The following is a 69195-nucleotide window of genomic DNA, read 5'->3' on the forward strand; positions in this document are numbered from 1 at the left end:
GATTTGTAAATCAACTGTTATTACCAATTGAGCTTTCATGCATTTCTCCCTTTGAATGAAAGACATTGAGTAAAAAAAAAATCTTTATGAAAAATGACCAATAATTCTCATGCTAGTATGAGTATTCCCAACTTTGAAAATGTGCAATTATATACTGTTTCTGAAGTCTATAATTTGTACCCAATTCAGAAATACATAGGTGTCTTTCATACAGATTATTCCATGTATACATTTTCCAAGACAAAGTGCACTATACCCAGTAAATGAAAAAATACCATTGCAAGTTGCTGCTCAGTTTTTGGATCTGGGTTCGTCGGGTTCTTGGTGAAACTACAAGTCCTATATATCCCCACAACCAGGAAGGTCTAACGGATGTAACGGTATATTGCTTTCCAAGAGCTGTCAAAATTAGAAAAAGTTATAGGTGAAAACGTTGAGACAAAAGGCTGTTTTTTTCAACAAAATTTCAAATATTCCAATATCTAACTGTTAGTTTCTATAACGAAACCTTCATGGATTTAGACAAATGACCCCTTTCTGAATTCAGAATTTTGTCTACTTTTCGAAAATGTAAAGCTTTCCAGGATCCATTATTGCTTTCAAACTCATTTCTACCATTAACTGGAAGGAGGTGGAAAGCTCTAAAAATAGCAAAAATAGGCTATGTCCCAGAAAAATGCCAAAACTGAGTGAAAAATTTCGGTTCTCTGACAAAAGTCTGTCATTCCCTGAAAGCTGAGAAAATGGAGATTTCAGCCCCACAAACCTTTTTGTGATACCATTTTCAGGGAAACACCCAGAGGCTTTCATTTGCAGCCCGTTTTTCCCATTTTTCTGAAAAAAACAAAAAAATCACTATATTTTGCTAAATTTCTGGGCCCCCTCCAAGGGAATCCACAAACCCAGGGCGCCTTTAGAATCCACATGATGTTGGAAGAAAAGGACGCAAATTTGGCGTGGATACCTTATGTGGTCAAAAAGTTACAAGGGCCTAAGCGCGCACTACTCCAAAACGCCAAAAAAAGCCTCAGCACAGGAGGGGAAAAGGCCTAGCAGCGAAGGGGTTAAGTGCAAGGACCAGCCAATGGCAGGCCCATGATCGACAACACCTCAGCTGGGAACAGATCGCTTGACAATATGACTAGCCAGGTCTCAGAATATGATTCGGCAATTAAGTAGACTAGATTGTGAGGGCTCTTAGTTATAACAATTTAGGCCACATCAGAGATCTGTTGACATAGTCGAAGGCTTTACTTAAGGCCACAAAGATGAAATGGACTGGGGAGGAGACTTTGTGCAACACTCTATTTGCCATAATTGTTGGGGCCACAGAATTGTAGGATATAGAAAAATCAATTTTCAAAGCCAGTTTGGTTATGGGAATAATATTATTGTTAAACCTGTCAAACTTATTGGCCAATTATATTTTTGCAAAGAAGTTAGCAGGCAGACTGAGCATGGGGTGAAGCAGATAGAATATTGGGTCCTTGTGAGTTTCCTTCTTTAATAGAGCAATTACTGCGCAAATCCATACCTGTGCCGGTGGGATGGGGTCCCCTCCGGAAGGCCAGTTTTCATGCCGGAAATGCCAGTTTCAGACACAATTTAATTATGAAAACGATTTGTTGTCAGATAGAAGGATCTATGGAGCAGACTCCAACATCCTACTGGGATGGAGCAATCTTCTCTGCAATGTGAGATCTTTATCTAAACATTCGGTGGAGGTTTGGGATCTTATCTCCTCGCAACTACCTGATTTATGTTTTTTTACTGAAACCTGGCTCAAGCCCCACGCCGTCCCCGCGATTACAATGGGGATCCCAGAGGGGTATAAAATGGTTAGATTAGACCGCCCGATCAAGACAGGTGGCGGCATAGCCATAGTTTACAAATGTGGCATTATTGTTTGTGTTTTGGAACAACACTGTACCTCGGAAATGGAACTAATGGTTTTTAAAATTAGTGCCTCGTCCAGGGACATTTGGAAGGGAGCTTTGGTATACCGTCCCCCTGGCCCGTGTGCTAACTTCCCTGTGTCACTAATGGAAATACTGGCCCCGCATGTACTCCCAGGTAGGGATTTCTTACTTCTGGGTGATTTTAATATTCACAGTGAGCGACAGGACATCGCCGAAGCCCAAACATTACTGGAAGATCTCAGTCTCTTGGGTCTCACCCAACAAAATGTTGGCCCCACCCATCGGGCCGGGCATACTTTGGACCTTATTTTTACAAATTCATCAAAGGTTGCATGTCACCCCCCCAGGCAGGTTCATTGGACAGATCATTCTGTTTTGAAATTCGTTATGTCCCATTCGGACAAATCTCCCAGTTTAACATTGACCCTCCCTCTGAGGCGGAGACAATGGCATAAAATTTCCCATGAGAATTTCAAGGAGGCGCTCGTTGAGCCAAATATTACACCCACTGCAAACATTGATCTTGCCCTTTCCCAATATAATGACGCCATTCAGAAGGCGGTGAACTCGATCGCCCCCTTGAAACTCTATAAGCCACGCTCTGCACAAAGGCAGGAAATTTGGTTCTCAGAGCATTTGAGGTCCCTGAAACGGGCATGTAGGAAACTGGAAAAAGTATGGAGATCATCCCACTTGGAGGCTGACAGAATCAGTTACTGGACAGCTCTGTCCTCTTATCATAAGTCTATAAGAGCTGCCCGCAAAAAGCATATTTCCCTACAATTGGAGGCAGCAGGCCATGCCCCTAAGGTGTTGTATCAGATATTGCAGACCTTCATTAAACCAGTGGCTTGTGAAAGTCCCGATCTTTCATCACAACAACTCTGTGATTACATCTCCTATCACTTCTTCAACAAAATAGATACAATTTATGAGACGATTGCCGTCTCTAATTCTTCTACTGTCAGTATCCCCAGGACACTACCTCAGGATAAAAAGCCTGATAATTTTGCAACGCTCACTGGGTTCCCTGCCATCTCACTACTTGAGGTGGAGGACCTTATGGGTCAAATTAAGAGTGGCTGTCCTTCAGACAATATTCTTGCCAGAGTTGTGCCGGTGGTTGGCAAGGTGCTCGGTCCTATGATCCAGTGCCTTGTCAACCTCTCGCTTAGTGAGGGCCAAGTGCCACTGGAATGGAAGAAGGCAATAGTGCGGCCCATTCGGAAGAATTCAACCATTCCTTGGTCAGATCTGTCCAATCTCAGGCCCATCTCCCTACTCCCTTACCTAAGTAAGTTTACGGAGAAGCACGTTAACAATCATCTTTCGAGCTTTATCGAATGTACGGACAGCCTAGACCATGGGTACTCACAAACTTTCTCTCGGGGGCCAAATTTACAGTGTGGTTTGTGTCCGAGGGCCACACCGGTGGGGGCGGGGTCAGTGGGGAAGGGGGCGGGGCTAGAGCAAAGAAAACCTGTGACCATGAGGTTGATCACAGGTCCCTGCAGTGGACGCCTTCGTCCACTGAGCCACCAGACCCGGCATACACACATCTCTCTCTCTCTCGCTCTCTCTCTCTCTCTCTCTCTCTCTCTCCCGCCCTCCCTCTCTTTCTCCACCTCCCTCCCTCTGTCTCTCTGTCTCCCTCTGTCTCACTCACTCTGACTCTCTCACTCCCTCTCTCCATCTCTCCCTCTGTCTCATTCACTCTGACTGTCTCACTCCCTCTCTTCCTCTGTCTCACTCACCCTGACTATCTCACTCTCTCTCTCTGTCTCCCTCTCTCTCTGTTTCCCTCTCCCTCACTCTATTTCCCTCTCCCTCACTCTATTTCCCTCTTTCCCCTTTCCCTCTCTCTCCTTCCCTCTGTCTCCCTCTCTCTCCTTCCCTCTCCCTCATTCCCACTGTCTCCCTCTCTCTCTGTTTCCTTCTCCCTCACTCTATTTCCCTCTCCCTCCTTCCCTCTCCCTCCTTCCCTCTGTCTCCCTCTGTCTCCCTCCCTCTCATTCCCTCTGCATCCCTCTCTCTCCTTCCCTCCCCCTCACTCTGAGGTCTCGCTCCCTCTGTCTCCCTCCCTCTGTCTCCCTCCCTCTGTCACCTTCCCTCTGTCTCCCTCATTCTGAGGTCTCACTCTCTCGTTCCTGCCCCCTCACTCTGAGGTCTCCCTCTCTCTGAGGTCTCCCTCTCTCTGAGGTCTCCCTCTCTCTCCTTCTGTCTCCCTCCCTCTGTCTCCCTCCCTCTGTCTCCCTACCTCTGTCTCCCTACCTCTCTCGCTCTCCCTCGCTCTCCCTTGCTCCCTCGTTTGCTCTCCCTCGCTCTCCCTCACTCCCTCTCCCTCCCTCTCTCTTGCTCTCCCTCGCTTGCTGTCCCTCCCTCACTCGCTCTCCCTCCCTCGCGCTCCCTCTCCCTCCCTCGCTCTCCCTTGCTCCCCCTCGCTCTCCCTCGCTGCCTCACTTGCTCTCCCTCCCTCCCTCGCTCTCCCTCGCTCCCTCGCCTGCTCTCCCTCCCTCCCTCCCTCGCTCTCCCTCCCTCGCTCTCCCTCCCTCACTCTCCCTCCCTCGCGCTCTAGCGTCCCAAACCCCAGGCACTGCCCGACCCTATGTCGCTACCCCCAGACCCCTGGTGCAGACACCAGGATGCTCGGAGAGGCTCGGCATCGTGCCTGGGGGCCTTATGGCTCGTCCACCACCTGTCTTCACTACCGGCCCGTACCACTGAGCTGACGGACTCTTTGAGAGCCACGGCTGCCCAAAACCCTCGCTGCGTCCCTAAAGCCAGTGAAACTCACGCAGAGGGCAGGGCGCTGCGAGAGCCTCGGCTCTGTCTCTAGCGCCCCAAACACCAGGCACTGCCGGGCCCTATGTACAGATGAAGGGACGTTTATTTTGTGATTAGCATGGGGACCGAAGAAGAAAGGTGAAAGAATGTCTGTCCCAGGTGGAGCGTGAGGATAGTTTCAACCAGTACACAATTTCTGTTTTACGTCTGTTATGTCATTGATGGCTATGACTTCTTTCAGTAGAAGTTGGTGCCTATTATTATTTTGTTTTCATTCGGCTCCAGTTTTATATCATTGATGGCAGTGATTTCTTTCATTGGAATTTGTTGCTGATTTTTTACTGCTTTCTGTTTTACCTCTTATGTGTGGGAGGTGCCTCTTCGCAAATGTAAGATATCTATGCTACAATATAGGTGTTATTTTTGCAAGCATCCTTATGAAGTAGCTCTGTGCTACATAAATTAATCTATGTCTTTTTCTTATGCTTTGTGGGGCTAGTTTTTGACTACAAGCGCATATTTATGAATCGAACTAGCACCCCTGGTGCGGACATCAGGACGCTCGGAGAGCCTCGGCTCTCTCCCTGAAGCCCTTACAGACAGACAGGGCTCATCAACATGTCTCCACTACCCGGACACCTGAGCTGACGGACTCTCTGAGAGCAACGTCTCTATCTCTGGCGCTGCCAAACACCGGGCGCTGGGTCCCTAAAGCCAGTGAAACTCACGCAGAGAGCAGGGCGCTGCAAGAGCCTCGGCTCTGTCCCTGGAGCACGCAGAGGCGGGCAGCACAGGACATTCCGCAACGCCCCTGGTGTTCCCAGACATTGTTGGACCCCGTCACCTCTGCCACTGAGCACCGGTGCTGAATGGCTGGACCTCTAAAGAGCGTCTGCTCTGTCCCTGGTGCTCCCAGAACAGGGTAGAGACGATGAGGCTCTAGGCAGCGCCCCTGGTGGTCACAGAGTGCGCAACAACAGGAGTCTCTGTACCTGGGCTGTCAGCATCAGCCTGTGCCACGGACCGCCGCCCCCTGTGCCCCTCGCGGCGTGTCTCCTATGCTGTTCAGCTTCAAAGTGTTGCTGCCCGCCTGCGATGAAGCTCAGCGATTTGAGAGCATTTCTTTACTGGGCACGCACACACAATCTCCACACACAGCCGCACCCAAGCACACACAAATCTCCGCACACAGCCGCACCCAAGCACTTTACAGGTTTTTAAATGACCATTGGCATGTTAATGAGGTTTTGTTTACCTCTCAGCGCCCCTGCAGCTCCACTCTGACTATAGTGAGAATCGCCCGGCCCCCACAGAGCAGCAGAGTCTGAGTCGCGCTATGTTTGCAGACACTCTTAAAAAAAAACAAAAAAAACTCGGGTACGATGTCTGGAAGGTCCGCGGGCCGCCAGGGAAGGCTTGCCGGGCCGCCACTGGCCCGCGGGCCGTACTATGAGTAACCCTGGCCTAGACCACTCTCAGTCCGTTTTCATGCCTCTTTATAGTACTGAATCGGCCCTGCTATCCGTAACAGACGATCTCCGTATGTACCAGGATAAAGGACACTCTGTAATCCTGGTACTATTAGACTTATCGGCAGCGTTCGATACCATATCCCATAGCATCCTGCTCGAACGTCTTGCCGATATTGGGCTTACGAGTATGGCTTTGGCCTGGATCCGGAGCTTTTTGTCTGATCGAACCCAAAATGTCAACATGGGTTCGTTTCATTCAGCAGAGGTAGAGATTACCAAGGGTGTGCCACAGGGCTCATGCCTGAGCCCCACTCTTTTTAACATATATGTGGCACCCCTGGCTAGGATTATGAGAGCCTTTGGTTTCATCCCGGTGTCATACGCTGATGACACTCAGCTTCTCTTTCCCTTTAAATCTCTAACACCTGAGACAATAAGATCATTCTCCGAAGGTATGAAGGCGGTCGCACAATGGATGACCTTGAACTTCCTACAGTGCAATGTGGGGAAGACTGACGTCATGCTGTTCGGTGACGCCAAAATATTATGGACCCCGGACTGGTGGCCTCACGATCTAGGCCCAGTCCCCCCGCCGAAGCAGGTGGTAAAGAACCTTGGGGTTCGATTGGACCAGAATCTGTCCTTTAAAGAGCATGTGAACAGTGTAGTGGGTACCTGTTTCCATGTCTTGGGGCTTCTCCGCAAAGTATTCCCTCTCCTTCCTGATTCAACAAGGAAAACTCTGGTGCAAGCCCTGGTGCTAAGCCGGTTGGATTATTGCAACGGGTTGCTTGCAGCAGCCAGTGAGGGGATACTGGGCAAGCTCCAAGTGGTGCAGAACACCGCAGCAAGATTGGTCCTGAATGCTCCCCCGAGATCGCCTTCAAAACCCTTATTAGTAAAATTACATTGGCTTTCCATCCGCCAAAGGGTTAAATTTAAGATCTGTTGTACTGTCCATAAAGGACTGCATGATTTAGGACCCTCTTATCTGGCTGAAAAATTTGTCCCCTATAATCCCTCCCGTAGGTCCTCCAACCAACTTCTCCTTCTCCTTCAGACACCCGTTATAAAGAAGTCCAGACAAGGTGGAAGAGCCCTGTCCTTTGTTGGTCCAGCACTCTGGAACAAACTCCCTTTGGTGCTCAGGCAATGCAGTGATCACTTAGCATTTAGGAAAAAGCGGAAAACCTTTTTATTCCAATGTTAATAGTCTCCAATCTCATTCATTTACTGTCCTTTGTCTGTAGACCACCCATCAAGGCATCTGGCGCGGAGATACTCCTTTGGGAGTCAGATTCCAGCGCGATATAAACTCGTAAATAAATAAATACCTGAGGAATTGTACCTGTCACACAGTTCATTCTAAACCAGATCTCTAGCTTTTCCCAATAAAAACATGGACCAGCCATCAGGCCTTATAGCTGGCAAGGGCTTGCTGTTCTTAAGAAAATTATCTCTAGCTGAAATAGTTGTATTAGAGGAGGCTGTGTCAAAAGTTAGAGTAACAGAAACTGTCAGGCCATATGGCCCCCAAAAAGTTTAAAAAATGTATGATGTCTAGGTTTCATAACCAATTTTGTCAAAAAGAATGTTTTCTAGCATTGTTTAGTGTTCGTGTTCTAAGCAAGTGATCAAAATAATGTATCATTATTATGGTCAGTGGCATTCAACATTCTAATGGGATTTTTATGCACATTGCCATTCTTTCTTGCGTTTAATTATATTTTATGAACTATGCTTAACTAGACAGACTCAGCTGCAAAAAAGGGTTCTTTGGTCTGCATTCGGGGATTAAAGAGTACTATCTGCAAAAATGAAAGGAGACATCACTATCGTACTCCCATGCATTTTGGAAAACCTTATAAAAAGGGACTTTCTATTATCGAGTAAGCTGGCATACGTGGTAATTTTGGTAAGAAATCTCTTAGTTTCTATTAACGATACACAGTCAGTTTCAGAACCTTGGAAGAGAAGAGACCATTTCCAACCTGAAAATGAGCAATTCATTTAAGTTTTTTAAGTTTTTGATAGACTAAAAGTGTATTTTGGCCTGGGGCTGTACAAAGGGGGCGGACATGTAAAATATAAACCCTTTCAACTGGGCTACTGAGACCGGCAAGGAGTGAGTCTGTGATCAAAGATGCCCGTCTCTCAGTCAGCTGATACAGAGTATGTATGCCTGCTGGCAAGTGATCATATATGTAAGGAAGAGAAGCAGTGGCGGCTTCTAGCACGGAAAAGTAGTTGGGCAGCACGGGGGGACAAGAACAAGGAAAACACAAAAGAAAACTTACATGCCACCTCACTGCCTCGCTGTTCTGCAGCTCCCAATGCACAGGCTCACAGACTCCCCTGCACCAATCCGGACACTCCTCTCATGCTGGTATTACCCAGCATTAGAGATGTGCCAGGATTGGGCAGAGCAGGCTGGTTTTACGCTCCAACAAGGAGCCTCCTGCTTCCCATGCAACAGCATGCAGATAGCTAAGTATACATGACAGTTGGCCATCCTAAGACAGTCAGCCAAACCGCAATGCGCACTTGCAGTGCCCTGTGCCCACCACTCCTCCTGCTGCTGTCTTGATGGCCCCGCCATCAAGACTCGGCTCTGGCTCCTATTATAAAATAAAATGATAATAAAGACGTTTTATTAACCCCTTGGCTGCGGGGTGTTTTCCCCCCGCCGTGCGGGGGGAGGGGGGCCGCGCTGCGCCGCTGTGCTGTTGACGAGCTCGGCTCGTCATGAGGCACAGCGAGCTGCCCTCGTGACGAGCTGAGCTCGTCACACCACCCCCGTTTTTAGAACGTTCAGCACAGTGGTGAAATTATCCCCGCGTGCGAACGTTCCAACGGCTGTGACGAGCTCAGCCCGTCATGAGGGCAGCTCAACCGTCCCTCATGACGAGCTGAGCTCGCCAACAGCACACAAGGGGTTAATTACTTTATTATCATTTTATTTTACATGTTTTCATCCGCTGCCAGTGGGGCGACGCTCCTCTGCTATAACGGAGGAGCCGCTGCTGGTTAGAGAGGGAGGAAATACATATGTGCAGATGATGAGGGAAGAAGTGTGTGATGCACAGTGTATCGGAGAGAGATGGGTCTGGTGTCTGTGTCCACTTATGCATCAACTCCAGGGATTCATGCTTGACCCTATGTCCAGAGGTTTGACTCACTGGCAGGTTACTCAGCATTTTGCCTTTTTATCCATTAGAGGTTGATATAATGAGTAGCATTGAACTAAGTAACTTTAAATATCCCTTATATCATCAGCACCGAGAGACCTCTTTTGGGGTGAACATGTGTTCTACAGATACCGGTTATGTTATTTATTTTATTTATTTATTTCCATTTATATAGCGCATTATCACCCCGAGGTCTCTAAGCGCTTGTACATGAAAGGAAATCAATGCAACCGAAACCAGATGTCTACTTTATAGCACTCCCCATGCTTCCCGAAAAAGTATTGTTTTTAATGTTCGGCGAAAGAGCAATAGGTTTGACTCCTTGCGGAGACTGATTGGCAGTTTATTCCACTTATATGGATGAGAAAGGATTATGAGGGGATGTGGGCAGATAATGAAATGTGGAGGATAGAAGAAGGACATAAGGGCATGGGAAGATGGATGGGAAAGAAAGGAGATAAGTGGCTATGGGCAGAGGAGCAGGTGAGGGTGGCAAAGAGCTAAAATGTGACAGATAAATCAGAGAATCAATTATGTGGGAACCCCAATGACTGGAAATGATTTGTAGACTCCACACAGGAGGCACTGCCACCAACGTGAACTACAGAACCAAGTCTTCTGACAACTACAGTACGCTCAAACCCAGCTTGGCCACGTTGGCTTTCAGAAAAAAAGAAACAGATGGAAGATAGGATGGGGAACAGTAAATCAAGGAAGTAGTGGGCCTTCTCTTCCGTGAGTTTGAAATAAATCAATACAAGTGGAACTGGCTGATTGTACAACAGGGATTGGAAAGTTCCAAAACCTCCTACATGTGTCACCACTTGAGTCTAGCGTATTGGAGGCTTCAGCAGGAGTCCCCAAAAACCTGAACCAGGGAAACATCCTCCGTTTGCAGATCCAAACAGCCCCACTTTGTTCCATTTATAAGTCCTTCATGATCATGGATAGGAGTGCTCTGGAGAGTACCAAAAGGACTGCTGTGTGACCAGGGCTTGTGCTTACCTGACAGCAAGTCTCCCAGATCTGAGGGGATCACCTGAAGTCTGAATTGTATGCTGGAAGAGAACAGTAGCTGTGTGGTGTTTAGAAGCCTGCCTATCTGCTGAGAGAGGGAAGGAATCTCCTAGGCCCTGCAGGAGGAATGACTGTCCAGAGGGAAAAGTCCAGATGGTTCCAAGAGACACCCAGATTACCTGAGAGCAAATTCGGGATTAGCATGGGGGAAATCAGTGGGTGTAGGGAGAATCATAGTCCGGATCACTGCCCTATACCCTGGATTGAAATGTGCATTAGGACTGCTGTGATATTAAAAAGTACTTTCTTCTCTTAAAGAGGACAATGCTTGACAGCGACGGCTGTTGGTTGATTATTGAGTTCCTCTCTGAGAAGCCTGTGAATTTTCACCCTGAGAGTCAAGAGCAGAAATGTCTGTACTTGGCCAGTCTGCAGAACCAAAGTAGGACAGGCCCCAACACACCAATAGCAAATGACCTCAACCAGGGGTGGCTCTAGGCTCATGGCGGCCCTGAGCAGGGAGCTTAGGTAGGGGGCCCCGGAAGTGGGGGTCCGGGCGGGGCGGAGCCCCCCGGAGCTCAGGAAGGTGTTTTAATAAAACAGCCGCCAAATCCCTGCCAGGGGCCGCCACGCAAATATGTATCCATCCTCAGAGGATTATTATATTAAGGATATATATTGGCGTGGCGGCCCCTGGGGTTTGGCGGCCCTGTGCATGTGCACAGCTTGCACATGCCTAAGGCCGCCCCTGCCTCAACCACCACGGTTGGGCCCAATATCACCCGTTTGCTCACTGGATGTGTTCTGACAAGGACCATTCTTCCGTGTTAGGTTAACAATTCACCTGGAAACCTTGGATCCCACCCTGAACTGAATGGTATGCCTTGCACAAGCTGATTATATGTCTAAGTAACACATATGTCTCCAATATAGTTACTTGAGAGAAGTACTGGAGACTCCTGCAAAGCCATTAGCAATCACTTATTGCACTTCCACTCACTAGTCTGAAGCTGTTCTACCCCGTGGACACTGTAAGCAAACAGGTGGTCAAAGACATTTCTCAGCATCACCTTGCCGCACCGAAGCTTTACTGGAACACACCTTTTCCACTCCAAGGCTATTTTTAAAAACTGTTTTCATGTGTATTGGTCCTGTCAATTCAATTGAATTGGCCAAGCTCACAATTTCCAGAATGCAGTAACTTGTTACATGGATGACAAAGAAGGGAGAAAAGGATCCAGATGACATGGAGGTAACAAGTAACCTTATAACAGATGACTTAGAGACCCCTAGTCTGTGCAGGTCTGGAAAGGCTCAGCTGGAACAGCAGCCTCTGTTCCCTCTAGAGTGGGAGGCTGGGCGGACGGGCACATTGTCATTTATGGCCACGCAGGGGCCTCTCCTGAGCGTGCATAACAAAGGGTCCTTCTGCTGATCAGCACACAGGAGAGCTCTTTACACTCATCTGAAAACCAACACAAACACGGTCACCAGCAATAAAAAAGAACAACACAGGGCAGGGTTAACTAGCTCTCTTTAGTTAAAGCAAAGCATAATAGACAAAGTTGACCCCTTTGGAGGCAAATTACCGTGGGCTGCTACTGTTGTGGCATTTGTCTTTTGTGCTACAGATAAGACTAGAATCCAATAAGCAGAGCACTGTAAATCTAAAGTATAAACACATTACAAAGAGTGACATCTTTTTCAGCACACATTTTATTCTGTTTCTACATTTTACAGTTTACAGACATCCCTTTAATTTTAGCTCTATACCAGTGTTTCCCAAACGATGGTAGGGTCAAACTATAAATAAAGATGCCTTTAAATTCTGTATTTATCTTGTGTCCACAAATTCCTCTCACTTTGCAGTCGAAGACAGGAAATTATAGTGAATTATATGCCAATCTTGCTGGGGTATAGCAAGTGTGGTTGACCACCCTAGCCGTTAAGCTACATCCTCTCCCCACCTGATTTCCACACATTATCATTTGTGTGCAATAGAGTTTAAAATTGTATGTCTATGAAAATGTAGTGACCGTGTCAATGGAGATGTGCTCTCGGTAAATGACAATGCACTAACACACCATGCTTTTGTTACATTAAAAAAAATCGCCCGCCTCATGCCCATTAAAGCTAGGAGAACTGCGAAAGTTTGTCATACTAAAAAAGGGGCCTTGGTTCTAAAAGGTTTGGGAAGCATTGCGCCACGCACAACTGTTGGCAGTAAAATTACATCAAAAAGTAGTTTCACTAAACATCTTGGTCCAGATGTGCAAAGCACTGGTCACAAAATACTTGAAGCACTTTGAAATACTGGTTGCACTTTGCAACCATTATTTTTGCAACCAGTGTGGTATTTTGAGAACCCACCTATGTACTAATAGTTCGGTTCACAAAATAAGAAATGTTAGTGGGTCACAATTCGACCCACCTCATGAATACTAATAAGGTAGGTAACAAAATACAACCCACTATGATTAGCAGCCATCACAAGGATTGTGGTCTGCAGGGGTCAGCAGTCCACTATGCCTGTGATTGCTTTTAAATAAAGTAGTTTTTTTTTTAATGCAGCCCTTTTTCCTAAAAGGAAAATGGGATGTGTTTATTATAAAAAAATAAATGAATAGTTTATGTAAAAAATTTCAAGAGTAGGGATGGGGTCACTGTGTTTAGTCAACATTCACAAAGGGGAAAGGCTTATAGCAAAATTTGTGTAGTCTGTAAAATATTAATGTTTTGCAACCTGCTTTCGGTCGCAAAACATTATAGCATTCCTGTCTAAAGGTATTTGGAAGGTTATTACAAATGCACATTTGGTATTTAGGTGCACACCAAAATTGAGATTAAGTAACATGTTTACTATATTGCAATTTAGGTTTGTTACATTCCAAAATGCATTTTTAATGTCGTAAACAGTCCGATACTGCGAGTCAGACCTTTTGTGAAAACAAAATGCCTTTGTATATAAGGCTCTTGTTCTTGTTAGCCCTTTCTGGCTTCCATGACCACAGTCTCCAATTCCTGCAGATCCCATTAAGTTGGATTTGCATTTAACAACCCTGTGCAGTCTAGGAGTTGTGGTCTTGATTTACATGGGTTGATCATTTGAGCTAACACGCTTGGAAACAATTTTCATTCATCAATTTTATGTAGTACCAACCTGGTCCAAGGGCCTTGGAGCACTTCATATAAGCACCAGAAAATGTTACCCTTTTTTAGGTCTTGCCTAAGACAGCGCATGGAATATCTTTTTTTGTTTTTTGTCCTTAACTCACCTTGTCAAGCCGTTGCGGAACTTGTGCAGCCATGTTCTCTAACTGGGGACCACTTGGCTTACCGCATTCGCTTGGGTCGCCTGACCCATCCCCTTTTAGTACGGGGACATGGTATAATCATTGTACCAACTGGGTGAGTCTTAGATTTCGTCCCCAACTCATTAGAGGATGCCAGATGTTAGATGGCTTATTCTCTACACCCTCATACTCCAGCCGGGCCATGACGAACGATGCTTTAAGCCAGTCCTCTCTTTTCGGGGGGAGGGGATCTTTCCATCTCCTACAAATTTCTCTCCTCGCCAATAGGATCATATATAATAACAGACCTTTTTCCTGCCGCGAAGCAGATTGACAGAAAAGACCATCATCTCCAAATAAGACTAGGGAGAGATTAACCTCCACCCTAGTCTTAAAGACTCCCATCAGTGTATCCCCCACCTCTTCCCAAAAATGCTCCAACTCTGTACATTCATAAAAAATATGTATGTCGTTAGCTAGCGGGGTATGACATCTCGGACATTTAGGTGGAGGTGTTGGGGCAAATTTTGCTATTTTTTAGGGAGTGTAATAAAGTCTGTTGGTGGCAAAAGAGTGGTTATTTTTCAAGCAGGCTGGTTTTATAAACTTATATAGAGTCTTTAAAGATAGTTCAAAAAGGACCTCTGCCTGCAATGCCATGGGGGATTGACTCCATGCCACCTCTGAGGGAGGGATCCCAAGATATTCAGCCTTTAATAGGTGATTGTACCACATAGATATTTCCTTTTTAAGTGGTAGGATGGAATGACACAGCCTCTCAATTTCCCCATTTCCTTTTATCTCATCCCGTTCCGCAGCATACCAAGATACTAACTGAAGATATTTAAATCTAGATAATCCAGTCCCTATCTTTGCCCTAAAATATTCCCATGGATGTACCCCCTCAACATCTATCAACTCCATCCAGGTGGTAATTCCCGCCCTTATTATTGGTAGTGCCAAGGTATCTCTCAAACATTCTGGGGTTCCGGGTGAGTCCCAGACAGGAGCCATATCTGAATAGTAACCAACCCCCCAGCTGATCCTTACCTGTGCCACTGCTCCAGGGCTCCCTTTAGAACCTTCAGACGAACCCGCTTGAAGAATCTCGGGGATCCAAACTTATACATAAAGGCCTCTCCTCCACCTCCCCCTTCTACTCTCACCATTTCTCCCAACAATCTGCCCCAGGCCGACCCATCTGGTTTAATAAGTAGCATCCGAATGCTCTTAAACTGGAATGCCACTGCGTACAGACTAATGTCGGGAAGACGCAACCCACCTTTAAGTAACCTTCGTCTAAGCTTTTTCCAAGTCAGTCAGACCCCTTTGTTCCCCCATACAAAGCTTCCTATCTTACTCTGCACCTTACTAATGTTTTTTTGGCTAAATTAAGGGTATAGTGGAAAATAGATAGGAGAGCTTGGGGAGAATGACCATTTTCACAAGGTTAATTTTCCCATAGATGGTTAAGGGAGATTACTCCATCTACTAAACAGACAGTCTATTTCTCTGACCACTCTATTTAGATTTAGCTGGGGGATTTTGTCCAATTCCTTCACAATGTATATCCCCAAATATCTGAACTCAGAACTCACTGCGCCCCTCCATTGATCCAAATTCCAAAAACTGACCTCTGTTTTTGATCTATTGACCTCATAGCCTGATATAGAACCAAATTCTGCCAACAACTCCTCAATCTGTGTAATCGCCGCAACCGGATCGCTTGTATATAAAATCAGATAATCTGCGTAGAGGGCCAATTTGGAGCTATAAGGCCCAGACTGGAACGGAGCAATTAATTCATTTAGCCTAATGGCTTGTGCCAAGTGTTCAATATATATGTTAAATAACAACAGGGAGATAGGGCACCCCTGCCTGGTTCCTCGCTGTATACTAAAGCTGGATGTCAATAAGCCATTTAGGAGGATCCGCGCAGAAGCACCCTGATAGCAGTTCTGTAAGGTCTGAATGAATACAGGGCCAAACCCCATTGCCTCCAGGACCGCCCAGAGGTACACCCAGCAGACTCTATTGAATGCCTTGGCCGCGTCCAATGCGACAACGGCCAAGGGTTCCGATCTTTGTATGGCTAGATCTATATTCCCAATTAAGAGGTGGGTCTGATCTTCAATGTGCCTTCCGGCCACAAACCCCTTCTGGTCTGTATGGATCAGCTTAGGAGCCAATTTAGCCAATCTCCTCGCTGGAACGCCCATAAAGATCTTGTAATCGGAATTCAGCAGGGAGATTGGCCAATACGAGTCTGCCCGTAAGGGGTCCTTACCTGGCTTCAAAATCAAGACAATTATTGCCTCTTTCCATGAATTGGGCACTCTGCCTGCAGTGGAATAAACCGAATTAAAGATTGTACCCAACACAGGAGACAGCTCTTCTACTAGATGTTTATAGACTTCACTTGGAAGCGCGTCCCAGCCTGCTGCTTTTTTGTTTTCGATTTCTTAATCTGCTCTGCTATCTCCTCCACTGTAATAGGGGCTTCTAAGCTGTTCCTGCCCTCCTCAGACAATGTTGGCAGTATTTTATTACTCAACCATATGGTACGGTTTCTGGGGATGGAGCGATATTTTCTTTATAAAGATCTGAGAACAGCGAAAGAAGACAAGTTTGCATGTCCTCGACTTTACTCGATGTTTCCCCGTTGCTGTTTACGATTAGTTCTTTAATATCGTTCTTAGCTCGATCGACTCTGGCTTTCCAAGCCAATAGTGCTCCTGCCTTCTCCCCATACTCAAAGTTTTCCATATTTCTAGAATCCCATTGAGCTTTACATCTCGCATCTAGTTTCCCTCTATAATGCTGTCTTGCCTCGTCTAGTTCCTGCAGAATTTGCAAAAGTCGTTCCGAGTCTTCACTATTCAAACCAGTTCTTTCCAGCTCTAGCTGACTAATTCTTCCTTCGATATCCTTTAGTATCTTAGCCTCTGCCCTGTTCTTAGCGCATATAATACCATGTAATCTCCCCCTTAAACAGGCTTTATAAGCGTCCCAAATAAAATCGAAGGTTGAAGACCCAATATTAAATGGAAAAAATTCCAAAGAGAAGGACTTAATAGATTCGATTACATCCGAGTTAAGAAGCATAGCTCTCTTTAACGTCCATCTCGACTGTGCCTGCAAACCTTTGCTCAGAAAAACAAACTGCAGGGGAGCATAGTCTGAAAGATGACTAGGCTTAGCGACTATCTCCTTCATATTAATAAGGGATTGTCTATCTGTAAAGACATAGTCGATCCTGGAAGAATGTCCGAATTTCTTACTGTAAAATGTAAAGCCCTGCCGAGTACCCTCCTTAGCTCTCCAAACATCCACCAAATCTAAGTCGTGAATCATATTTAACAGTGTTCGACGTAGCTTGGGAGCCCCTATATAGTGGCTCAGGTTGGACCTATCATTTATGGGATTCAGTAACACATTGAAATCTCCACCCAAAATGTAAGGTGGTGACTCCAAAGTCAATATTGATTGTAATTTAAGCAAATGAGAAGAATCATCAATGTTAGGGCCATAAAATGAAGCACATGTTATATCTACGTTGTTTAATGCCATTTTGACCACTAACCATCTCCCAGATGTGTCTGTTTGAATTCTCTTTATAGAGCAAGAAATGCCTTGTTTCACCACTATTGCTACACCTCTACTGTGTGAGGTCTGATGAGACACAGTAAAATATTTTATCCAATGGACTTTGGAAAAAATTAAACTGCTTTCTGTTAGGTTCAGATGAGTCTCCTGCAGAAAACAGACGTGGGCGCTAGACAATTCCAGATATTTAAAGATTAATCTCTGCCTACGGGGACACCTCATTCCGTTAACATTCCAGGTGGTGAAAATAGTCTGTCTACCCGTTAATCCTTGGTCCCCCACCATCTCTTCTGTTGCCTGTATAGCTTATGTTCCTGACTAAGGTGAGATGAGAATATTTTTTTAGTTTTTATCCGATGCTCCCCACCCAGGTGTCCCCCCCCTCCCCCTCCCTGGACCCCAAAGATCTTTTGTTTTTATATAAAGTGGGCTTAAAGGCCACCTATTACTTACCAATGGTTGGCTCCTTTGTCACTCTCATTTGCTTGCATCACATTGATCAACTGGCGTAGGTTTTCTTCCACTTCGTGTGTATGTCCCTCCCCTGGAGTATTGATGCATTACTTGTGTCCTTCCACTGCTCATTTTATTTGGTGCTACTTTTTTCTGTAAGTTAAAGCACTGTACCGGAGTGTGTCTTTTTCATCTGGCTCTCTCATGTACTTCTCCCCCTCCTGCTGTTTGTGTTGTTGCTAGCCCCCTCCTGCCCATTGTCTGTGTTGTAATATAATGTTTATAAACCCCATATGTCCATCAATATTTAACAATTTTCAAAACACAACATCCACTTGAATCCATTGTGTTCAAATATTTATCTCAAGTTTTATTTTATATACTTTTTTTCAAAGGTGTATTCATTTTAATTCAGTCTCTTTGTCTGCAGTCCAAAATACATTACGAATATAGACAACATATAGTACATTAGGCAGGAGATTCAACACAAATGACAACACTACATATACATAAAGGATTATTGAAAAGGAAATTTCACAACAATTCAAGTATCTTTTTATACAAAATCCAAGGATGCTTAAGGTTCGTGGGGTTATACAGCATCCAAGCAATATTTTTAAAATGGTACAATCATTGTGATAACTCTCTGGGGATAGAGATGCATTCCTGTGGTTCCTTCACTATTTGACCTAACTAAGTATTATGTTTAGTTCACATGAACAGCTCTCATATATCACCACATAATACACGTTTATATGTAGAGAAGGTTCCCAGTATTCTTCCCTAGAATAAATGCCAACGCGTTTCGACCTCTATCTTTGTGGGGTATACATGTGCTTATTACGAGGTCATCATCAGGGCACTACATTCAATCTAAACAAAAAAGCAAAGCAAAGAAATGGATACAATTATCTTTATGATTGTTTGGTTTAACTATATCTATAGCGAGCATGCTATATTATACCCATCTAATGGGGCAGTGCCTGCTGCATTAGTGCCTCTTCACTCCCATTCAGTTAAAAAAGGTTCATTGTTCATTGTTCATTATTGACAAGAGTGATAGTGAAAATTTGCATGCTTTTAAAAAAAAAAAAAGATCGTGGATGTATGCACATGTAAGTTTTTACCATCTCCCTAATTAGTGTGGCTTGGTGGTTTTATATAAAAGTGGTTTTATATAAAAGTGAACAAAGTCATGCGTCGATGTTAAAACAAAGTGACGCTTGCTGTAAAAATATATTCAAGAATCTCACCCAGGTAACACAAAGCCAAACAAAGTTTTGTTCAATTCCAAATATACTCTTCACTATTGACAAAAGAACCAAGATAAAAAAAGTTTCAGGGTTGAGGAATTGCTAGGAGATAAACTAAAAATGTAAACGTAACATGACGCTCTTATAAAGAAACTTACATGAAAAGTGGGTTTTCTGCAGTCGAAAAAATGAAAGCTCTCCCAGTTCAGAACGATCATCCATGGATCATGCTCCATGGATGGAATGTTGGGGGAAGATTTAATAGTTGAGGCACAGGTGGCGTTTATTCTGTGGAAGTATGTGCATGTATGAAGAGTAAACTTTGGTTCCTCTACATTGCGTCCTGCCATCACTACACAAGTAAATTGACGACAAGTGTGAGATGTCTAATTACCTTCAAGACTCCAAGCGGTAAGAAAGCGGACTGTTGGGTTTTTGCCAATCATTCCTGCACGCAACTCCACCTTCGGCACCCTGTCAGCTGGGTGCGTCCCGTCAGACTGGAGTCTGACCCATGTTCCAGTGAGTTTTCCCCACTCATCGCTACATGAAGTTTCCACATTCAGCGCTCTGTCAGCTGTCCCTTCAGAGCGGAGTCTGACATGTGTTTTCAGTGGGTTTTCCGTGCCCAACAATGCACAAAGTTTCCGCCTTGGCCTGCCATCCCATGTTGTTCAGCTACACGCTTCAACCCCTCCTGGCACCTTCTATTACTGCACAGTGTTAATACAGAAATTGACTTCAAATTGCCTACAAGTATAAAATAAATCACAAATATTAGCGTTCCATGGCCATTCTGGATTAAGCAAAATATATTATATAATCTACGTATGTCCCACACATTTTTCCAATTGGGAAATGCTGGAGCATGTTATAATTGTAGATGGACATGTTAAAATTGCAGTACTCCATTAATTAGAGTAAGGTGTAGGAATCCCACCATTAATTTTTGCCTCTGATTTCTTATTATTACTACACCTTGTACCCAGGTCATCTAGAAGGCAGGAATAATGAATGCCATTTCTACACAAGCGCATTTCCTGGAAATACCGGGTACTCCTAGAGAGAGATGGGGCCAATGGATTAAAACTTTGGAGATGTTTTAGGTGGCAACAGACGGATTGGAATACAGTGCAGAATGAAAAACTGCACTCTTGTACAATAGTCTTAATACTGAAGGTAGGTGGTTATTTGATAATGTGAGCCCACCTGTGAAACCTGAAGGTGAAAAAGCCTGGAACTCATACACGGAGGCAAAGAAAAGAATGGGAAATTACTTTGATACTACTCTTAGCATCATAAAGTTGAGACAGAATTTCTATTACAGATACCAAGCCAATGATGAATCTATTGAGGTGTATGCTGTCAACAGATGAAATTATTTGTGATCAAATAGTAATGTGTACAACATGGGATAAAGCACAGGAGGCTCTGTTATGCTATAAAAAACAAAGATTACATAAGGGCATAAGTACTATAAAAAAGTTGTGAAGGTTCAGCAAAAGGTATTAAAATGTTAAGAAGACCAGAAACAATGACTAATGAAATCAATTTGGCTCTCACGAAGAAAAATGACAAAGAAAAAATTCTGCGACCAAGGGGCAAAACAGGATTACCAATACAGAAACTAAATGAGTATGCAAAATCTGAATGCTACCGTTGTGGGTAATACAGTAATGTGCCGGAAATGTAGTAGAAAGGATCATTTTGCTAAGGTCTGTCGTTCGGCTTCCCACCTTAAAAAAGGTCCTAAGTGTACAGGAAGATGATATTATGCCTAGCAATCTTGAGGAGCACTTACATGATTGAGTTCTGTTGGTAGCTCTCCTCAATGAACCAGGTCATCATGACACACCAAGATGCACTGTACAAATAAACAAACAATCTCTGGAAATTTTAGTTGATACTGGATCTCACATTTGTATAATTGCAAAAAAAGAATACAACAAAATTACTGTATAAGAAACATTACAACCTAGTTAAATAACAGCATGAGCTTATGGAGGTCAGTAAATCCATATAGAAGGAGTTTTTGAAGCAAATATCAGATTTGAAGAGAGAATACCAAAAACAAAAGTATATATAGTCAAACAAGGTATGAACTTTCTAGGATGGTCTGAGCAAAGTTAATTGCGCATGGTAATTAACCCTTGCATAGCTCCTTATGTATTCGATTTAGCAGATGAACATTCTGAAAAAATTCCACAAGAATTTTAATCAGTATTCAAGGATAAATTGGAACATTTCAAAGGATTTCAACATATGTCAAAAATTAAAGAGAATGCAATCCCTGTAAAATCTAGTGAAATCAGACTATGCATAGACTTGAGGCAGCTGAATTGTCGAACAATTGTTGAGACACAACCTTTGCTTAACATTCATGAAATGATGGCAACCCTGGATAATGCAAAGATGTTTTCCACATTGGACTTCACTACATCATATCACCAAGTGTTACTACATAAGGATTTTCATGATTTCACACCATTCAAAACACCTATGGGATCATTCAGGTTTTGCCGCATTCCCTTTGGCCATAGTTCAGTGTCTAGCATCTTCCAAAAATTAGTGAATAAGCTATTCGATGGAATGCAAGGGGTAAAAGTTTTCCAAGAGGATGGATTATTTTTTTGCCATGATAAAGAATTTAACCTAGAATTTTGAGAGAAGGACTCACTCGCATACAGTCCAGTTGATTGCTCTTCGAAAAGACAAATGTACATTTTTTTTAAAAGAAGTTACTTATTTGGACCACGTCAACAGAGCTAACAGCGTTAAACAAAAGCCCAGTCTTGTTTCATCTATGGTCAATTCACCAAAGCCTGCGAATAAAGGTGAACTGAGATCTTTCCTGGGGTTATGTGAATTTTATTCAAAAAGTACTATTCTGACATGGTTGTCCCAATGAGAAAATTTATCAAAAAAGAAACAGACTTTGATTGAGATGATGCATGCAAAAGTGGCATGCATCAGTTAAAAGAAAAAGATACAAGAGGCTCCATCCCTGAAATCCTTAGATGAATCACATTGTTCGATTGTGACTGTAGATGCAAGTCAGATTAGACTAAGAGCAGTACTTAGTCAAAATAACAACAGGATGATGTAGAGGATGATGACTTGAATTAATTGAGAGAATATGTAACAGTAGCCTACTTGTCTGATGAACCTGGTGACAAGAGTGTGGTGAGCAAAAAGCAATGATTGTCTGCTAATCGCAATGATGTAGAATATCATCTTATATCAAACTTAATTGTGAAAGGATGGCCTATGGAAAAGCAATTGGACGATGCTTTAGGACTTGGAAAGTTAATGATGAATTGACTGTTATAGATGCTATTGTTATGAGAAATCAAAAGCAATTGGTGCCCCCTCTTAGATATCAGACCACAACTCCTCAAGTTAGCTCACGAGGTACATACCGCAATGACTGGTACAAAGAAAAGATTAAGGGTGGAATATTGGTGGCCATTCATGGAGCATGGTGTTGAGGGATTGGTGCAAAACTGCAGCATATGTAAAGAGGTAGATACATCTATATGTACACACACACATACCCTATGACACCAATACTTTTTCCTGATTGACCCTGGCAGAGGGAGGAAACAGATCTCATAGGACCAATGTAAATTAAACCTGGTGCCCCTTCGGATCCTTGTCCCCCCCTGATTTTTAACAAAGTAACCAGCACAGTGGTTGGACCACTTAGAGTCCTATTGAATGAGGTGCTCAGCTCTGGGCACTACCCAAGTTGCTGGAAAGAAGCCTCTATTCTTACACTGGTGAAGAAACCCTCCCTGGACCCAAAACTTGTGGCAAGCTACAGGCCTATCTCTCGACTTCCCTTCCCTGCTAAACTGCTAGAAAAGCAAAAAAATGGGGATTTTACCTATGCCTCTGTTATCAATGAACCAATGAATGCTGAATTGGGTAAACCAAAATTTATTAGTTTATCCAGACTTTCAAGTCTTTTGAATTCATTCGCTTTTGAATTATTCAGTTATTTTAGTCTAGGCAAAACAAAGAACATTATCAACTTCACGAATTGCCATATACTCTACAATACAAAATTATTCCACAAAAAACAAAAACTGTTACAATACTAGAAACATTACTACACAAATGATAATTACTTATATATACAATTGCAATACCAAAGTGCTCTTAATCACAGTGAAACATGGAGCTGTTACTCAATAATGCAGTCTCGATCCTGATTATTCACCAAACTTTTAAACAAAAAGATGTACCGAGTATCTCAACCCAATACAACATACATCTGCTTCTGTGCAAATTTAGAATTGTTCTGCAATAATCACAATCAAATGAATGTAAAAAAAGTGAACAATGCCGACGCGTTTCGAGTCCCTTGGATGAATCAAAAGACTCTCATCAGGGCTGTCAAAGTCTGGTCCATGGGAACTGTTTATAAAACACAAAAACAAGAAAAACTTTATCTGTCTCGTCCTCCATCCATTAATTATTTACAAAAGAATTTCTCCCAAAGGGGGAGTGCAGCATACCTGCTGAGTTCGAGTTCCAGGGCTGCACTTATCATACACTGTGGTCTATGCCGTGGGTACTCACTGCAACAAAGTGAGATTGTTTTAGCAAAAATCTGTGTTGCTATGAAACCATAATGATGAGGCCAGCAAGAGGGCAGTGTTTTACCTTTCGCGTTTTGGTGCCGCCGTCACGATTATGTCACAGCCACCGGTGAAAAAATAATCCTCACGCGGATCACATATTCTAAAATAATGTGAATAACAGTTAGCAGGCTCACACTCAGTGTGTTTGCATTAGTTCATTATGAGAAAATGCTCAACTGACTTACTTTAAGTCCGCCCTGAAGCGGTTCACCCCCGCTATGAATTGACGAATGTACTTGATTTCTGTGGAAATACAAGTAATACAAGCAGGTGTTAGCCATGGCTGCGTTGTGGCGCCGAACGCACCAGCTGTCTGATTCTTTGTGCCTTACACAGAAGCCTACCTTATCCTGTCTTCCACGGGGCTTCTCTATGCCGCTACCGATTTTCAAATTAATTCGAATTCTGAAAGGACAAACAAGCGGTACATGCGTGTGTTAAACTAACCGCATTGTCCTACATGGCAAGCCGATTCTCATATACATTTCTGTACTGCACAGAGGCTTACCTTATTCCTCGTTTTGTAAATCGAGGAATTGATTAAAGCCATTAATGATACCCAAACTGTGACTGAGGCTAAAGCGCTGCTTGATAAAATTGAGAAAGAAATTGCGATCTTTAAGGACAACACTCTTACCATTAAATCTTCTCAATTTGACAGGGATTCTAAATCCTTTAAACTTGAACAAGTGTATCCCTTTCTTAAAGAAGATTTTTATACGTCAGGCGAGTCACGGGGGGCACTTTCATCTTATCAAGGCAGATCAAGGAATAGATTCCTTACTTTTTCCGACACAACCTCATCTGACTCCTCTAACGACTCTAGGCAGAATAATTCCAAAAGACGAGGTGCTACATCGGCCTCTTCCTCTTCTTCTTTTTTAGCCAGGGGCGGGCAATCGCGCGTCCGCTTCAAACAACCATGGGAGATGCGCACCCGCAACAAGACTTACAACAACTAAATGTGTCAACTATAGTTAACCTCTCTGAAAAACAGCTAACAAAAGATGAGGAGATGCTCTTGGGCCTGGGCCTCAAGTTTGTCCCTAACAAAAAAACGGATTTTACAAAACTTAAATTGGAAGCATTGAACTTTTGTCGGAAGATACGATTAAAGGCCTTCTTTGCTTCTGCCGAAATGACATCCAGCAGTGAAACTACAGGTTTGAGAGTTAAGTCAAGGTTTACACCGACCCAAAACATTCCCAAACAAATAATTGCTTTCGAACAAACGGTCTTATCATCGCTTACTAAATTGGAAAAAACGAAAAGATTTTTGAAAAATAACATCAGTAAAGGAATGACCACAGCAATCAGTGATTTGAAATCAGATACATCGATCATAATAAAGCAGGCTGATAAGGGTGGGGCGGTTGTGCTGTGGCCACGCTCCATGTACCTTACAGAAGGTCAGGCACATGTAAATAATCGCGATTGGTATAGGCCATCCATGGAAGACCATTTACACGGGATTCAAGATAAAATCCAGAGAATATCAAGAGCTGGGCTGGATGAGGGCTTTCTGGGACCTAGAGAGTACGAATACCTGAATAAGAAATTACCCAGAACACCGGTGTTGTATTTTCTGCCCAAAATACACAAAAACGCCCAGGTACCCCCGGGCCGCCCGATTGTTTCGGGTTGTGACTCTGCACTTGAGCCAGTATCGAAGTATATCGATTTTTTCTTAAAACCGTGCATAGTACAGGTCAAGTCACATCTTCGTGACACTACGGATTTTATCACTAAAATTGAGGGGAACCCATTTGATGTGGATACACAACTGATGGTAACACTAGACGTGGCCTCTCTATACACCCAAATCCCTCAAGATGAGGCTTTGGAAGTGATTGAAATTTATTTGGACCAGCGTGAGAGACCACACAGGGTACCCACGCCATTTATTGTGTCACTAGCAGAAATCACGCTACGGAGCAACTATTTCAAATTTGAGAATGAGTTCTACATCCAGATCAAGGGGACAGCCATGGGTTGTCCCTATGCGCCGGAGCTGGCGGTACTTTACATGGACCAATATGAACACCGTTTCATATACAACAACAATCCATTCAGAGACAATATACACCAATGGTTACGGTATATTGATGATGTCTGGCTCCTGTGGCAGGGGAGCCAGACCCAGTTAGATCAATTCCATGATTGGCTTAACTCTCGACATAGTGATATTAAATTCACACTGAACTCTAGTCAACATAAAATGACTTTTCTGGATGTCACAGTAGGCAGTAGCGAGGGAATGCTATTTACAACAATCCACAAAAAAGCAACAGATAGAAACACAATCTTGCATTTCAAAAGTTCACATCCACAATGTTTAAGAGAAAATCTGCCCTACGGGCAAATGCTAAGGATAAGACGTAATTGTACAACTTTATCTGATTTTGAGACACATGCCTCCCTATTTTGTAGAGAAATGTCAAACAGGGGGTATCCAAAAAAGCTGCTCTCGCACACGAAGAAACGAGTAAGGTTTATCCCGAGGCATTCTTTGCTCAAAGTGAAGAAGAAGGAGGAGCTTGAACGATTGGTCTGTGTGTCGACCTACGGCCAGCACACAAACCAATTCAAGCGTATCATTTTAAATAACTGGCATTTACTTGAAACGCTGGACCCTCCCCTTCAAAAACCAATCTTCGCCATGTGCAAAAACAAAAGCCTAGGGCAACATTTGGTTAAAGCAGATAGTTTTATCCCGAAGCCAAAAAGTGACCTTATTTCCCAATGGAATTTAAAACCCATCTGCGGGCATCGCAAATGTGGCAATTGCGTGTCCTGTGCGGCAACACTTGAAGGAAATGTTTTCTCCAATAATGATGTGACATGGAGACATGATGTATTTACGAATTGCAGAACTAAAAATGTGGTCTATGCTGTGGTGTGCATCTGCAACAAGGTGTACATAGGAAAAACTACTCAGGCGGCCAATGTCAGAATTACACAGCACCGCTCACGGATAAAGAAAAAAGTGCTGACTGCGCCCATGGTGGAACATTTTGTGAGCTGTAACCACAGCGAGAATGATTTCAGGTGGACGATTTTGTTTTGGATTGATCCCAAGCATCATCCAAATGTAGAAATGGCCTTACTTCAAAAGGAAGCCTACCTAATAATGAAGTTCGATAGCGTGAATAATGGGCTAAATTGCCTGAGTGAAATCAATAGAATGTAAACAATAGGCAGTAACCCTCATCCACGAAGGACTACCGTTCCCAGAAGCCACCTCCCTGGCCCACACGCCCCCACTAGTCACATGACGATCACATGACTTTGTTCTCAATGCTGGAGAAACAAACGAGCGATCCGCAAGGCGTTTGAGCCACCGCTGTTTGTTGTGGGGAAGACGTTTTTACAAAATGAGGAATAAGGTAAGCCTCTGTGCAGTACAGAAATGTATATGAGAATCGGCTTGCCATGTAGGACAATGCGGTTAGTTTAACACACGCATGTACCGCTTGTTTGTCCTTTCAGAATTCGAATTAATTTGAAAATCGGTAGCGGCATAGAGAAGCCCCGTGGAAGACAGGATAAGGTAGGCTTCTGTGTAAGGCACAAAGAATCAGACAGCTGGTGCGTTCGGCGCCACAACGCAGCCATGGCTAACACCTGCTTGTATTACTTGTATTTCCACAGAAATCAAGTACATTCGTCAATTCATAGCGGGGGTGAACCGCTTCAGGGCGGACTTAAAGTAAGTCAGTTGAGCATTTTCTCATAATGAACTAATGCAAACACACTGAGTGTGAGCCTGCTAACTGTTATTCACATTATTTTAGAATATGTGATCCGCGTGAGGATTATTTTTTCACCGGTGGCTGTGACATAATCGTGACGGCGGCACCAAAACGCGAAAGGTAAAACACTGCCCTCTTGCTGGCCTCATCATTATGGTTTCATAGCAACACAGATTTTTGCTAAAACAATCTCACTTTGTTGCAGTGAGTACCCACGGCATAGACCACAGTGTATGATAAGTGCAGCCCTGGAACTCGAACTCAGCAGGTATGCTGCACTCCCCCTTTGGGAGAAATTCTTTTGTAAATAATTAATGGATGGAGGACGAGACAGATAAAGTTATTCTTGTTTTTGTGTTTTATAAACAGTTCCCATGGACCAGACTTTGACAGCCCTGATGAGAGTCTTTTGATTCATCCAAGGGACTCGAAATGCGTCGGCATTGTTCACTTTTTTTACATTCATTTGATTGTGATTATTGCAGAACAATTCTAAATTTGCACAGAAGCAGATGTATGTTGTATTGGGTTGAGATACTCGGTACATCTTTTTGTTTAAAAGTTTGGTGAATAACCAGGATCGAGACTGCATGATTGAGTAACAGCTCCATGTTTCACTGTGATTAAGAGCACTTTGGTATTGCAATTGTATATATAAGTAATTATCATTTGTGTAGTAATGTTTCTAGTATTGTAACAGTTTTTGTTTTTTGTGGAATAATTTTGTATTGTAGAGTATATGGCAATTCGTGAAGTTGATAATGTTCTTTGTTTTGCCTAGACTAAAATAACTGAATAATTCAAAAGCGAATGAATTCAAAAGACTTGAAAGTCTGGATAAACTAATAAATTTTGGTTTACCCAATTCAGCATTCATTGGTTCATTGATAACAGAGGCATAGGTAAAATCCCCATTTTTTTGCATTTATTAGTGGCCCGACCTACCCTCTTTCCCAGTGGGCCCAACCCCCAGTTGCCTTCAAACTGCTAGAAAAGGGCATGTACGAAGAATTTCTAACATTTCTGGACACGCATCAGCTGCTAGATTCGACACAATATGGGGTTAGAGCTAACGATTGCACAGAATCTGCTCTAGTAGCTGCAGCAGAGGAGGTAAGAATAAGGGTGGACAAAGGTGGCAGAGCGTCTCTAATCCTCCTGGATCTCTCTGCAGCCTTTGATACGCTCCACCATGCTTTACTCATTATGCGTCTGTCTGCCTTGGGTTTCAGGAAATTTGCACTAGCGCTGCTGAGGTCCTTTCTGGCAGATAGAACGCAGTGGGTGGAGATGGGAGACGCAAAATCAAATCCTTTCTTGCTCCCCTGTGAAGTGCCACAGGGCTCAGCAATTAGTCCCAGTCTTTTTAATGTGTATGTGACCACCCTGGTGCAGTTGATCCTCAGTTTTGGTCTGACTGTACTGTCCTATGTGGATGACACACAGATAGTGGTATCATCTCATCTCAGGTTGAGAAAGACGTTGCAAGTTTTTGCAGCTGTATGACGGCGAGTTGGATGCGGACCAACTGCCTGAAATTAAACTCGGACAAAACTGAGGCATTGCTCTTTGAGAGAGAGAGACCTCCTTCTGGAATGCGTCTTGGTGGCCGACAGAATTGGGCAACCTTCCAAAGCCCATGCAGAAGAGAAAAAACCTGGGAGTCTTGTTTGACACAAAATTGTGTTTTTCTGCTCAAATAAATGCAGTAATGTCGGGAGGTTTTTTCAAGCTGCTTTTTCTCCATAAAGTCCTCCCTTACATTCCTTTTGACCCGCAGAAGATGGTGATGATGGCCCTCATTACATCTAAAATCGACTATTGCAACTCCCTTTATCTAGGGGCTTCCAAATATGTGCAAAAAAAATTGCAGTCTCTTCAGAACGCTGTAGCACAGACACTTCTGAAAATTCCTAAATTCAAACCTGTATCCCATTTACTGCATGATCTACACCGGCTGCCTGTGGAGAAGAGGGTGTCTTTTAAGGCACTGTGTCTTATGCACAAGGCGCTTTACAAGACTGGCCTGTGATATTTTCAAGAATGGTTCACCTAGTATGTGCCCAGCAGGAGTCTTAGATCTAGCTCTGCGTTTATGGTTACTGTCCCAAGAGTCGAACGAGCCAACTGGGGTGGCAGAACGCTAGCCTATCAAGGGGAAAACTATGGAACTCTCTCCCCCGGCTCTCTGTGCACAAGAGGTATTTAGGAAGCAGCTGAATACTTGGCTGTTTCCACTGTAAATTAGTGAGGTCACCTGGTTTCTTCTCCTCCCCCCCTTAAACTCATGACTCCCTCTTTCCGGCCTGGATCTGCTCAGAGCTAAAACACCCTTGGTTAATGCACGCTTTTTCATTAATTTCATTCAATGTACAGATTACCACTGGATATGAAGTATGCCATAGTTTGTATTGATTACTACAGCAAATGGGTTGAATTGAAGTTCATGGATAATCCTACCACTAGCAATGTTTTAAACTTCCTGAACACAGTCTTCGCTAGATAAGGGTTTCCCTACCAGACCGTAAGTGCCAATGGATCACAGTTTGTATCTGAAGAAATGGTTGCATTTTTGAAGGCCTAAGGATTCGATCATAGCAAATCGTCCTTATACCATCAAAAAGGCAATGGGAGGGTTGAACGTGCCAATGACATCATTAAAAAAACTATTCAGTTGGCTTGAAGGAGTAAGATCCCTGTAAAAGAGGAACTATGCACTTGCTTGTGGGCATATCACACTACTCTACATAATGTTATAGGAGCCACTCCATTTGAGTTGTTAAGGGGTGTACACCTATAACTAAATTGAGTTCACATCTCATTTTAAAAAGTAATCCAGTCAATGCAGAAAGCACTCAAATCAAAAAGGACAGGTTGCATGAGGTAGTTGCAGGAAACAGTCAAAAATGAAAAATATTACAAATATAATGACAAGAGAAGAGCAGTAACAAGAACTAACATAACTGTAGGTGACATCGTAAGGATCACGGGCCCTATGACAGACACAGGTGGAACAAAGTTTGGAGAGCCTTTACGTGAGGTCAGAACATCTGGATTAGCCATTAGATTAGAAAATGGTGAGTGGTGGAATATATTGTGTGGTGTTTGTGTCAATCCTAATGTAACTTACAATGTACAACAGTCCATGTTTAGGGATAGTGCGAATACCAGTCTAGAAGATTTGCCCAATGAGTCTGATTCACTGTCATGCTTTCAAAGTCCTAACAAGGAACCCTCTCATTCACAAGAACCCTATGACATGGGTGAGAATGCAGTGGTAGCTACCTTGAAGGAAAACTGGTGGGGCAGCGCAGGGAAGACAAATAGGAGAAAAAAATAGAACTTACCTACCGGCTGCCACCTCGGTGGTCTTCTGCTCCTGTCTGTGGAAAAAAAAATAAAAAAAAAAAAATATATATATATATATATATATATATATATATATATATATATTTATATGTATGCACTAGAAAAATATCATGCTTGGATATATCACACTGTAACAAGCTGCCTGGAGCTACAAAGGCTTCCAAATCTGACCTTGTCTGGACAAGCTTCTACAGCTATTCAGAACCACCTTAGAGGTCACTTTGCTTGTCCTGACTCAATGTTAGTTGGCTTATCTGGTTGTGCATTTTGCTTACACAGTATGTTGGTAGTATAATTGGCACAGTGCTGAGCCTGCATTTCTGCGCTGCCCATATTTAGCTGTTTATACATTGGCATGGTTCAGATTTTGCATATCCCTGTTAGTCATATTTGGCACAGTGTCTTATTCTAGTTCCACTGACGTTGCACTACTAAATGTATATAGGACTCAGAAACCAGCCATTCAGGGAAGAAGCAGGCTGAGAGCACCAGTTGGTGACGTATCATTTTCCTTGCTGATCAGGGAGCATGCATGGGTGCCAATAAATACATTGTATTCTGTTTCTGAGCAAACTGCTGTGTCTGAAGAGTTTATTTTATTTGCTCCTGGGAGGGTACTAATTATTTCCCTAACACTGTCGGCTCCCAGCAGCCATTACACAGGTTCTCAGACATCCCATGGCCAATCCAGACGCTGCTCTCATGCTGGTAATGCCATTCAGGCTGGGTCAAGAGTGATTTGCCTATGCCTGGTCTAAACTGAAATGGCTTGGCATGCAAAAAACCTATGAACTTAACCCAGATCTGCGACATGGGGTGAATGTTCAATTGAGTCAGCATTCCGTCCATCATCTGTTCTTTTTTCATTTGTCACCCTAAGTGGGAAGGGTATGCCCAGACGTGGGTCCCGTGCTCGCTACGCCACAAGATTCAAGCTATCCTGGCTGATGAGGGGTGAAACCCCAAAACCGGTCCTAGAATGCTTGTTTCTGGTCCAGGGAGGACCTGGCCTGGAAGTTTGGGCTGGACTGTTCCCATGGGGAACAGGATCAAGACTGATTTGCATATGGCTGGGTCTGAACTGGAATGTCGTGGCATGCAAAAAGAACGATGGATTTAACCCTGATCTGTGACTGGGGGTGAATATTCGACTGATTCAGCATACCGTCCAATATCCGTTCATTTTGCATTTGTCACCCAAAGTGAGAAGGGTATGCCCAGATATGGGTCTCTTGTTTGCTGCGCCACCAGATTCAAGCTATACTGGCTGAAGAGGGGCGAAACCCTGAAACCGGTCCTAGGATGCTTGTTTCTGGTCCAGGGAGGACCTGTCCTGGCAGTTCGGGCTGGACTGTTTCCATGGGGAACAGGGTCAAGACTGATTTGCATATGGCTGATTCTAAACTGGAATGGCGTGGCATGCAAAAAAAGATGGATTTAACCCAGATCTGTAACTGGGGGTGAATGTTCGATTGAATCAGCATGCTGCACAACATCTGTTCTTTTTGCATTTGTCACCCTAAGTTGGAAGGGTACGCCCAGACATGGGTCCCGTGCTCGCTTCACCACCAGATTCAAGCTATCATTGCTGATGAGGGATGAAACCACTGAAACCGGTCATAGGATGCTTGTTTCTGGTCCAGGGAGGCCTTGGCTGGCAGCATGGGCTGGAGTGTTCCCATGGGGAACAGTGTTAAGACTGATTTGCATATGGATGGGTCTAAAGTGGAATGCCGGGGCGTGCAAAAAACCAATGGATTTAACCCATATCTGTGACTGGAGGTGAATGTTCGATTGATTCAGCATTCCATCCATCATCTGTTCTTTTTGCAATTACCAGCATGAGAACAGTGCCAGGATTGGTCTGAGTGGCAAGGTTTGGTGCCTACCAAGGGACAGGGAACCTGTGGCTGTTCCCCACCCGGCTGTGCAGCACAGCTTGGGTTGCAGAGATGTTATGTTGTTATGTTATTTAGGAACTCATGTAAGCGCACATTCACCAACAGGTCTCTTGGCGCTAGTGGGTTTAAGCAAGAAGAAAGCAAACAAAGGAGGAACAACTAATTATAAGCTGAGGAGAACAGCCAGGTTTTTAAAGCCTTCCTGAACTGCCTGTAATCAGCCTCCAGTCTGATAGAATTAGGCAGTGAGCTCCAAAACTTCAGACCCAGCTGAGAAAACCGGGTCCCACCTATTCGTTTCCGATTGATTTCTAGGCAACTCCAAGAAATTCAGGCGCTTCAATCTTAAATTGCACTCAGGCCGGTGCTTTCTAATGCATGAAATAATAAAGCTAGGGCCAGTGTCTTGAGTGGCTTTAAAAAGTATGCAGCCAGTTTTGAACAACACCCACTGCTCCACTGGAAGCCAGTGGAGATCTTTAAGAAGCGGGGTAATGTGACATCTCCTGCCCTTGAGGTGGGTGATTCTAGCTGCCTGATTTTCAATCTTCTGAAGCCGGTGTCTCAGATATAGTGGTATGCCAAGATAAAGGGCATTTCCATAATCTAATTTAGAAAGGATAAGGGCAATCACAATTTGAATGCTAGCCTCTCTCCTAAAGAAACACCTGATCTTACGCAGTTTACGAAGTTGAACGAAACAGGCAGAAGTAACTTTGTTGATTTGTGCGCTCATAGAGAGATCAGAGTCTATATAGAGACGCAAACTCTTAACCGATGGTTTAGGAATTGGTGCCGAGCCTAGCTCGGGTGCCCAATATGATGGTGTCCAATAAGTGAGTTTATCGCTCTGGATGATTATTTCAGTTTTTCTGAATTCAATTTTAGTTGGTTCTTATCCATCCACGTTTTTATATACATCATAGAATTCTTTTTTTTTAAAGTTCAAATCATATTTTTATTAAACAATAACAGAAATGATAACAGAAATGATAGCGGCAAGAAGGCATCAGAAGAATCACAGTCGTGTTACAAAGATACCGCAATCAAACATGGATTATTACATAAAACAATGCATATACAGTAAAGGAAAATAAAGTACCAACATTGCATTCTCACATTTGTATATAGTTCCGTAGAGCCCTCCGTCTAAATCAAGCCATATAGTACCATTTATACTTCGTTGTTCCTGCTTTATGGTTCTAAGATTGTCAAGCCCGTGAGCACAAGACATAGCCATTAAAGTTCATGTAGCATGCACCCCACAATTCACTGAGCATAGGTCGCATCAGTTAGAACTTCAGGGTGGGTCAAAGGTGAAGGAGGCCTGGTCCAATGAAGACCATAATTTTTTGTTGGTGACCTGCCATGGTGATGAGTGTAAAGCGGGATTGTCAGTGCCCCTAATGCAGGACAGCCATTCCCTCCATGCATTGAAGGAGACCTCACCCGTTGATTTCCAATTGCATAGGATCACCTTACATGCTAATGTTAGTAGAAGGTCCAGGAGCTGGCGGTCATGGTCCCCTTTTAATGATGGATCTAAGGCTCCTAGGAGAATGTAGATAAATTCCCTTGCAGGATGTATGTCGAACGTGTGTCCAATGTAGTCAAAGATTTTTGCCCAAAAGGTGTGAAGCATGGGGCAATCAAACAGCATGTGTGGAAGGTCACCAATACCAGAGGAGCAGTTCCAGCAATTCGGTGTATCCCGCAGGCCAACCTTAAATAGTCTCTGTGGGGTCCAAAATGCCCTGTTAATAATCATATATTTGGTCTGTGATAGTATCGGTGATACCTTGTGTGTGAGTGCTGATGCATGTATCCTGACCCAGTCTATACTTATGCCAGTGTTGTTTGTTTCTGATTCCCATTTTATCTCATTGCGCCTCATCGACTTGTTGGCCGTTGGTGCGAGTAGTTTATATATTTTTGAGACAAAATGTCCAGAGGATTGAAAGTGTGGTAGCATAGCTTTTAGCCAAGGCGTCACTAGCTTGAATGTTCTAGTGGATAAGGCTGACTTTAGCTTCAGGAAAGCATAAAAGTCGATCGGTAGCAGGGAGTGTCTAGCCTGTAGAGTCGAGAATGGCAGTGGCATATTATTTTCGTATAGATCAGAAACCACATTAATACCTTTATCAGACCAGTGGTCCCATATGATGGGTGATCCGCCCATTTTAATGGACGGGTTACGCCATAAAGACGCAGAGGAGGAATTGTGGATTCGTTGACCAGTGACGTGAACGCGATCTATCCGCAGAAGTGCTCTCTTGGTATTGAGCATGATGTATTTAGAATTCGTGAGGTCTGAAAGGTCCATTGTTAGGACAGCGGAGAGCGGGGCTTTGCCTATAATGGATTTCTCAATATTGACCCATAAGGGCGTGTAAACAGGGTTTTCGATAAACCAGGAGGCTCCCTGCTTACAGAGAAAGGCGGTCTGGTAGTTTCTGAAATTTGGTAATCCTAATCCCCCTTTAATCTTTGGAAGTTGCAGTTTTTTCATGGCAATTCTCGGTTTCTTCCCCTTCCACAAGAAATCCGAGATCAATTTCTCAATTCTATGTAAAAAGTCCTCCGTGAAGGTCATGGGGAGCATACATGCCATGTAATTTACCAAGGGACTGATCATCATTTTTAGTGTTTCGGCCCTACCCCACCACGAAAGGAATTTAGGAGACCAGCCTTCTAATAGTTTTTGTATTTTTTTGTAGAGCAGCTCCTCATTAATTTTTAAGGTGGATATCAAGTCCTTTTCAAATTCCAGTCCTAAATATTTAAAACTCTTCGACTGCCAGGTAAGCCCGGAGTCGCCCAGGATGTTTTTATCACATAGGTTATTCAATGACTTCACCTCAGTTTTATCCTTGTTCAAGGAGTATCCAGATACAACTGAGAATTCTTCTATTGTGGACATTAGCGCCGGGATAGCCTTGTCAGCTTGTTCGCTCATGACCAACACGTCATCTGCATAAGCCGTGAGTTTAATTGTACAATCAGCGAACCGGATTCCAGCGATGTCAGGGTTTTCCCTTATGTAATACAGAAAAGGCTCAATAGCCAGGAGGAATAAGGACGGGGATAATGGACAACCCTGTCTAGTGCCCTGTTCTAGACCAAAGGGGGAGGAAAAAGCGCCGCCAGCTCGTACTCTAGCAGAGGGACAGGCATAGAGGGACATGACTAATTTAGTGAATATGGGACCCAGGTCGAATTTATGTAGTACAGCATTTAAGTAAGCCCAGTCTACTTTGTCGAACGCTTTCTCAGCGTCTAGTGTAATGGCAATGGTAGGTGTGGATAAGAGTTTCGCTTTTTCAATGACATGAGCCAGGATTCTCGTGTTATCGCTCGAGAGCCTGTTCTTCAGAAAACCCGCTTGCGAGGGATGTATTAGAGACGGCAGGACTTTTTGAATGCGACTCGCTAAAATTGATGCTAGGAGCTTACAATCTAAATTTATCAGTGAGATAGGCCTGTAGTTTTTGGGGAGTTTGTGGTCTTTGCCTTCCTTGGGTATTACTGCAATTACAGCCTCTGCCATAGTCCCCTTAACTTCACCTGTGTTGCTAATTTCGTGAAAGACCTCTAGGAGAGGAGTTGAAAGAATATGGGCAAAGGTCTTATAGAATTGTGCTGTATAGCCGTCAGGCCCAGGGGCTTTCCCCTTTTTGAGGGATTTGATCGCGCTAATAACCTCCAACTCAGAGATTGGCTCATTCAAGGAGTCTCTTTCTGCGGCCGTAGGCGTTGGGAGTGTGCAATTGGAGAGGTATTTCTTCATTTTCTCGCTGTCTACGTGCATGTTCCTAGCATAGAGTTTCTCATAAAAGTCTTTGAAGATATTCGCAATCTTAGTGGGATCAGAGTTAGGAGTCCCATTTTCATCGAGTAAGGATGCAATGGTATTCTTTTGAATCTTAAATTTAAGATAAGCCGCTAGCCCCTTCCCCGCTTTGTTCGAGTCACAAATTTTGAAACGCTTCCTCCTGTCTAGCCAAATTCCCGCCTTTTCACTAATAAGTTTGTTATAGGTGTATTTCTGATTGGACAGTTCAGTTAGGACCTCAGGGTTTCTACTCCTCAAGTATGTGTGCTGGAGTTTTGAAATGTCCTCCTCTAATTTCAACAAGGCTGCAGTGCGGTTCTTATTAATTGCAGACGATATTTTTATAATAAGTCCCCTTATGGTGGATTTCAGTGCCTCCCATCGGGTGGTGTCTGAAGTGTCTCCCCTCTTGTTTAACAATAAGAAGTCTTTAATGGCAGTGTCAAGGGTTTCTTTGTGTTTTGTGTCATTAATAATGGTGTCATTGAATCGCCACATAGATTGACGGGTGGTTGGTTTAATATTAGATAGTGTAAGGGAGATGCAGGAATGATCTGAGACTAATCTGGGAGCGATGTCCGCGTCTTCAACTCTTGCCACCGCGTTATTAGATATGAATATGTAGTCGATTCTCGAGAACGAGTCATGTGGTGGGGAGTAGAATGAGTAGTCTCTACCATCAGGATACATCAAACGCCACGTGTCCACCATATGAAATCTACTGCATAGTTTCATGAACGCCTTATGGGCTCTTCCCGGGCGAAAGACGCATTTAGAGTCTCTGTCTAGTATTGGGTCGTATGGGAGATTGAAGTCGCCCGCCAAAATATGGACTGCCGTGTCGGGGATGGAGTTTATCTGCTTCGTTAGGCCTACCCAGAAGGACGGATCATGTGTATTTGGGGCGTAGATAGTCGTGATAAAGAATTCAGTGTCATCCTTGAGTAGTCTCGCTGAGACCCATCTACCTTTTGTATCTGTTGCACTAGAGACTATTTCCACATTTGCATTCTTGGCCACTAGCATCACCACCCCATTCTTTTTTGAGATTGCCTCAGAGCCTATCACTTCGGTATAATACTTATTGCGCAGTGTGTGAAATTGCTTTGCCTCCAGTTTTGTTTCCTGCAGTAAGGCTATATCTCCACGCTGCCTTCGTAGATAGTCAAGTGTCTTTTGGCGTTTAACCGGCTGGTTAAGTCCTTTCACGTTCAACGATAGTATTCTTAGGTTAGCTATAGTTGTCGTCCCTATTGGAGTATCTATAACAGGAGCCATCAATTATGTAGCCAGTAATATCGTCTCATAACACATGTGTATACATAGGGATTGGGTCGTGGAAGCAGTCTCATACCCCTGAAAAAATCAGCAGCATCTTTTATCACGTAGAATGTGGGGCTAGCACAGTATGCAGGAAACAGAAGGACAGAGTATAAGCTTCGGAACGTAATGTGGTACAGTGGATGCAAGCTAGGATGCAAGATGGACATAACTAAACAAAACCATATGCAAAATGTCAAAACAACCCCCCCCACCTTCCCTATCAACCTCCCACCGCCCCCCTCCCTCACCCATAGCCCACCCCTCCCTCCCCAATAGTAGAAACAACAGAACATGGCGACTCGGGAATGACGACCACGCGGCCGCCTCCAAGCAACTTACTCTTCACTAGCAATTCTTTGGGCTGCAACCCTAATTCTGAGGAAAATAGCCCAAATGTGTAGGCAACAATAAACAACGATGGTGCCAGAACATTAAACACAGGAAAGTCACTGCATTGGCTTCAGTGTCGTGACCAAATATATCAGTACCTGCAAAAGAATTATCGTAAGCGCATTCAACAACAGTGAGGAGTGCTACAGATCAACAGTACAGCATAGCGCCTATTTAAGGTCCATAAGGGACATGAGCAATATCATGGTAGCATGGTATCATGGTAGCATAGGTATGGTATCGTGGGTGTGGTAGCATGGATAGAACCATACTGATGCAGCTTTTAATGATACAGCTTTCAAGTTAAGGGTTCATGAGATCGTTCAAGGGATCGTTCTAATATAGATCCGGAATCAGATGATTCGCTGGTATAGGGCCCAAGGGTACAGAGTACATTACCGTGTCATTACCGGCCAAAACCAGTCGCGATCACCAACCAGGTATCAAGTCCAAGACAAGAGACCCTCATATCAGATCCAGTTCGGATAGGCACTTCTACAAGGATCCTGGAGTATGAGAGTGGTAGTACAAAATCTCCAAACCAGAGTTTATCCTAGGCCAGACGCAGAGGCTCCTTGTTGAGCTGGAGGGGAGACTTCCATATTGCCATCTCCACGGTCGAACAGGAGCTGTCGAAGTTTTCGTGGGTCTGAGAACACATGAGACACACCTTGTATAGTTACTCTAAACTTTGTTGGACCAATATGCCATACAGGTGACCAAGTGACTTTAGTTGGGGTCTCAATGCAAGGAAGGCTTTCCTGATCTCCATTGTTTCCTTGCTGAAGTCCTGTGAGATGAAGATTTTCTGGCCTTTCCATAGCACGTGGTTGTGTTTGCGAGCGAAGGTGAGTATCTGTTCTGTGTGCTGGTACCTTAGTGGTTTGCACACAATCGCTCTTGGGCCCCTTTGGTCCTTTGAAATTCGTCCTGGCACTCTATGTGCTCTATCAAACTCCAGTGGCTGAGTGAAGGTTAGATTTGTGGCCTGCGTGAACCACTCCTCGAGGAAGGGTATGCATGAGTCATGGTTTTCCTCCGATTTCTCCGGCATACCGAAAATTCTTAGATTCCCCCTTCTGTTTCTGTCCTCCAACTCCGCAACCTTCCTCACGAGATGGTCAGAGCATAAGGAAAGGTTCTTGATAGCTCCACATGTTTTATTTTCAAAGTCTTCCAATTTGCTTATCCTGGTTTCAGTCTCCGCTAATCTTGAGTTGATGTCTTTAATATCTTGGCGGATAGCAACAACCTCATCTTTGGTGGACTTGGCCAAGTCTCTAACTTCTTCTAGCCTGCTCAAGATTGTTTCCATGGCTTCCTCCATTTTTTTGTTCCCTTTGTTCCCTTTGATCGGTGTCGGTGGGTTAGATTTCAGGCGTTTAGAAGCTGTACCATTTTCCTTGTCTCCCATACTTTAGACGTGTGAAGTGATGGGTTGTGTAGATGCCTTGATGTTTCCCAGGCATGTAGCGCTGAAAACCAATCTATGTTTTGATCGTGCAGGGCAGCAGATTATACATTTCTCCCTTTTTTTTAAGGTGATTTTTACAGTAGAGAGCTATGTATGCATTGCCAACTTATGAGTTGCATTCCCTTTAAAAGCACTCGGTATGCGTCGCTATTTTGTATAATGTAAATATCACTCCTTGTAAATATCAGTTCGTGAGGGTAATTACAGCAGTAGACAAGCACCTAATTCGCTTTTTACGACTGTCGTGGCGACATACGTCAAGGCTGTATGCGTCGTGGGTCACCTGGCACCAAAGTTCAGGGTGATTCAAGCTCGGTGTCAGATGCGCTGTGGAGCCGCTGTGGGGTCGCCAATTCGAAACAGCAAATTCTTGCCCTCTATCCAATGCTGCACGCAGCTTTCACTTCACTTATTTGCATGCATGTGGAAGTTTTAGGCGTGACCGGTTTCTAGCATTAGTAATTATCACGGCATCCAAGCGCAGGGTGACTCAATCACGATGTCAGACGAGCTGGGGAACCGCCATTTTAAACAGTCAGTTCTTGCATTCACAGATTCTAGCAGATTCTGTTTGCAGCGTTATTTTCAAAAGCTGTGCCTGAACGTTAGTTTTAAATTGTCTGCACCACTTCGCCTATTTCAGAATCATAGGCACAATCGAGGACACGGCACCAGAGCAGGGTGATCTAAGCGCGATGTCAGGCGCGCTGGGTGGCCGCCATTTCAAGCCGGCAGCGTTGTCTTCCACATTTGCACGCATTCAACAGCCACACTGCAATCTCCGTTTTACTCACGACTCCGTTGTGACGTGTAGGTCCATGACCCTGCTCCGCTTCGGATGAGCATTATCAGCCAGTGTTGTGTGCCGTTACTGGAGCTCCGGGAGACCGCGTGGTCGTATCCGTGAGCGGGCTCCGTCATGCAGCGCAGTTCTCTCCGGTCAGGGCAAAATGGTCAGTCAACTCCTCTTCCCTCGGGCGGATCCGGCTCTAACTTTCCTCATCGTCTGGTCTGGTGTTCCGACAGCCAGGCACCCGTTTTGGCCAGGATTAGAGTTAGGTTGCAGCTCTTTTCACTGTAATTATTCACAGCCGCTTGGAGGAGGACAGAATTACGCCGCCATTTCTCCGGCGTCCAAGCCACGCCCCCTACATCATAGAATTCTGATGAAATCTTTGCATTCAGAAGAGTTCTCCAGAGTAAAAACTAGCTGCATGTCGTCTGCATTGTTGAAGATTTTTACCCCCTCTGTCGAAGACTCAGGATAAGTGGACGTATATAAATGTTAAAAAGGATCGGCAACAGGGAGGAGCCCTGTGGAACGACACAACTCATTTCACCAGTATTGGATTTGTGGGGTAAAAGCCACACGGATTGTTTGCGGTTTTCTAGAAAGGACCCAAACCAGCCCAGTGCCGAACCTCCAAGACCTGCTGCGTCAATACGGTCCAACAGAATTTTGTGGTTCACGGTGTCAAATGCTGCAGACAGGTCAAGGAGGATCAGAGCCTGATTGTGATCAGTGTCAGCCTGTCCTTTAAGGTCATCTAGGACAGATAGGATCACAGATTCGGTGGAATGAGCGGGACGGAAACCCGCCTGATAAATGTTCAAAAACTTTTGATGTGTCGAAAAAGGAACTGAGACAGGTTGCCACATGAGTTTCCAGTAATTTTGCTGGAAACTGAAGCAGTGAAATGGGTCGGTAGTTTTTCCAGCATATTAAAATCTAAGCCTTGTTTTTTTAAGTGGAATAACTACTGCTTCCTTAAAGGCTGATGGTACGATTCCCTGAGACAGGGAAAGATTGAGTAGCTCAAGGAAGATATCCGGGAAAGCCTGAAAGATTGCTTTCTTTATGTTAATGGGGCATTCCTCCTTAGGGGAGCCTGATTTCACCTTCGCTACCAATTCCAAAAAGCATTTCCTATCTAGCATGGGAAAGGTATCAAATAAGAAAGGATTGGGGGAACCTTACTGTCTTCAGTATTGTTATTACGTGCACACAGATGTACGTGCACACATCGGTTTGGCCATCCTAAGTGCCTACCCCTTCTCCCTGCTTCAAGATTTTGTCCATCAGGAAGGCACCACCCCGCCCTAGACTTGGCTCAGCTAGGAAAAAGAAAATGAGAATAACCTTGTTTTATTATCATTTTATTTTTCCTGTTTGCACTGCTGAGAGAGTTGTGGGGCGTCGCACAGCACAGCCGAGCAGATAATGTGCAGAATAAATAGACTTAGTGGTCGACCATCACACAATGTGGAAATGCCTTCGAAATTTGCAGATTTCATGATTTTGTAACTTTTATAAAGAGGGGTGGAGATGTAGTATCTGATAAATTATAATAATGATTACTCATTCAATATCTTGTCCCTTTTTGAGTTAGATCCAATAAAAAAATGTAAAAACTGGGCTCTATTACTTGGATGCATTTAGAATAAATCCAAGCCCATGTCCAACCACAGGGTGAACAACCTTCCGTAAATTTCACGGACCGTCCATAATTTGGACCGCACGTCCCTTGTCCGTGAGGATCCCTTTTACGGACGCCTTTTGTCTGTAATTTTTGGCCTTTCTGGGAGCAGAGCTGTTCCCCTGTGAGGCCTCAGCTCCCTGATGGGGCTGCATCGCACTCACCCTTGGAGCACAAGAGCAGCCTCGCCCGGCCCATTGTCTTTCTGTATGTGGCTGATTGTCACATACAGAATGACAATGGGTCAGTCTGGGCTGGTACAGCATGTAGTGGCCTCCTCCAGCCTCGGTCTAGGGTAGGGCATTCTGTCACATGGAAGTACAAAAACGCCCATGCTGCTGCTAAGTGAGAATCCAGTTAATCAAAGGAAGGGAGTGAAAGAAGCTCAAAGGAAAGGATTATAGTTCTTTCAGAGTCTCATCATTTTAGAACTGACACATTTTCAATATTATATTCAAGGAAGCCATGGTTGCTGCTTTTTTATTTTATGCAACTAACAACCATTAACAAAGCCAATAGTTCTGGCTTGTTGTAGGTGTAACTTTACTTGTTCTAGGTGTCACATTACTTATTGTATTATATATCTGGCTGCAATGACAGAAGCAACAAAAATACCAGTCAGGCAGCACATTATACTAAGCACAGATTGTTAGTTTAGGTGTTTTAAGCCACGCCCTTAATTACATCGAACACCCCTATGTAGAGACCCCTTTAGTTTTTTCATACCACTTAAAGCTCTGGAAACAACACCATGTCACAGTGGCACTGTGTATCATGCATGACTCATGACTTCCACTTTTTGAGATTGCCTATGTGCAGGGGCATAGTGAACCCTCCTCCGCCTCACCCCTTGCTTTAGAAACTACAGCGAGGGTGGAGTTCTTGATGGGTCTCTTCTGTCTGCAACTCTGCAGATAAAGCCTCAGCTCATAATGAATGTGAAAAGGTGAGTGAGTAAGTAAGTGAAGGGATGGGTGGATGGATGGATGAGTGAAATGATGGATGGATTGATGAATCGATAAGTGAAAGGGTGAATGGATGAGTGAAAGGGTGGATGTAGGGCTGGATGGGTGAGTGAAAGGGCAGGTAGATGGACAAAAGGATGGATAGATGAGTGAAGGAGTGAAAGGGTGAATGATGAGAGAAAGGATGGGTGGATGATTGAAAGGATGGATGAGTGATAGGTTCAATGGATGGATTCATGAGTGGATGAGTAGATGGATGGGTGGTTGGATGGAAGGATGGATGGCTAAGTAAAAGGGGGATGGCGAGAGAAAGAGAGGATGGGTGGATGGATGACTGAACGGGTGGAAGGATGAGTGACTGGGTGGATGAATGAGTAGGTGAAAGGATGGATGGATGGATGAGTGAATGGATTGATGGGTGGAAGAGTGGATGGATGAGTGTTCGGCTGGGTAGGGTGAAAGGGTGGATGGATGGATGACTAAAAGAGTGGATGGAGGGATTGATGAGTGAGATGATGGATGGATGGACACATGATGGATAGGTTTGTAAATAGTTGAATATGGACATGGATGGGCACAAAGATGGAAGGACAGAATGAATGGTGAAAGACTGAATGATGGATGAATGTATGATTACACCTTGTAACCCCCATTATCTTAAGCAACATTTCCTATACATAAACTTTCACATTTATATGAGCCATTGTCTCTATATAATATGTGTGTGTAGTGACACACTCAGACACCCTGCCCTACATACTTGGGATGAGTAGCACTATAAAAGAAATTAAATACACATGAGAGAGGGTCTATGTGAAGATGAGGGGCACTATTGGAGGATGGTAGCAAGGCCGGACTGGCCGGACCGGGCATCGGGTGTTTCCCTGGGAGCTGGAAATGTGGGGTGGGGCGGTTTTGTTACCACAAAAAGACCTGCACATTTACTTAAAGCTGTTCGCATACTGAAAAACCGTTAAGTGCACAATTGTCTCGACCTAATATTAACTTTTTTTCACTTGTACTTAAGTGGTTGTCTATTTATTTACTTATATACTATTGCGCAACTTCCTCTGATGTGTCTGTAAAACTTACCTTTTGTCTTGAATTTTGACCTCCTGTCCTGAATTTTTGTCCTGAATTTTGACCCTTTGTCCTGAATTTTTACACTCACTGTCCTGAATGTGCACCCATGCCAGTTGATCACCCTATCCGCATGGAATGGCGGTTGCAGTGACAAGCTAAAAGATGACGAAAGTGTTTGTAAGAAATGGTGTACAATTTGCAATACTGAGATACAACATTGCATATGAAAGGTTGGGAAACAGCCAGATGGGGTTAACAATGTAACCCATGCTGTTTGCGGAAGCAGAGAACGAGCTATTACAATCTGCGGGGCGGAAATGGAAGAGAGGGGGGGGCACAAACGTAGAGTTGAAATGACCTGTGCTGAATGTGATTTCGGCGGCCATGTTGGAGTAGGTCAGTGTAATGAATATACAACAACATAAGATTGAAAACACTCATTACTACGATTTTTTTTATCTTCACTAATATTTCTTACGAATCGTGTATTGACAAAGTGTGTATTTTATTGACCATTGGTATTGATGTATTTGATATTAAATGTGACCAAATCAAAATGAAATTTTACATTTAATGTCAAAAATATGGTTAATGTGTTTCAATAATTGCAAATATTGAAAACAAGGAATAAACTGTTTTTTTCGCGAAATACTTTTAAAGCCCTGCGCTGATCACGGCTTATTTATATTCACATCCAAAATGGCCGGATGCTTTTGAAGCTGCACGGCGTGTCTAGTCTCATTTCCTCCTACCCTTTCAGTCAGGGAGACGGTTTACTGAGGGGATCAGCATAGGGTCAAGCCGGCTCTTTGTTCTAGGCTTGCTGCTACCGAATGTGCCGCGTGCTTCTCTTTTGTTGACGCCTCTTTTGTGGCTCGTGTGCGGCCTCCATCTGTCGCAATCTTGCAAGAATCGCCCGTCGCCTCGAGTACACCCACAACAGCCGTGCAAGCTGCCTGCTGAAACGCTGCCATAATCCCTTGGGGAGGCGGTGTCTCTGAGCTAGACATCTGGCAACCCTTTGATGCTGCCCAAACACCCTCCCCATTCCATTGACAAAGAATGCAGTATCAGGAAGCCATATGTGTCTGAAAACGCATATTTTCAATTAACAAACGGAGCTTTTGCGTAACATACCCATGAAAGGAGGCACACGAAGCCTGACTCACTGGGGTCAGCAGTGTACGCCTTATATTACGGCCACGGGTGCCTGTTTAATGAATACAGTTCTTATCGGCCATATTCTGGTTGTGTTACGCAGTACAGGGGTTTGCTAAATTGGTCAATTTTTGTGAAAGCTTAACACGTCACAATTTTTTAAGGTCTCGCTGAACCAATGCATAAGCATTGTTTGGCGAGATTATAGTAAGGCTTCCGAAAAGTCTCCCAAACTGCGGATTAGGCACAGTTCATGTGAGCCAGGCTCGTGCACATCACCAGCCACATCGCAATCCATACACCATTTGTCTGAGCCCGGCATCGGACTTCAAAGGAAGCCGCTCCCCAGCCCCCCCCCCATCAGACTTCAAAGGAATGCGCTCCCCCCACAGCAATGCTACTCCCCTAATGAAAGTCTTTACATAGTCCATTGTCCTCACGTTTATGTGCACATTTCAATACCGCTTTTCTGTGCCTCGTACATTAATTCATTAATTTTTATATTCATAAGTGTCATTTGCTTTTCAGCCGTCACTCATGTGCACCTCTCTCCCAATCTACTTTCCATGTTGCTCTGTCGCCAACGTCCTTCTCCCCCACCCGCACTGCTCTTTTTTTTACAAGCACCAATGATGGATTACCCTTGTAAATTTCAAAGTAAATAAAATATCATGTTATCGAAAACATTCTATGTATCTGTTAAGAGCCTGGCGGTAGTAATATATGTTCCAGATGTAGTTTTCTGATGACCTGCACTTAGTTTGTTTAGTTGTTTACCTTTTTACTGATCAGAGTGCCCTGTATCTGGAATTTATATGGAGGATTTGCTTTGCATTTCAACCAAACCCTTTCAAGGACCCATGTCTCAGGTTCCAGCAGGCGCGGTTATTCAGAAGATGAGGCGGGTCGATTATTTTTCTTGAGTTGCAATTTCACAACATGCTTCTCTATTAACATTTCTATGAAATTAAATTTTTGCCCCATGGTTGAATACATGTATATTGAAAATGCACGGGTGTGATTTCCATACATCAAATATGATTGAACAATGGAGGTGTGGGAGTTCGTTTCAATCTAAGCAGGTGGCGTGCATTGAAATGCAGGTACCGTGGCGTCAGTTGAGTGAGTTGGGCCCACTGAGACTTGAGAAGAACACATCTTCTCTATGTAGCTGGATAAGCAGCATCGTTGAATCTACCGCCCTCACTCTACCACTCTACCGCCCTCACTCTACCGCTCTAAAGCCCTCACTCTACCGCCCTCACTCTACCACTCTACCGCCCCACTCTACCGCCCTCACTCTACCACTCTACCGCCCTCACTCTACCGCCTTCACTCTACCACTCTACCGCCCTCACTCTACTGCCCTCACTCTACCGCCCTCACTCTACTGCCCTCACTCTACCACTCTACCACCCTCACTCTACCACTCTACCGCCCTCACTCTACCGCCCTCACTCTACCACTCTACCACCCTCACTCTACTGCTCTACCGCCCTCACTCTACCGCTTTACCGCCCTTTTACTACCACTCTACCGCCCTCACTCTACCACCCTCACTCTACTGCCTCACTCTACCACTCTATAGCCCTCACTCTACCACTCTACTGCCCTCACTCCACCGCCCTCACTCTACCACTCTACTTCCCTCACTCTACTGCCCTCACTCTACCACTCTACCGCCCTCACTCTACCCCCCTCACTCCACCACTCCACCGCCCTCAGTCTACCGCCGTCATGCCCTCACTCTACTGCTGTCACTCTACCACTCTGCCGCCCTCACTCTACCACTCTACCGCCCTCACTCTACCGCCCTCTCTACCACTCTACCGCCCTCACTCTACTGCTCTCACTCTATCGCCCTCACTCTACCGCCCTCACTCTACCACTCTACCGCCCTCCCTCTACCGCCCTCACTCTACCACTCTACTGCCCTCACTCTACAGCCCTCACTCTACAGCACTCACTCTACCATTCTACCGCTCTCACTCTACCACGCTACTGCCCTCACTCTACCACGCTACTGCCCTCACTCTACCACTCTCACTCTACCGCCCTCACTCTACCACTCTACCGCCCTCATGCCCTCCCTCTACCACTCTACTGCCCTCACTCTACCACTCTACCGCCCTCACTCTACTGCCCTCAGTCTACCAATCTACCGCCCTCCCTCTACCACTCTACCGCCCTCACTCTACTGCCCTCAGTCTACCAATCTACCGCCCTCAATCACTCTATCACCCTCACTCACTCTATCGCCCTCACTCACTCTGTCGCCCTCACTCTATCTATCACCCTCCCTCACTCTATCGCCCTCCCTCACTCTATCTGTCACCCTTCCTCACTCCATCTATCGCCCTCCCTCACTATCTATCGCCTTCCCTCTATCTATCTACCGCCCTTACTCTGTCGCCCTCCCTCACTCTATCTATCGCCCTCCCTCTATCGCCCTCCCTCTATCTATCTATCTATCGTCCTCCCTCACTATCTATCGCCTTCCCTCTATCTATCTACCGCCCTTACTCTGTCGCCCTCCCTCACTCTATCTATCGCACTCACTCTATCGCACCACCACAGCATCACTCAGGGGCACAACAACATCACTATGCGCTACCACAGCATCACTGAACGCCACAGCATCACTCGTCGCCACCACAACATCACTCAGCGCCACCACAAAATCACTCTGTGCAACCATTCAACAACAACTGTTTCAAATATGTTCTCTCAATGTTTCAAGTTTATTACAAATGTCACAAAAAGATGTTAATATTTCTCTTTTGTGTTTGGATTTTCGTCACAATAAAATACACTGAACATAATCTTCACAAAAATTATTTATAAAAGTTTAAACTATTGCCATTATAAATTACAATAACTTTTATTTAAGTATTAATTATTAAAAAAAATTAAAAGCCATTGTTATTTGTAATATCAATACATCTAAGTCACGTAAATACAACACATATTGCATTACAAATGCTATAGGTGTCACATTTGCTAAAGTTATAACTATTGGAATTGTAAATGACAAAGCTATTAATTTAGCTATTTTCAAAACCAACACATAAATACAAAATTTTTAATTTACATTACCAATAGCTCAAACTTTCCGAATGCGAGACCTATTGCATTGCAAATGCTTGTTTTAAGTTGATGCCAGTATCTTGCATGCCCGTGCCTCTCCTCTAAAATAAACAAGCAATTGCAATGCAATAGGTCTCGCATTTACGCAAGTTTGAGCTATTGGCATTGTAAATGACAATTACCTTTTATTTATGTTTTTGTTTTTAAAACGTAAATAAAAGGTCTTGTCATTTACAATGCCAATAGCTCTAAATCTCGCAATTGCGAGACCTATTGCTTTGCAAATACTTGATGTTTCTTGCTTCTTGATGATGTTATCAGTCTATGGTAGGAGTGAGCTTTACCTCCGAGATGAGTGAGTACTTAAGATGACCATAATGTTTGCCTAGGACTATGCTGACTTTAACTGCAATGTCAATTGAGATGTTGTCGGTGACATTATTGAACATGTCATGATTGACCATCTGAAGCGCATTGACAAATACTCCGGCCTCATTTCTTGTCTTGCGTTAAGGTTTTTAAAAAAAATAAGAATATCTCTAGTCAACGCTATATGTTGAACTATGAGAACAAGTTAATAATCGCAATTGATGTATGCGTGCTGGATGTAACCTTCTATTGTCCACGTATTGCTTTTTTAACATTCATACTATATTCATCTTTTTTTTAATATCTCAGGTGTTCTATTTTTTAATATTTTTGTTTATGAGTGTTTTTGCAAAAACGACAGTTGATGGATAGAATGCAGAATAATGTCATACATTAACCCCAGTACAGAGATCTGGGCCTAAATCCATCGTTTTTTTGCTCGCCAAGCCACCCCAGCTCAGACATGGCCATATGCAAATCAGCCTTGACCCTGTGCCTCATGGGAACAGTCCAGCCCGAACTGCCAAGCCATGTCTTCCCTGGACCGGAATCAAGCATCCTAGGACCGGTTTCTGGCTATCAGCCGTCATCAGCCAGGATAACTTGACTCCAGTGGCGTGGAGAGCACGTCTGAGCATACCCGTCCCACTCGGGGAGACAAATGCAAAAACAACAGTTGATGGACAGAATGCAGAACAATGTCATACATTCACCCCAGTACAGAGATCTGGGCCTAAATCCATCGTTTTTTTGCTCGCCAAGCCACCCCAGTTCAGACATGGCCAGGTGAGATCTAAAAATGATGGATGGAATGCTTGAACTAGTCTCAGCCACTGGTAATTATTCTTAACCCTAGTCGATCAGTATTTTGCACACCATGCCACCTCAGTTTAGACCCAATCATATGGGCTCATTAGTCAGGAATAGTTTGGTTCTAGTGGCAAAGAATGCAAGGGACCCACATCTGGCTATACCCATCACACTTAGTGTCACACTGAAGTATACAAAAAGGTGATGGATAGAATGCCTGAGTTACTCTTAGACACTGGTAATTACATGGGGCCACAATTCCAGTCTACAGTTATTTTGCACATCATGTTACCTGTGTTTGGGCCAAGCAATATGCAAATAGGTCTTAACCCTTCTCAAATAGGAACAGCCCATCTTGAACTGCCAGGCCCTCCCTGAACCAGAGCACAAGCACCCCTTTAACCGCTTTCACCATTGTTAGAGCTTATCAGCCAGGTATAACTTAGTTCCAGTGGCATAGTGTGCACAGGACCCATGCCTGGGAATGCCTGTCGCCGTTGTGCCATGAATCGGAACACAAGCAATACAAGACGGGTATGAGGCAATCCATCCATCACTGTTTTGTATACTTCAGTGCAATGCCCTAAAAGGGACCGGTATGCCCAACCGTAGGTCCCGTGCTGACTGTGCCACTGGAATGTTGGTTAACAGATGGTTTCTACTATTTATTTATTTATTTTATAGTTTTATAGAGAGTGAACCAGACCTGTGAGGGTATCAGAGCGCTTTACAGGATTGAGGGTGGTATACAAAAGAAGTAGGAGGGGAGGGAACCAATTGGGTAAAATAGGTAGCTCATTATACAAGAAAAAGCAAACAGTCAAAAGTCCCCGATACAGTTGGGATAAAAAAAAAACAGGTAGATACATTATAAAAGAAGGCAAGAAGTCTCAACTCTTGGGTGGGATGCCCAGGAGTGCAGGGTAGGTATCATCCGTAAAAGCCATGGATGATGCCAAAGTGGTGGGTGGAACATGTCTCTGAGGTGATTGTAATGTGATCGTTATGCAAGGAATTTGCCCATTAGGAAAGTTTTGGTCTACTTTTTAAAGCCTGCCAAAGACGGAGGTCTTCTGATGGCAGGCGGGAGAGTATTCAAATTACTTACTGCATTGAACAGGCGAGCAGCCTTGGTGTGCCAAATGGAGTCCGTTCAATCAAAACTAGGTCATCTGCATACATTCTAAGCATTAGAGGCAGACCTCCTAGCTTTTGAGGAAAACAGTTTTGGGCTAGAGGGAATGAGGTTGAAAAATGGCAGGTTATTCTGGCTTTCGCCCCTGGAGCTGTTTAGAGTGCCATCACCATGTGAATGAAATTCTCGCCTAGTTGGAATTTGCAGAGTGCCTCATGTAGGAAGGTCCAGGAGACCTTGTCAAAAGCGTTTTCCGCGTTGAGCGCCATCGTTATGGGGGTGAGTACGAAGACCAAGCTTTATTGTGGGCATGGCAGAAGACACTGTTGTTGTAGGTGGCTAGCCTTCCATTAAAAAATCCACTTTGAGTTGGGGCAATGATTTTTTGTAGTACTTTCTCTAATACTTGGGCCAGAATTTTGGCGTATATTTTACGGTCAATATTAATAGGTGATATCAGCCTGTAGTTTTTGACTTCCAGTGCGTCCTTCCTTCCTTTCGGGATAACAACTGTTGTGGCTTCTGAGGCTGAGGCAGATACTTGGCCTGTAGAGGCAAATGATTGGAACAAAACGTGAAGGGGTTTTGTTAGGGTGGCATAGAAAGTTTTGTAGAAGGCCCCTGTATAACCATCTAGGCCAGGAGCTTTTCCTGGAGTGATGGATTTAATGGCTGAGTAGATTACATCAGAGGTGATTGATGCATTAAGTAGGGATCTGTCTTCTGCTGAGGCTGATGGGAATGAGCAGGAGTTCAGATACGAAGCGCAGTCTTTAGGGTTGATTGCGTTTGGTGTTTAGAGGTCAGAGTAGGAGTTATGGAAGACCTCCAGAATATCATTAGGGCAGGTTACTGTGTGACCTAAATAGTTTCTGAAGGCAGCAGGGATGGTTCTGTTTATAGTGTATTTTAAATAATTTGCAAGTGCCTTACCAGCTTTGTTTTGAGTGTTCGATTATTTGCATTGGCAACTTCACCCATTTCTGCACTCTGGTGCTTAGTATTTGGTTGTACTCATATTGTAGTTTGCACAGTTTGGGAATGTCTTGTGGCCCAGTGAAGTGTCTGATGGATCCACTTAGGGATTTGATCACAGATTCGATGGATTTGAGGCAATTGTTTAAGGATTTGGTTCTGTTAGCGGCTAGAGACATTAGGGTACCCCTGAAGGTTTCCTTCAGGCCATCCCACAGAAACCAGTCTTAGGTGTTCACTGCTCTATTTTTACTAGGAATTGTTTGATTGTTTCCCTGGCTTTAGATTTGGATAGGTTGTCTTCTAATAGTGTGTCATTTAGGAGCCAGACTTTTTGGGGTGGGAGTGTGTCTAATTGAGTTCAAGCAAGATACATGCATGGTCACTAATTAGTATGGGTACAGTTTTGGGGTTCTGTGCTGCTGGTACTAAAGATTTATCTATTATGATGTAGCCAATTCTTGTGAAGGTGTGATGTGGGGAGGAGTAGAATGTGTAGTCGCTACCAGTTGGGTTGAATAGTCTCCATGTGTCGATTAGATTATTATTCTTGCAACAGTTTTATCGGTTTGTGAGACCTGCTGTCAAGAAATGTATGTGGAGAGATTCTATCTAGGACACCGTCAATTGGGAGGTTGAACCCACTGCCCACAATGATGCCGACATTATCTGGGATTTCTTGTCCAGATCTTGCCAAAAGGCAACAAGTTATTGTTAGCTGCATAGATATTTACTATGGCCTACTCTCTATTTCTTTGTAGTCCCTGGTGGTTATACAAGTAGGAAAGGACAGATATCCTAGATTTTTTTGCAAAAAAGCTAATGACACTGTTTTTCTTGGCTATGGCTGGGGAATTTAAAGTATCTGCAATCCAGGAGCAATAGAATATGGCATCTTTGATTGACTCAATGTGGGTCTCTTGTAGGAGAATGGCATCTCCTTTCAGTTTATTGAAATAGTTTAAAAAAAAAAACTTTATTTACCATTTTGTCATATTCAAATAAGCCTCTGGTACATGTCCATAATACAATGTTTATGATAGATACTACACAATACACGTTACGGCATGCTCTTTACCAATTTCAATATCACCCTCTACCCCTCCATGTACATTCATGCAACCACTCCTTCGAATCTTATGTCAAAAGGTATATAATCCTCCTATTTGTGATGTGAAGGGGGGTCTATCCCACTCCTGTGGGGACTATTACCGATGACGGATGTGGCGAGGTTGAATTCTCAATCTCTAGTAGATCGTACTTTAAGGGATTCCAAATATCTTTGGATCTGGATGCCCTGGGTAGTGTAGTTGCATATAAGTCACTATTTGTGTTGCAGTAGATGAGGCTATTTAACCAGGCCTTAGTAGTAGGGATGAAGATACTCCCCCTGTGTAGAGCTATTTCTTTTTTTGCTAGTAGTAGCACGATGGATGTTCATCTGCGTAACTGCTTGGGAATGTTACGGACATACCACAATAAGGCCACCTCTGGGGTAGGGTGTAAGTTTAAGCCAGTCATGAGAGCACGAATAGCATACACTGCGCTCCAGTAGTTCCCTATTTTTACACAAGTCCATGTCATGTATACAAAGTCTGTATAATTCGCTTTGCATTTGAGACATGTATGTGGTTATCAGGGGTCTATAAAATTAAGTTTGACAGGTTTCAAAGAAGCCCTCCACAGAAACCTAAAGTGGAGCAGCTTATGCATGCTATTCAGAGTCACTTCATAAATCTGTGCGCTGCAAAAGGACCATTGTGAATCATCAATTGGGTGCCCTAAGTCCCGTTCCCAAACCTCCCGTATTTTAGTATCTCTGGCGGGGACAAGTGCCATGCATGCCTTATATAGTCTCAAAATTAGGTGATCTCCCTCAGCACTGGTAGTCAGAACTGTCAATGGCAAATAGGACTCTGGTTCTAGGGGAAATTCTGCAATTTGCGCTCTCAACGCACAACGGAGCCTTGTCCATAAAGGGTACTTTGCGGAATCTTGCGTCTTCTGCACTGTGAAATACATGACCCCTAGGAAAAGGTATCCACATGTGCCTTAGGAGTAAGTATAGAGCGTGTGCTGTTCAAGCTTTTACATCTATTAACTCCTCCGAGCCGGAAGGAGTTCTTATTCAAAGATCATCTGCAAAATGATGAGATTGCCAGTTACTATCTGCATCCCTACATGTGTATAGCTACTACTCTATGCAGTTGCTGCATCCGTTCCATGTACTTACCAATCAACCGGCGTTTCAAACTGTAGCTGTGTACCTGTAATGAGAGGGAAAGACTAAGTGTACCCCTCTCTCTTTAATAAAACAAGTCCACCCATGGACTCCCAAAGATGACCCTTCAATGTATGGTCTTAGAAACCCACCCCTCTGGATGTGCTTGTCGGCCTCAAGGGGGTAGTGGGTTCAAAAGTATTCAGTCCCTATAGAACATAATGTTTTGATGCCAAAGTCCATCAGTGCTTGCTTCCCAAACCTCCTTAAATACTGGAGGCAACATGGACATAAAATTAGGTCAAGAAACTAAGCGCTCAGTGGTACAAAACGACATGTTCCCACCTACCTGCATTCCTACAACAGTCATAGTCTCCTTACCTGTATTCTTGAATGTCTCTCACCAACTCGCTGTCAAGTGAGCTGTGGCCAGTGTTCCCTGCTTAAATGGATTGCTGCGACACCATGTGACGATGTCACATGGCCATTTGAGGTCTGCTGTCTGTGAATGCTAACGTGGCAGCCATCTTGACCTCTGTTGCCCCGTCAGGATGCAAGTGAGTATGGAAGTAGTGCGGTGAAGCAGATGGTTACTACCGCAGCCACGATTGCAAGAAATACATTTTCTTGATAGGCTCCTGTCTAGCAGAGACTCGTGATAATGTGAGCCGCAGCTGGAAATTCGTAATTCTATAGATCAGCGCTTACATCATGTGACAATGTCACATGGTCAAAAAGAGGTCTGACACCCGATTTCCAGCAAATTCTCCCTAGGGCAATACCATGCCATTTTCATCGCTCTTTGCAAGAGGCCCCTGGGATAACCTCTTTTGCCTAGGCGCTCAAGTAAAGTGCTAGTCTCCTGAAAGAAATCAGTACTGCATGAGCAGTTCCGTCTCAACCTCAGAAACTGTCCGTACGGGAGATTGTCCCTTAGATTTCTGGGATGATGAGAATCATATTTGAGCAATGTGTTCCTCTCTGTAGGCGTTCTGTATAAAGTGGTGTATAGTTTGGAGTCTTCTACCAGAAAATATATGTCAAGGAAGCTGATAGTGTCTCTGTGGTACGTCATAGTGAATAGGATGTCTGGTGATCTTGCATTGATCCAATTGGAGAAGTCAATGAGACTCAGCTCATCACCGGTCCAGATCATGATAACGTCATCAATGAATAGTTTTCAGGGGGGGCGTGGCTTGAGTGCCGATGGGAGAGGCAGCGTGAGCCGGTATCTCCGCGCCCGATCCCGACTTTTATCCTGTAAAACCTCCTGCACTTAGTCTACAGTAACGGAACATATGTCGGAATACCTGGGGCAGAATCTGCGACCAGCATTGCTGCAACAGGGGGCTCCGCTGCAGCACGGGAGCCGGTTGAAGTGACGGAGGAGCTGAGGGGCGGATGGTAAAATGGCGGCGATCATCGGATGTTCGGAGCGACCGAAGCTGAGAGGCCCACTGCAAGATCATTAGGGTACTCGGGGCAGGAAAGTGACGGGAGCACGGAGCGGAGAGCAGCCTGCTGACCTGGTGGTATGATCAGCGGACCTGGTGTGAGGGAATACCTGGAGTGGACTCAGTGTGGAGGAGGCGGAACTGCTCGGAGCTCTAAGATGGCGGCCGCCGGGAGGATTGCTCGGGGAGCACACCGCGCCTAAGACCGCGACCGGAGGTTATTTCGGCGGTCCACGGAGACCGCGACTACTGGGCAGTGAAGTGCGATGCCTGAGCAGTACCTAGATTGTGGAGGCCCGAGATCTGCCGGGGAGCCGCTTCGAGAGGAGGAGCAGAAGCTGTGGCACATCGATTGCCGGGACTTTTGAGGGACCCCGGCACCCTGCAGAGTGAAGTGGCGCACAGGGAGTGCAGGAAGACGCGCCACGGACGACGAAAGGCGAGCGGACATATCCCCCCTGGCGGCCCTGGTGAGTGTGGTGGTGTGGGCCTGCGCCTGGTGCTGCGGAGGTGGGGGTGGGGGCAGGTCCGCGGCGTTGCACAGGTTGGGAACGGGGTAGCACAGCTGACGGCAGTGGGTCGAGAGTGTCTGGAGGTGATGTGAGCGCTGCACTGTTATACTCATGCTCAGCCTTACTATTGATGGGAGCTCCGAGTGACTGTGGTCCTTTGCGCACTGACAGTGCATGTTTCTTTTGGTTTGTTGACACTGCATCTCCGTGAGGATCGTGTATACATCGAGCCCAAGATAGTTCCTGGCGTGTCCACCTGGGCGGCGCCATCTGGGCGGGAGCAGATGGGCTCTGGTGGAGGGTACTCTATAACTAACCGGCTCCTGAACACGAGTAGCCGGCACACGCCAGGGAAGCACATTCACTGACCAGGGCATGACACGTCTGGCTGTGGAGATGACCGCCTAGAGCTGAGCTCCAAAGAACAGGTGCAGGCTTGCAAGGTGACTGGGAGCCGTCGCATTCGACAGCCTGATTCCTGCGGCAGGAGCAGTGGAGAAATACAGGAGGACAGCATAAACGCCTGAGGGTAAGCACGAACTGTCTGGATAGTACGCAGCCCACGTCCGACCTTGGGTGACTAGGGAAGATTCAGGACTGGCTGCGGATAGTGTAGACACAGCAGCTGATACCCCACGTGGGAGGTGGGAGCTCCGGAGTGGTGCGGACCTACGGAGGAGGGGACCCGGGTGTTGCACACACTGAGCTCTGCATCGATCGACTACTGGGTCGCCTTGGGGCTGGCTCAGTGCTGTTGAACTGAGGGGGTGCTCTCAGTGGTACAGGTGGTCACATACTGCTGTAAGATGAAACCGAAGTCGAAAAAGGAGGACGATGTGGGGCAGGAAGATAGCCATGGTGATAATAATGAACCTGAGGGAACGCCACAGGAATAGCGACTAAATAAACGCCTTGATAGTATCCTGGAAGCCATAGCGGCGACGAAGGACTCCTTGCACCAGGACATAGCACAGGTCGCAACGGGACTGAGACTCCTTAGAGCAGACCATTCGAAATAGGTTGACAGGGTGAGAGAGAATGAACTAGTTATTCAAGACCTGAAACCAGCGGTGGTCACAGTGGAATGCAAGTTGGGTGATGTGCTGGCCCGCCTGGCGGCCCTGGAGAAGAGGGCAGAAAACTCAGAAAGTCGCAATCGGCGCAACAACGTCCGGGTGGTAGGCCTGCCTGAAAAATCGGAGGGAGCTGATATGATCGCATATTTGGAGAACTGGTTCAAGACGGATGTTGCCCCAGAAGGACTGTCCTCCTTCTTCTCCCTAGAAAGAGCGCACAGAGTCCCGGCCAAGCCACCTTCACCTGGCCGCCCTCCCCGACCAATAGTAGCCAAAGTCCTACATTATAAAGACAGAGATCTGCTGGTCCAGAGAGCACGCTCAGCGGGACCTTTTAAAGTGGAGAATGGAATGGTCACGATATTCCCGGACTATACCCAAGAGATACAAAAGCGCAGGGCCTCCTATTTAACTATTAAGAAAGAGCTCAGGGATGAGGGGATCCAATATTCTCTGCTCTTCCCAGCCAAACATAGAGTGATTATGGATGGCTCAACACAATTTTTTCTAACACCTGAGGAAGCCTGGATTTGGCTCGAATCATATAGAGCAGGCACGGATCGTAAAGGTAGAGGTGACAGCGGACAGCTGAAACCAATACAGATGCGCAAATCGCAATGCCTCCGCAAGCGGAATAAAAACCAGCAGAAGCAACGACCACCCAGATGGCTGCCGATAAACGGGGAGCTCTGGCGGCGACGGCGGTGATTACGGGGTCGCAGCAAGAAGGATCAGCGGTGGGTCGGAATCTGAGGATGACGGGAGGAAATCGGGCACTGAGTTTTCGGACACAGACAGCACTAAAGGCCCGGTGGTCACCCCCGCACAGCGGAGGGAATGTTGGATGAATAACCCTGTCAGAGGAATGCCTCCTGTGAACTGATCTTGGGAGACCTGATGGGCATGGTAAAATTTGGGACTGCAGTTACTCTGAAGCACTATCGAAAGGGATCAGGGGGCAGGGGGTGGAGGCGAGACCTGCCGCCTGTTGGGCCTGATCCACCCTCCTACTGCCCTTAAGGCAACCTGTAGTGGCTACTGCAGGATAGTATTGTGTGTTTTGTTGTGGAAGTTTGGATGGGGGCTAATAGTCAGTTATTGGGTCCTGTTCTGGGGGGGAGGGATGCGGGAGTTACACAGGGAGTTGTAAATTGGGGACAGAGCTGTTTGGATGTGTGCATGCGAGACATGAAGACAGAGAGGCTGAGGGACACTTGTGATGGGGACATTACCTGATTTGAAGTGTATTACATGGAACGTACGTGGACTACGGACCATGTCTAGACGCCATAAGGTGCATGCGTATTTGGTGCGACGTGGGATCCAAATAGCGCTGCTTCAGGAGACCCATCTTACCAAGCAGGAGTGCACAGCCTTGCAGAGGCGATGGCGTGGTCAGGTGTTTGGCACGACCTATTCTGCGTTTGCTAGAGGGGTCTTGATATGGGTGAGGGCGGGGGTCCCTTTCCAGGCCACGAACCAGGTAGTTGACCCAGAGGGCAGGTACGCAGCAGTAGAAGGGAAGCTGTGTGGCCGAGATGTGGTGCTTTGTAGTGTTTATGCCCCGAACACAGATCAGGCCCACTTCCTAGATAAAATATCAGGGTCCGTAGCACACTTTCTGGCGGGACAGGTGATACTGGGGGGGATTTTCATTCGATCAGACGTAAATTTAGACAGATCACATCCACCACTGACTGATTCTCCGGTACGTAGGCTTGCTAAGCAGAGGTCGGACTGGCAGAGTAGGTGGGGCCTCACTGATGTATGGCGGGGGCACCATCCCAATGATAAGGACTACTCCTTCTTTTCCGCGCTACACGAACTGCATGTTAGGATTGATACCATCTTGTGTAGCGATTCGATAGCTAACCTAGTGACACACTCTGAATATTTGGCTAGGACCATTTCCGATCACAATCCCCAATTGCTATCTATTAAGTGGCAGCGGGTACGGACCGTGGTCCCTACTTGGAGATTGCGTCCAGAAACCCTTGAGGATCATGTTTTTTGTGCTGAAGTTCGCGATGGCATTGAACATTACTTTACCAAAAATAGAGGGACAGCTTCCACCAGAGCGGTAGAGTGGGACGCATTCAAGGTAGTGCTGAGAGGGCTATGTATAGGCAAATACTCGGGCGAAAGGAAAGTAGTACTTGCTGACGTGGAAAAGGCGGAGGGAGCACTGAGGGACTTAGAGTAGCAGCGACCAGAGCAACCGACGCTGCAAAAGCAGCTGACGGAGGCAAGGGAACTAGTCGCGGCCGAAACGGAGAGACTGCTGAGCTATGACTATGGACAGTATGCAGCGAAGGTTCATGCTGAAGGGGATAAGGTGGGTATGCTTCTAGCGAGACTGGCGAACCCGGTGCCAGAGGTTGCCCGATCATGAGTGTGCGTGAGGCTACGGGAGAGATGGTCTATTCCCAGACTGCAGTCCTTTCACGCTTCTTGGGTTACTATACGACCCTCTATCAAAGTCACCTGGAGGCTGAGGATTCTGACATAGAGGGCTATCTAGCAGGGATTAAGCTCCCACAACTAGATGAGGAAAGCGCTAAGACTCTGGGTCACGCCATAACATTGACTGAGATTAGGGGTGCGATCAAGCAGATGGCTCGGAACAAGACGCCGGGGTGGATGGCCTACCGAATAAATTTTACGCAAAATATATTGACATTTTGGCGCCCCACTTGCTGGGGGTCTATACCGAGGCTGTGGAGCAGGGCCACCTGCCCAGATCGATGAGAGAAGCGCTGGTTGTTCCCCTGTTGAAACCTGGGAGAGAGAGTGGTGATGTGACCTCGTGTAGACCGCTATCCATGTTGACAGTGGACTATAAAATTCTGAGTCGCATACTAGCCACTAGACTACTACCGCACATGACCTTCCTGGTCCATGAGGATCAGGCTGGGTTTATTCCGACTAGGAATAACTCGACTAATATCCGCCGCCTCCTGCGGGTGCTGGGGAGCGACCTGGGCATGGAACTGATGCCGGCAGTGTTATCCATAGATATAGAAAAGGCTTTTGATAGCCTGGAATGGGGGTACCTTGATAAGGTGCTGGAGAAGTTCGGCTTAGGCGATCAATTTGGACGTTGGACGAAAGTTTTATACTCCACAGCGCCTGCCAGGGTGCGACTAGGATCAGTAATATCTTCCGAGTATCCGGTGCGGAGAGGAACGAGGCAGGGGTGTTCACTTTCCCCCTTGCTGTTCGCACTGGCGATTGAACCTCTGGCGGTCCAGGCTAGGACGGGGCTGGCGTACAGGGGTCTTGTGTGTGGTGGAGATCCGCAATACATATCATTGTATGCGGACGATCTGTTGTTATTCTTGGAGGACGCGGCAGAGGCACTGCAGGGAGCGACTGACATGCTGTCACAATTTGGGAAACTGTCGGGCCTCAGGGTTAACTGGAATAAAACGTGCATCTTCCCGATGCGAGCAGATATGCCCCGACCACAACTAACTGGGGACATTATATGGGAACGATCGTGCTTCACTTATTTGGGTGTCCGTATTTATCATGGTGTTGATGACATGTTGGAGGGGAACATAGGACGTTGTATAAGAGCCCTGAGGGGCTGTATGGGGTTCTGGGCGACTCTTCCCCTTTCAGTACACGGAAGAGTGGCGCTTCTTAAGATGGTCGCTTTGCCTCGGCTGCTCTACTATTTCCGTACGCTGCCAGTATGGATCCCTCAACGGATCTTTCGAGAGCTGAGAACGTTAACCACAGACTTTTTGTGGGGGCATGGGAGGCGACGAGTAGAGTTAAATACACTGATGAGGCCAAAATCGGAAGGGGGAATGGCAGTTCCTAATTTTGAACTATATTATTTAGCAGCGCAACTGCAGATCCTTACACAACATGTTGCGAAGGAGTTTAGGGGTCCTGTCCAGACCCGAGGGGTAGGGATACCGAGGCACGTCCTCTCATATATAGTCATGCAGCAGAAGCTTGATGTACGAGATTTAACATTAGAAGAGAAGACCCTGCGATTATGCTGGAAGAGAAGTCAAAAGAGAGCGGGGGTAGCACACCCATATGCACCTGAGATCCCTCTGGGTATGTTAACGGCGTTGCCACACGGAGGGGACTGGTCCCCACTTATGGACTGGGAGGAGACGGGACTTCACATGATAGGCGACCTATATACTGACGGCGAGTTGTTGCCATTCAGGGCAGTGCAAGATCAATTTGGCCTTCCTTATGGGAGCTTCCTATTACATGCAGCTGTAACAACAGCGATACGAAAACACTGGAAAACTGGGCAGTCGGAGCCACTAACAACTATGGCTTGCCAATATGTGGTAATGGCAGCGGGAACATTTAAAGCGGTCACCTGCCTCCACTCTCGAATGTTGACCGAGGGCTTAGGGCCATTGACTGTATTGAAGCAAAAATGGGAGGCGAGCGTGGGGAAGCCAATACCGGACACAACATGGGCTCATATTCTGAGGAGGATGTGGAAGGGGAGCAGAAATGCTCGGTTTCAGCTAGTGCACTTTTTTATAGTGCACAGAGCTTACCTTACTCCGGGGAAAATCCGGAGGTATTTTCAGGTACAGGAGGCAGCGTGCCCTAGATGTCTGATGCCTGGTGTGGAACGGGATCATATGCTGTGGGACTGTCCGAAACTGGGGATGTACTGGTCTGAGGTGGGGGCGCTTCTTAATGCAGTTACTGATCGGCAGGTGACCTATGACATGGCGACATGCCTGTTGCTCTGGTTCCCTCATACGACTAAAACAAAAATCACTAGCAAGTTCATTGATTTGGGCCCTATCTTAGACCAGAGGGAAATAACCTGGCACTGGAAGTCGAAAGAGGGTCCATCTAGCAGGAGATGGGCGAGTGAATTACATAAGTGGGCCCGTAGTGAAAGTACTGTTAGACTTAGGCAGGCCGCCCGTACAGCAAATGAAAAGAGTTTGGAAATGGCACGAGCATGGGAAGAGCTAGTGCGAGCGCTAAGGAATTATCAGGCAGAGGAAGAAGATTAGGAAGGGAGAGCATTGAATGGAGTTCCATGAGGTACAACAGCGAATGAGTATTGATACATCAGGTCTCTTATGGTTATGTATGCGTGGAATAAGCACACACCAGCAGCAGTTGGGGGGGAGGGTTATGGATGGGTTAGTTGGGGGTTTACATGAAGATATATGGGATAACTGAATGTTTAATGAGTCATAAGTTGACCCTTGTGATGAACAACCGATAAATGTGTTCTCCAACTTGGGGTAAGGTACACTGGGTGTAGCAAGTCGGGGGACTCCTAGGGGGGAGGTAGGATGGATGGACAGGAATAATCGAGTTGCGCTTGCTCTGACATCCAACACTTACCTATAGGGGTCTGTGACAGGACACATGTTGTGAGGGAGGGCAGAGAGATACAGAAAAGCAGATGCAAGACCATCTTGCCGAATAGATGCAATTGTTTTTCACTTTTAAGAATCTGGCATTTTCCTAACTAACGCCACCCGGCCTCCGGGATGTGGGCTAAATGGCTGTGTAATGCCTCATTAACGATCTGAGAACTGCAGCTATCAGAGGCGGGAATGTCGGAACTACTGATTGTGTATCCTATGATTCTGCAATAAAAATACATTTTACACAAAAAAAAATCAATGAATAGTTTTCAGATTGTTATGTTATTCTGGAAGGGGTTGTTATGGTCATATATGTGTGCATCCTCATAGGCATCCATAAAGAGGTTCGCCAGACTGGGACAAATCCGACGCCCATTGCCACTCCCTTACACTGGATGTAATGTTGGTTCTGAAAGAGAAAATAATTATTTTTCACCGCCACACATAGGAGGTCTAACAAGAATTCAGTCGGTACCCAGTGTGGACGTTCCCTCCCGTCAAGTACCTTGCGCATGACCTGAAGAGCTTCCTCTTGGGGAATGCTTCTATAAAGCTATGCAACATCTAATGTCACCAAGAATTGTCCAGTCTCATCAAATGGTTGCCCTCCTACCAGCTGTATAATATGCATTGTGTCTCTTATGTATGATCTTGTTGTTGTCACTATAGGTTTAAGGAAGCTGTCAATATATTTGTTGATAAGCTCCAGGACAGAACCACACTCCAACAACACTATGGGTCTACCTGCTGGTTGTGTCTGATTCTTGTGAACCTTAGGTAGTGTGTATATTGTTGGCATACGGGATCCTTTTGGTTAAAAAAAGTCTGGTTCCTGTTTTATCAGGGAACCCCCTTCCTGAATCTCTGATATAAGGTCTCTTGCAATTTTGAGGTAACTGTCTTGAACCCTCAATTGTTTCACAATTTCCATAATTAGTTGTATCTTGTATAACTATTGCACCACCCTTATCAGCTGCCTTCATGTCTTGATTGTTTTTCAGGGTCATTAAGTTGTCTCTCTCTGGCTTTGTTACATTGTTTTTAATGTAATATCAGTTCTTTAAAGCCTCCATTATTTCTTTCAAAACAATCTGCTCATAAGCCAAGATTTTATGGGATGCCGTATGCGCTGCTGGCGTGAAATGAAAGGGAGTTCTAAATGGTGTTGCAGCCTTTAGCCTGTTTTGAGGAAGGTTTGTCATAAAGTAATACTTCAGTCGGATCTTTCTAAAAAGATGGTGTAGTTCAACCTTGGTGTTAAATGAATCTGGAGGGATCGTGAGGGTAAATGATAGTCCCTTACCGAGGACTCCTTTTTCTGACTCAGTGAGAGTGTACTTGATAGATTCATGATGGGGTTCATGCGGTCATTGGACAGACTAGGTATGGGTGGCTGTTCAAGATTTACCATCTGTATGTCTCTTGGTATTTGGAGGAATTGTTAGAGTGTTCACACTATTAGTAACCGGCTGGAGTTTGATGTAGAGGATAACTGGTTATGATTGACTAAAGTGGAACATGGTAATTATCCTACTGTGAGAGACACAGAGGCGACTCAATGGTGAATGTTAGTATAGAGAAGAAGGACAGGTGCAGTTAGGTGTTCGCAGGTGTGCTAAAGCGTAATGGTAGGCACATGAAGAGACGATTATAAACTCAGTGACTGGTCAAATAGACATGTCTGTTAGGTTGGCTGTGTCCAGGAATGCCTGAAGATTGGCAGGAGTGCAGAAGACCAGTGGTTTGCCTTTGAGGAATATGTGGAATCTCGCGTGCCAGTAAAGGAAAAGGGGATGTTGTGTTCTCGCAGATCTTGTTGCAAGGCCAGGAAGCCCTTCCTTGTAGTTACAGTTGCTTTTGAGTTGTCCTGGGGGACCTTGTTGCCTGATCCCTTATATATAACTTGTTGGTTTTTCCTCATGTGGGCAAGAATTAATTAGGTGTGACGATAGTGCAATGGTCTATACATGATTGTTCTGGGGCGAGTCAAGTGACCAGATGCAGAGTTGGGCGGAGTGCTCGAGCGGATCCTGTGCGCTCGTTTAATTTCAAAGTCTGTGTCGAACTTGATGGCATCGTTCTCTGCTTTCTCGGTCAAGCCAAGATACAAAGTTTTCCTCTCCGCTTACGGTCTTCGAGTTCAGAGATTTCTCTCGCCATCGTTTTCATTGAGCAATATGAATGATCCTGGTGTTTTACAGTTGAGGTGTTGGAGTTCGCTATGGGGCCACTTCTAGATTCGGCTTCGGTGAGTCTGCTGGAGAGACCCCTCACGTCCTTGTGAAGAGCTTGCCACATGGCAGTGCTGGATTTTGTAGCTTGGGTTAGATCATGGAGAGCACCCAGACATTGGATGATGACTTCCATGTTGGCAGACCTATCTCCTTTAGTTTTCACTGGGGAGTCCGGTAGTGGAGTGTCAGGTTAGGGTTACTTGTGGGGAGCTTGACTTCTTTGTGCTCTTTCTGATCTTTGAGACCCTTTCTGTTTTTTGCGTACCATCTTGGAGAGAGAAGTACAGAAAACTCAGTAAGTAGAGAGGGCAGCAACTGCTGAGCACTGTTGTCTGCTGACTGTTGGATAATACATGTAAGCAGATGATGTTTGTTAGTATCTATAAGCTGTAACCCCACTGGTTGTTGGGAACCAACAGGTTGTTCACCAATGTTCTATTGGTTTAGGTATCTGGAAGATCTTCTGTCGAGTAGTTGGACAATTTGCCAGACGTAAGATGGTTTTCCTATTGAGTAATCTTTTTCCATGTATTGGTTCTGTTTGTCCCTCCAGATGCAGCTGGTAAATAAGCAAGGGAGAGGGAGCCTGGGTGTGTTCTGTATTGTTTGATAATACAGTTGCTTGATAATACATACTGACCAATGTGTTGCTTGATAACACCGACTAGACTTGGCACGCAGATGTCAGGATAGTTGTTTTTGTATCAGCTATACAGCTGACATCCTAAGGTCAGGTGGTGAGTTGTGCACTCCAAATGGGTCGCTGGTGGTGTCAGGAACAGGTCTGACTTCAGTGGGTTTCTAAATGTCAGCCGCATGGAGAGCGGACGCGTGTATGCTGGCGTCCCTGAGTCTCCGCTAGGTTTCCATAAGGTAGGCCGTAGCGTGAGTCATGGCAGGAGTCACAGCCAGAGATACAGCCAAACGGCACAGCGGAGGTGATGCGAAATTGGTGCAACGCAGTCAGGAATACGTAGGTTGAGCATGGGAATTGTGGCAATTGCAGGGTGCAAGGCCCATTACCAAAGGATCACTCATTGCGGGCTGAAATATCACACAAGGCCGGCGTGCCATAGGCTGGGGAAGGGTCTTGCCACTGGCAGTTGGGTAGGCCTCTAATGCTGGCCATGTGGTGGGTGCTGAATTGTGGGCTAGATTCTAAGAAGCACCGTTGAGGTTTCATTGGCAACCTGATGGTGAGCCTCACAGAGGGGCGGTGTAGCTGCACTTGAGCTGGGTTGGATCGCAGCTAACCTGGACAGGTAGGTCGTACGCAGCAGATGTTGCTATTGCAGTGGGAGCTTCTTTATAGCATAGGGAGGTAGATCTCAGGAGTGCTTCACTCTGACAACCATTCAGGGTAGCGGGAAAACACTGCAGCAGTATGTGACCCTATTACTGCAGTCGGTGCAACCGGCGAATCGCTTTCTGATTATGCTAAACAAAGTTAGATGATGCAGGCAGGGGATTCAAAGCCGCACTGCCTGAAACAGTCACTACAGTACACAAAAGAACAAGCAGAGAATAACCTTGCCCACCTCAGTGGTCAGCTGCACGTTGAACATACATTACAAACATTTAAATACCCAAAAAGAGAGGCAACAGGAATGTATATTTAGTGTAAACAGATGATCGTAAATCTTGAGTATTGATGCAGACTTTATCTTTAATATATATTTCATAACAAGCGCAGCCAACGTGTTTCACCTTACAAAAGGCTTCATCAGGGCTGCAAATACGAAAAATACATGTCATAAGTTTGAAATATGTACAGGCTAATATGTACAAGATAATAATTAAGAACTGTTATTTTACATTTTTTTAACTACATATAGCACTACATTCACATGACAGTCTACTGTTTAAGAAAAAAGGAGAGGGCTGTGTCCTATTTTCACAGACCAAAGAGACATACGTATTAGACAATAAATGCTCAATCCATAACAGTAGCAAAATCTCTTTCTATTCCATGCTATACAGAATAGGCAACTCACACATGTGTGATTGCCTGCTCAAGGACTAGAAAACACCAGAAAGTGTAAAACCATAAGTATGGATTACAGACAAAGGAATGTGAAAAATGGGAAACAGCCATAATATTGCATGCCTTATATCTCATGCCTTTACAACGCGGTTGTTACAACGACCGCGTTGTTACTACGCGAACCATTACATCGCAAGTCGTTTCACGGCTTGCTGTAGGGGGCACACTGGGGTTGGATTTACAATTCAACACCTTGCCTGCTGTTGCACAAACTGAAGTAGGAATAGTAAATTATATTATTCCTAAGTCCATCACGCCCTCTATAGCAAGTCGTTGCATTGTCATGATGCTGTCGTAACCACCGCGTGCGATGTAAAGGTGTGTATTCATGAAAAATAGATCAGATTTGGCCACGTGCACACCCGAGTCTAGTTTAGTGATCTGTAAAGCTGGAAAAGATGATACCTGCACAGGTTCCCATACTACTGTCCATACAATGTGAGCTTGGAGAAACGGAAAGTACACATTTATAGTGGGTCTATTACCCAATGATCTGAACCACTGTCAAGGCGAGAATAATTTCAGGTAACTCCTGTTCTGATCAAGATCTCACTCACAACACTACATTAACTATAAGCCGTGCCTTTATGATGCACCGCTTATACCCTGTCATATTACTTCACAGAGACCATGTGAAATCAAAGCATTTGTAACAACACTTATGACATCTCAAATGAGATAATTTGTGACAACACTGTGCATGGTAGAGTGCTAAACTTTAGGTAATGTAATGTGAGCGAACTGACAATTCTGTGTACAGTGTCGTACAGTAGAGTCTCATACAGTGGAATGTAGAGTGGAGTGCTGTAGATGGGTGTGTCGTACAGTGGACTGTGGTAGAGTGTCGTACAGTGGATCAGAGTGCAGAGAGTGGAGGGGCATATTGTGGAATACAGTCTTCTAGAGTTGAATGAAGTAGAGTGAAGTGCTGTGTCAGAGTAGAGCGGAGTGGGCTGTCGTTGAGTGGAAGGTCGTGGAGTATCTTAGAGTGGAGTGTCGTATAGTGTTGTGTCATTTAGAGGAGCGTCATCAAGTGAAGTCTTGTCAGTAGAGTGTCACTGTCAGAGTGGAGTAGAGTGGCGTAGAGTAGGGTTGAGTAGAGTGTTGTAGACTGCTGTGTCATTAGTTGAGTGCTGCAGAGGACAGTGAAGGAGTGGGCCGTAGAGTGGAGGAGAATGTCATAGAATGGATTACTGTGTCATATAGTGGAATGGTATGTCACAGAGAACAGTGGCATGCCCTATAGGGTTATACAGAGTAGTAGATAGGCGTACAGAGGATGAGCATTAAGTGGAGTTGTGTCATAGAGGGCATAGCGTATGGTGGAGTGTTGTAGAGTGGAGCTGCATGCAGTGGATTAGAGTATTGTACAATTGGAGCAACATTTAGTGGAGTATCGTACAGTAGCGTAGACTGGAATTAAGCTTTGTAGAGTGAAGTAGAGTGGAGTAGGGTAGCATAGAGTGAAGCAAAGTCAAAATGGAGTGGCTTGTCGTACCATATAGTGGTGTGACGTGCACTAGAGTACAGCGGCGTAGAGTTGAGTAAACTCTCACAAATTAGGGCCATTTCATACAGGAGAGTGGAGAGGCATTTCGTAAAGAATTGGAATGTTGTAGACTGTAGAGTACAGTAGAGTGGAGTGGCATACGGTGCAGTAGAGTGTTGTAGAGTGGAGTGGCATACAGTAGAGTGTCTTAGAGTGTGATAAAGCATAGAGTGTCAGAGTCAAATGGCATAGAGTGGAGTGGTGTACAGTGGAGTATTGGAGTAGAGTGGACTGCATTGTCAGAGTATAGTGGAGAAAAGTGGGGTGAAGTAGTATATAGAGAGTTGCATAGAGTGGTAGAGTGGCATAGAGTATCGTATATTGGCATAGAGTGGAATAGAGTTTCGTACGCATACAGTGGAGTACAGTGGAGTGTAGAAGCATAGAGTGGAATAGTGGTGTAGAGTGGCATAGGGTGTAGTAGAGTCTTGTACAGTGGAGTTGCATAGAGTGGAGTAGAGTAGTGTGCCCTACAATGGAGCGGCGTAGAGTAGATTGTCGTAAAGTAGCATAGAGTGAAGTAAAGTGTCATACAGTGAAGTTGACTGAAGTGGAGTAACGTAATGTGGAGTTAAGTATCATAGAGTGGATAGGAGTCTTGTAGAATGGCCTGGAGTGGTGTACTGGGTAGTGGTGTGGAGTGGTGTGATGTATAGTGGAATAGTGTAGCATGGAATGGCGTAGAGTTCAGTGGTGTAGAGTGCAGTGGTGTCGAGTGGAGTGGCATACATTGGAATAGCATGTAGTAGAGTGGGGTAGAGTGGAGCGGCTTAGAGCAGAGTAGGATGTCATAGAGTAGAATGGAGTTGCTTAGAATGGAGTAGCATGTTGCAGAATAGAGTGGAGTGTTGCAGAGTGGGGTGACGTAGACTGTAGTGTTGTAGAGTGGAGTAGCATGCTATAGAGTGGAGTTGCATAGAGTGGCGGGTCGTAGAATAGAGTGGAGTGGCATAGAGAGGAATAGCATACAAGGAGTGCGTAGAGTGAAATAGTGAT

General features: G+C 45.0%; 1 long non-coding RNA gene across 1 annotated transcript; it reads right to left on the reverse strand.

The window, feature by feature from the left end:
- Nucleotides 1-18081: 18081 nt before the first annotated feature.
- Nucleotides 18082-44488, reverse strand: LOC144771905 (uncharacterized). The gene is made up of 3 exons (XR_013599540.1): nt 44207-44488; nt 20787-20849; nt 18082-19735 (listed from the first exon to the last, which is right to left on the reverse strand). It is a non-coding gene; the product is annotated as an uncharacterized LOC144771905 (long non-coding RNA).
- Between the last annotated feature and the right edge of the window lie 24707 nt (nt 44489-69195).

Source organism: Lissotriton helveticus, chromosome 8, assembly GCF_964261635.1.
Source record: "Lissotriton helveticus chromosome 8, aLisHel1.1, whole genome shotgun sequence".
NCBI lineage: Eukaryota > Metazoa > Chordata > Amphibia > Caudata > Salamandridae > Lissotriton > Lissotriton helveticus.